Source organism: Musca vetustissima, unplaced genomic scaffold, assembly GCF_032173495.1.
Source record: "Musca vetustissima isolate MV318-11 ecotype Yass unplaced genomic scaffold, APGP_CSIRO_Mvet_v1 utg82623, whole genome shotgun sequence".
Lineage (NCBI taxonomy): Eukaryota > Metazoa > Arthropoda > Insecta > Diptera > Muscidae > Musca > Musca vetustissima.
The window spans coordinates 24,812-96,900 of record NW_026878371.1 but is presented as its reverse complement, the minus strand read 5'-3'; the positions used below and the strand labels follow the sequence as shown (position 1 = coordinate 96,900).

The 72,089-nt window shown below is 34.2% G+C and overlaps 1 protein-coding gene across 1 annotated transcript; it reads right to left on the bottom strand.

The window, feature by feature from the left end:
- Positions 1-18,700: 18,700 nt before the first annotated feature.
- On the bottom strand, positions 18,701-70,255 carry LOC133323152 (dipeptidase 1-like; the record flags this gene model as incomplete). Its single annotated transcript, XM_061532108.1, has 3 exons — positions 18,701-18,932; positions 67,051-67,126; positions 69,994-70,255. Coding segments are annotated over 3 exons (567 nt in total), but the record flags the coding sequence as incomplete, so codon positions are not given.
- Between the last annotated feature and the right edge of the window lie 1,834 nt (positions 70,256-72,089).

Here is a 72,089-nt window from a genome sequence, read left to right as displayed (position 1 = left end):
AAATACTAAATTTTTGTCGGTTTTTCTGGTCGCTACAGAGGCCGCAATAATGGCCCGAACATCGTGAAATTGTACATGGAGAAGGGGATCGGGCCAAAGAATAAACATGCCTGTTTTCATAAAGATCGGTCAATATTTAGCGGGTCAAATTGACCCTGACTTTTGTGTGAAAAATGACAAAATTTATATTCTATAGCGTATATATTTACCCCTGAAGGACATAGACCCGAGAAGTTTATATTATATCCAAGAGGAGTGGTTGACCTTTAAATTAATACCAATTATATTGTTGTACGTGCTCGGATGTGGGAGTTACACCTAAATATTTACAGGTATCTCTGTATTCGTATATTATGTAGTAACCCATTATCACTCTAGGGAGCGAAACTATAGTGCTGATCGCTTTGAAATGTTCCATGAGGTTGCAGTTATGGTCAAGGACAACGCCTATAATTTTCGGTGATGATCAGATAATAATTTTGGAATGAAGTGGACGAAAACTTAATTTTTTGTGTTATGTTCGAGACCACAAATGAAAGCCGAACATCACAACACAACCCACTGTGAAGGGAATCTGGACAATAGCTGTACTGAATACTCGTAATATTCGGAAAATATGTCAGTGTGAGGAAGAGGTGCTGTTTACCTCTAATCGGGCAAGAGGGTGCAAATATCACGAAATATTGCCCAGGCTCGGAATAAACATCCGCAGAAAATTTGAGTTCCGTGGTAGTTGTGTAGGGTATCGTATGGTCGGCCCCGTCCGACTATACTGCTCCGCTCACTGGTTTTTATTATATTTGAAATTGATATATGAGGCCCGTACCTAAATTCAGTGCGTTGCGTACTTAAATACCCACCTTCTCACCATTATAGGGTTTGTTGAATGTCCGTATTACCCAAATATGCAAGGACCTTAGTTTCTTGTGAGTCAATTGAAAACGAATAAATCAAGGTTTATTCATAAGCTCTGCTCCCCGTAGGCTCCGCAGAGCTGAATGCTAGCGGACGCGTCCACAGGTTGCGGATAGTGGGAAGCCCAACACCTTTCGTTGGGTAACTGTGAAACAGTCATCAGACAATCAGCGGTTTCAGGGGGAGAGTCTCGGAGGAAAGGACCGAGTGCCTACGATCCCTGAGCCGACGAGGCGAGAATGGCGCCCCTTTTTATATCCATCTCAAAGGTCTGGGACACTACCTTCTTAAAGTGTCTCCCCTAACGCTGGGGTGTCATGCGACCTCGTGCCTATCAGCGTTCCATGGTTTGCAGTCAGGGTCAGTGTTGATACCTGGGCGCCTCAACAAGTTTTTTCAGGCTTAGTTGCCAAGTCCTTACCATGGAAAGAGGCTATGCCATGGTCGACCTCAAACCCTCACTCACAGCACTTCTATGGAGCCCCCCACCTAAAAAGCAAAAACAATTTATGCGATTTTTCGACTGATGCTACAAGGTAATATATCAATGAACCCCCTAAGTGTTGACGACCCAAGCCATCCCCCTGGACCTCTCTTTAGACACCTGTCCCAGTCTCGACGACGTTAATGCAAGCCTGGAGAAGCAGTCGGATCTTCTCCTCAATCTTCTAGAGGAAACCGGCTCCTTCCGCCTTAGTCAGGAGAGCAACCCTAATCAGCTCTGGGATGACTCGCCTTTGTCGGACGAGGATGACATCATGGAAACTACGGTGATTAGAACTACGGTGATAAACACAGTAGCAACCATGGTGTCTCCTCTTAAGCAAGGAGGGTCCTCCCAGTTGCTGACTTGGGAAGTAAACCCTGGCGAGGTTGAGGATCTGGACTCGGCTCCTTCCGCCTTAGTCAGGAGAGCATCCCTAATCAGCTCTGGGATGACTCGCCTTTGTCGGACGAGGATGACCTCATGGAAACTACGGTGATAAACACAGTAGCAACCATCGTGTCTCCTCTGAAGCAAGGAGGGTCCTCCCAGTTGCTGACTAGGGAAGTAAACTCTGGCGAGGTTGATGATCTGAACTCGATCTCCACGGCCTGCAGTGATGTCGCGAGACTACTCAGGCAGTTGGCTGTTGAAACAGATGCTGGCACTGATGAGAATCCCAACGTTAAGATGGATGACTCATCAGTACCAGTATCTGCTAGACAAGCCGATGCCAAGGAAATCGCTGTTAAGAAAATGATTCGGAGAGCAGTTAACTACTGTAAACGATACATTGGAAGGGACAGCGACTCCATCACGGGAAAGGAGTTCCTGTTAATCAAGAGGAACCTCAAACTCATTACGAAGTTCTCTAGGAACTATCCTCTGGCCTATTCTGTAACTTTTTAAAAACATTCGACATTGTTTATTTTACAACATTTTCATTTGTTCTACTTGAGTCTGCATATCAAAAACTACCTGAGTCTCTGTAGTTTGGTTCTCCTGGTAATCTATATGTTTTACTATTAAAAGAGAAAAATGTAAACCGAAAATCTAGACACACAATGGGATTGTGAACAAATTTAAAGAGACTGGAGCGGTTACAAATATTGTAAGGCCTCCTGAGCACCACCGCTTCGTTCATTCCGCTGAAAATTTCGCTATTGTAATTGAAAGTGTTGCCGATTCCCCTTTCTCCGGAATTAGGATTGTCTTATGACACATTATGGCGTATTTTGCATTTAGATGTACGCCTACATCGATAGAAAGTCCGGCTCACGCAAAAACAGAATAATATTACAAGACTTTGCTACATGCCACACAGCTCTAGCGAATATGGCTTTATTGCAAGAGACATTTCATGGCCGCGTAATATTTCGTCGTTGTAATATCAACTGACTTTAGACTTTTTATAGGCCTACGCGAAATACCTAATTATACAGATAAACTTATAATTCTTGAGCACTTCTAAACAAACTTTCATGTTATGGCTGAGAAAGAAAGAATCAATGCCTACCAAAATTCGCGTGGAGGACATTTAAATGATGTAGTGCTTCACACATAATGTCAATGTTCAAACATTATATTTTGTATGTGTTTTATTTTCGTTTATTTTTGAAACTACGAAATGGACAACCTAGTACAACAGCCTTGGTTTGAGATGAAACTTTTTAAATACATAATTTAAATACACACTTACCAATTGAATTACCAATTGAATTAAAATACAATTTTTGTAATATTTTTGAAATGTTTTATTTCATAAATTTTTACATGTTATGTTTAATTTGTTTTTCTTTTTTTGTTTTTTTTTCTTTCGTCATTCACTAAATATTTTATTTAAATTTTATATATTTTCTTGACTGGTATTCATTTCTTTTTCCAAATAATCTTTTACATTTTACCATTTGTTGCATTATTAGATATATTGGGTTTTCTGTGTGTTCGTTTGTATAGAGTTTTTGGTTGTTTTTTTCGTTCGTTCTCAAAAAATTTATTATTTTATTTAACTATGTAGAAATTGTTGTGGTTGTTTGTCTATTATTTTATTTTTTGTGGTTTTTAAGTGTTTTACAAATTAGATTATTTGTTATATCTTGTAAAAAACATTAAAAAAACAGAAGAACAATATCAAAAATCTAAACAAAATCGATTGCATTAGGGTGGGAAAAAGTAGAAAAGCGGGATAGGCGGGAAAGGCAAATGTGATCCATGTCACCTGCATTGAACATCTTTTTTATAGTTTTCGATTTTAATAATAAAAACTTAAATATTTTCGTCTGAAAAAAATGTTGCTGATAATAAATTAATTTAACAAATTATGTAAAACTGTGTGTACAAGGATATCAAAATTCTATTTTTCGATATGTCCTTTGAAAAAAGATTACCACGATTCGGCCAAATCTGAAATTTTTGCAGCACGTCGAAGTTTATGCAAACGATATTTTTTTTTGAAATCCAATTATTTTAGAGAAACTCATAATGTTGGGCGCCATTTGTTGACAGTATTTTAGCAGAACGACGAAATTTATGCAAACTTATGAGAACTATTTGTGCAATGTATTTTTTTTAGAGAGCCTCCTAATGTTGGGCGCCATTAGTTAATAGCAGACCCGTAGATAGAAAGAATATGGACAACATTGTATAATCGAATTGGGGAAAGTTATTGTATTTTTCCAACGTTTTGTAGAGATGCCCTTTGTTGGGCGCCAGATCTGTGGAGAGGTAGATAATTGAAATTGGAGTTTAATGGATTATCTTTTTGAAAACAATTCCATATGCGGTGGACCAATCTAAACGTTTTTTAGAGATGCCCTTTGTTGGGCGCCAGATCTGCGGATAGGTAGATAATTGAAATTGGAGTTTAATGGATTATCTTTTCGAAAACAATTCCATTCTTCTAATCTACGCCCAACATCGCCATCGTCATTTGTTGATTGCAGATCCGTAGATTAGAAGAATTTGGACTATATTGCAGTATTTTGTTGGGCGCCATAGGTTAATAGCAGATCTGTGGATAGGTAAATAATTGGAATTGGACTTTTATTTGAAATTTTTGCAGCACGTCGAAGTTTATGCAAACGATATGAAAACTGTTTTTGAAATGCAATTCTTTTAGAGAGCCTTATGATGTTGGGCGGCATTTGTTGATAGTAGTTTTACAGAATGTCGGAATTTATGCAAACGGTATGAGAACTATTTTTATAATGTATTTCGTCTAGAGAGCCTTCTTATGTTGGGCGCCATTAGTTGATTGCAGATCCGTAGATTAGAAGAATTTGGACAATATTGCAGAATTTTGTTGGGCGCCATAGTTTAATACCATATCTGTGGATAGGTAGATAGTTGGAATTGGAGTTTTATCTGACATTTTTGCAGCACGTCTAAGTTTATGCAAACGATATGAGAACTATTTTCGCAATGCAATTATTTTAGAGAGACTCATGATGTTGGGCGCCATTTGTTGATAGTATTTTTGCAGAAAGTCGAAATTTATGCAAACTATTTGTGCAATGTATTTTTTGGAGAACCTTCTAATGTTGGGCGCCATTAGTTAATAGCAGACCCGCAGATAGAAAGAATATGGACAACATTGTATAATCGAATTGGTAAAAGTTACTGTATTTTTCCAACGTTTTTTAGAGATGCCCTTTGTTGGGCGCCAGATCTGTGGATAGGTAGATAATTGAAATTGGAGTTTAATGGATTATCTTTTTGAAAACAATTCCATATGCGGTGAACCAATCTAAAGGCGACAATATAGTTATTGAATAAAAAAAAATTGAAAAAATTTTGAATAAATTTTCCTCACAAGAACTTCGATGTGAAAAATATTTTTTGCGAAGAATTTATTTTTGATAGCCTCCTAGTGTTGGTCGCCATTAGAGATTGCAGATCTGGGAACAAAGAATTTTATTTTTGCAATTTATTTTTTTAGAGGCGATCTATGTTGGGCGCCACCTGTTGATAGCAAATAGGCAGATTGTGGATTATCGATTATGTGAGAACTATTTCTGCAATGGATTTTTTATAGTGCGTTGATTGGCTGGATATGAACAAAGATTGTTGAAAATATTGTAGAAATTGCAATGATTTTATTTTCTAGAGATATCCTATGTTGGGCGCCATCGAATGATGGCAGATCTATAGAAAGCCAAATTCTGGGTTATCTTTTAGAATCGTGAGTTTTTACCATGTCTTCTTGAATAGAATGATTTTTGTGTAAACATTTTGTACACACAGTGTTGTCTTGTAAAATTAAGGAGCTAACGTTTTGTTTTTCTTCATAAAAAAGGGGTTTTTTCATAAAAGGAAAGAAAAAAGTTGCCTTGTGTTGTATTTTGTGTGTGGAAGTATCAGTAAATACATATGTATATATAAGTAAGTGTGTCTGTTGGTTGGTTGTATTCTTTATTTATTTAGTTTTTTATATTAAATTATCTAAAATTTATTACTAAAAAAATCTGCTCCAAATGTTTTTTTTCGGGGTGGAATTACCACCTATGGGGGTTTTGTTCTGTTGTTCTTCAATTTGTTGCTTCTTTACAAATTACAAAAAAATTGCCATAAAAATGCAATACATTTTTGGATTGAATTTTATTTTGTTTTTTTTTCTATATTTTTTTAAATTTGTTATTTGGTTTTTCATTATTAACTATTTCTTAATATTTTTTGTTTATCAGTTTTTTTATTTTACGATTTTACATGTTCAGATATTAAATATCTTAATGATAAGTTTTATTTTTTTTATGTAATTATGTTTAATGGTTTATTTTCATGAGAATTACTTAATTTTATTTTATTATGGAATCTACATAAATATTTATTTTGTCATTATTGATTAGAGTACATAAATATGTATATACTATATATAAATTACATATTAATTACATTACATTATTTAAAATACAATACACAATTATATACGTATTTGTTATTTTTTATTTATTATTAATATATTATTTCTTTACAGGGTATTGCAAAATTACTTATACAATGTTTAGATGTTGCAATCACCCTATGTTTTGGGATTAGCCTAGGGGAAGTTTTTATGTACTTAAATATTTAAATTAAAACTACATATTATTAACAGATTTTTTGGAAATTGAAATATTATTTTCATTCCTATTTTTTTGTTTTTCTGTTTTTTATAAATTAACTTTAGAAGTTCGTGTTTTTGTGTGGTAGTTGTGTATAAAGACAGTGTGAGTTTTCTCTTTTTAAAAAAGTTATGAAATATAGTTTTTGTTTTTTTTTTAACTAAAAACTTAACAATTTCTTAAAAACTATGTTTTCGTTTTTTGTTTGTTCTTATAAAATAATTTATCTATTTATTTTTATTATATAAAATTCTTAGCTATTTTTAGGGGGAATTTAAAGTTATTTATTTTGTAATCTAAATTTGTCTATTCGTCGTTTAGTTAAATTTATATTTACTAGCTGTGTGTGTTTTTTTTATAATAAGGTTTCATTATGAAGGTACAGAGATACAGATAGAGTGTGTTGTTGGTTTTTGTTGTTGTTATTTTTATTAGTAATTAGCTATTTTTATATGAAGGTGCCAATTGTTGTAATGAAATTATTGGAGGTGATTTGGTGTGGTTCGGAGTTTTTTGATAAACCTTTTGAGAAGAAAACTTTTTAAGATTATGTTTAAATTTAATAGTCGATGTGAAGTCAAGTCGTAAATATTGATGAGGACTTGTCCTATTAAAATGACTATTGGAGATGAAGGCGATGAATGTTGGACACATCAGGAGGTATTCCAACATTTTAATTTGACATATGGAGAATTTGCCTAAGGCAAGTAAAATACGAATAGTGGAAAATGCAACAAAATCCGCTGGGTAACTGCAAATCCAAAAAGTAGTCGCTGATAATCAGTGGGTTTTCGGAGGGTCTCGGAGGAAATGACAAAATGACCCAAGATCGTGAAGCTGGGAAAATGGAGCTAGGCATATCTACTCAAACCAGAGCCTTACAGGGATTTTCTAGACGAAGAAAGAACCGAAGTACCATCTGCTGTTGGAGAGAAAGGCAATGGCGTATCTAGATCGTCCACAAGGAGAGCTTGTAAAAAGGCCACTGGAAAGGCGCCCAACGAAACGATAAAAAGGCCACTGCCAATAATCCATGAACTGTTTCACGGTCCCATACAATGAACAAAGCGAAGTTGAATATACTCGTGATAACAGCGCCTGAAAACCTCTTTCGCAACATGAGACTGTTAATAGGATGCTAAATATTAGTTTTAATGGTAGTAAATTTGGCTATGAAGCTGGGCAGAGGATATAAACTGTGGGTGATCAGTCTTAAACTGTCTCGGGTTCGACTATGAACCTGACCGAAGGTTTCGGTAGGAAGGGTGTCAGGGACATAGGCCACAGATCAAGCCTGGCGGTTGGTTTTGGTCCTTCGGTGAACATCGTGCTGGAGGTTGTTTATACCCAAATTGCGAGTAGACCTTAGGCTCGGTGTGAAGTTGCATTAAAAAAGAATGCCTAACCCATAAAATAGCATGATTTTTAGATGGGCTCTGCTCATCATCCAATGAGGTGATCACGCCCAAATACGTTTAATCGATTGGTACCTGTATTTTTGGTGAGGGGGCGTTGGTTAACGCTTTGTATTAACTGGTGTTTACAGCACCGGGGGGTAAGACTGCAAAATTGGTATCCATGTGCTCCACCAAAAGACCAAAACACTCATTTGTACCACACCAAACTGCTTCGAATGATTCGTTTACGAGGACTACCGCAAGGAGTACACAAGATCACGATGCAAGAGTCACAGAAGTCGGAAAGGAAACAGGACAATGCTGCTTCCTAACCTTGCGGTTCGGGACAACAAACGAGTGGCAATCCTAAAACGAGCTGATCCACTGGGTTAATAGCTGAAGGACGAAGATTATTGTCAAAACCTTCGTTTGATCAGTTGACCTTATACAAAGAAGTAATGACAGGTGAGCTGGTCAAACAAATTTCAAATTGCTGAAATAAGGAGTCTGCGGAATTTTTAATATATTATATGGATTCACATCGGAATATATTATATTCATGACTTCGTTATCGATTCCACCACCTCAATGGGACTGGACAAAACACATACTGATTTTACATAGCCTATTATGTGACAGATGTTGGCCGAGTAAGACTTGCGTGGTTTCGAATCGTAGACCACTCTTCACGATAGCCTTTGAAAGCAATGGATGGTCTTCATGGACGACGTTTGGCGTCGTAAAGTTTGTCACGGTATGGCGATGTTATAAGCGCCAAATGTCATGCAAATGAATCTATTCCACTGCAAGACTGTACCTAAACACTTCCTTATCCTCTCTTTCTCAAAAATTGACATCTCTCTAATCTAGAATCCACGCTGTCCAAATAATGTGGTAAGTAATATACGGGTTTCACTGCTACCAACGGAGAGAAGGTAAGAACATATGTAATAGCCAAAACAAGCTAAATTAAATACTTCTCTCAAATTCCAGCCATAGTGAGGTGAGGCTCGGCAGAGCACAATGGAGAAATGCATTCATTTCTTGCCGTATGAGGCGTCCGACCCAACCGGATAGGAGGATAGTTACTTTTTGGATGAGATGACATTGGTGAGATATTCATAAGCTGTAACATCATTGCGCACCACTTTCACTGGGGGAGCAGCGATACTAATATCAGATGTGAGTCCATTTTAAACTCAGGAAGTTTAACTGGAAAAAGTTAAATTTTAAACCGCAACCTCACTCGTTGGAAAGGATACCTCAACTGGTTAACAAGAAAAAAATCTGTTTTCTCGATTTTCTTTTATAAATAAGAAAATTATTGCCGGTTTTTGTATATGGGAACAGACACCAAGTGGATGTAATCCTATTTAGGGGTTTTGGGGTCTAATTAGAATTCAGTAACAGATTAGGACAAATCTTTGCACATCGTAATATTCTTTTAAAATTTCGTTTATGTTTGAAGATGAAGAACTTCGGTTTACACGTTTCAGAAAATTAAATAAAGAATGAATTTCGAGATTCCTTACTTTTTTAAAGTTATTTTGTTATTGTGCACATTATTCGAACATATTCATAATCAATAGATTAACTAAACGTTTATATCGCAAAGCATCTAAATTGAAATATGTTCTCTTTAAAATCCGAAAAATAACAAAAGTTAATGATGCCTTATATTTTTCACTAATGTCAGAATCTTCAATTTGTTGGCAATTGTTGTGAAATTAAAAAAATATATATTTTCTTGATCGCTACAAATTCAAAAGGATATCAACCACTTGCAGATTACCTCTCAAAGCATTTCAACCTTTCCAAAAATCACCTCAATAACTGGAGTAGAAAATTTAATATAAATTTTAGAAAAAAAATAGAATAACCATTAGAAGTATCTTTTTGCAGGAGTACTTGGTACTGGAAAACGTTTGTTTTTTTCATCATAGTGTATTTTACAACATCTAATTATTAGTATTGTTTTATTTTATAAATTTATAATAATATTTTCTATATATTAACCTAATATTAAAGAGTTTTTTATTCTAATTTATTCTAATACTATTTTGTTTATATTATCTATATCCAGAAGATTTCTTTCTTCGTTCTGTTTGCTTTGTCTTACATACGAATTTTAGTACAACTTTACGCTATTTCGTCATTTCAAATCGAATATCGGATGACTTTTTTCATTGGAAAATAAAATAGTTACATTTTTTTAAATAAAAAAAATGCATATTTTACATAGTAATTTGGAAATAATACAATGTTGGGTTTCAGTTAAAAGGAAAGAGTTTACATTAGGAAATTAAATGGGGACATATTAAATACAGCAACAACAAATGAACCCACAGAACGAATAGAAGGTAATAAAATATTGATCTGCAAATATAAATTTTGCGTGGGGATGAAGACGAAATGGTTGGGGAAAAGTTATATTTAGATAAACTGGCCAATGCTCTGATCTAATCGAAGGAAAATTTAAAAAGTCACGATAGGCTTCGACACTCTCAGATTCCGTAACTTTAATTTGAAGAGGTCAATAAGAGTCATTTGCTATGTTTCCCTTGACCGAATAGTTGAGGTGATACCAAACTTCACCACGAATAAATCAATTTAGAATATACTCTTACAATTTTACTATCAGAAATATATATTTAAGGACTTGATCATTGTCATAGGTTTAGGAGTTTTTTGAAATCTTTGAAAATATTATTTTCCGACTATTTTCGATGGGTTAAGTGCTCAGTTATATGTTGGGCGCCAGTTGTACGTTATAGAATGAGATCAATCAATTCAAAGGAGTTTTGGTCTAGATCTGGGACCAAGAACAATACAATTCTCCTTCTTAGTATTCGAATGCACAAAAATTTAAATCATTGTAGGACAGGATCAATGCAGCACTAATTTGAGGAAGAAAAAAATCTAGGCCGTCTATAGCAGTAAAAAACTTTCTGTAATATGAAGGTTTCTGAGCGAAATCTCAGAAATACCAGTTGCCGATGTAGGAACTTTTGCCCTGACCACTCGTAGCATGGTGGATGCGGTAGAGTAAGTTTTAATCTATATGTTGGGCGCCAGTTGTACCTTATAGAGTGAAAGTAATAAATTCAAAGGAGTTTTGATCTAGATCTGAGACCAAGAACAATACATTTATCCTTCTTAGTAGTCGAATGCACAAAAATGTAAATCTTTGTAGGACAGGATCAATGAGGAAGAAAAAATTCTAAATATACATATGTGAGGCGGTCCTCCGAAGTAAAAAAAAAACTTTCCCGGACCACTCGAAGCATGGTGGATGCGGTGGAACCATCGTCCTATTGAACTTCTTAAATCAGAGGAATACCTGAAATCGGCGGTGCAGAAATCTATATGTATAATATTCCGAGGAATGGATGGATCAAAAAATGGCACACTTTTTATTTTGTGACATTCACTCCTGTTGCGAAATTGCATCTATGAATTAAATTTAACCGTGTCAAGGTTCGGACATTTCACATCATACCAGAACAATCCTTTCTCAGAGCAGATTTTTCTTGTAGTGACGGACTTTAGTTTTAGTTTTATTGTTTGTCAAACTATTCTCTAGGATGATTTATACAAATTTGCATGTGTTCAAACCAATTTCCGATTGAGACTACCAAAACAAGATTTTTGAACGCTTCAGTGCACGGAGATAAAACCCGTTGACCACGATTTTGTTCTTGATGTGGTGGAATAAAAATAAGTCATTTATACCCAATGACCCAATCAGGGTTTTACGGTGGATTATACATCAATTTTTTTGTCCGGTCAAAAAGGCGCTGGTTTGAGCCGATATGTTAGAGACTGCTACTTTCGAACTCCTTCGAAAACTTCAGGCAAAGAAATTGTGATGTATCAGTTGCCACAAAAGCAGTTCTGACGAAGTAACTGGCGACCATTAGTTTCGAAGTGTTTCTTCCACAAACCATTTTCTTTGAATTGAGCTCATCTTCGATGGCACACACGGACATTTTGTCAACTGTGAAAACCTTCAAAATGTCTTTTGAAGAACCATCATTGTGTATTTCTTTAATTTATTAGCACTATTCGATGCGACCTTTTTTATCGATTCGACGAAAACATTTTCTACCTAAAATATCTCTCCCTCATTTCATAAATTACCCCAGATGCCAAAGCTCAACATCAGTTTATCTGTCTGGCTCTTGAATGTCAAAAAATAAAAGATATATCCTCTGGTCAGTTCATGCAGAGACGACAAAGTGTATCTGCGTTTAATATTATATGCTTCCCAGGACAGAGAAGTTGGTCTGTGGTTGCATGTTGGAAAATATAATAGATTATCAGAATATTGGAAATATAGTTTAGGGGAAATGTTCAAAGGCCGTTTTAGATCCCGGGGATCATGGTTCGGAAAATCTATTTATAGTGTGGTGAGACAAGCAGAACGTCCTTTTCTTTAATAAGTAAATCAATTTAAATGCTTCTAAATTTAAGTTTGGGGGTGGTAGTGTGCCAGACTATAAACTGAGGGGAACGGGTCCTAGTCCCAGTCGAGGAGGAAAAATTATTTTAAAGTGGTTTTCGAATATTTCCAAAAAGGAGGCATGTGAGACCCCTCCTCATATTTTAAAAACAATGAGAATAACAGAACATAGTAATAACATGTTCTGCAACATTAAATAAGCAAGGAACAAAACCAAAGCCTTGTTACATGCCGACGATAGATGGTAGCCTTATCACCTATGTATGGCAGGTTTCAACGGGTTAATCATCTACATAGTTGGAATAAAATCAATGAAATTATTAAGATTACCGGAGGACAACATAGGAATCTCAGAATATTGCGCCACCTAGAGGAATATTAATAAATAAGCAAGGGCCCAAATCACTGCATAAAATTCAAGTACACTTTGCTACTAGCCGACGATAGATGGTAGCCTTATCTCCTATGTACGACAGGCTACAGCGAATCAATCATCTAATTAGCTGGAATAAAATCAATGAAATTATTAAGAATTCCAGAGAACAACATAGGAATGTCAGGAAATAGCGTCAGCTAGAGGAAAATTGCAACACTAAATTAAGTGGGCCACACACCTCAAACATGTGCGTTCGATCGGTGTGAAGCTCCTAGCCCACACACGTCAAACGGATCCACTAAACTTCATTTCATATTTATTTTTGAAGCGTGAAGATGGACCGCGATAGTGATGACGAAAAAAAACCAAATATTTTTATTTAATATAAATGTATTAAATACTTTTATTTTATTCCGGGAAAAAAACATTTTTATTTGCCACACAGTAGAATATGTGTAAAAACATCAAAAAATTTTCCAAATACATATGTATTGCATTTGTCCGCTGATCCGCACTCCACGAAATTTCTCAACAAATGAGAAAATACCCACACACCAGGCCACAGACGTCAAACATGTGCGCGTCGCACAACGAAAAATTAAAAATTTTTAATTTCTTTCGATCGGTGTGCGCACCGGCAAATCGGTGTGAACACAGTACCACAAACGTCAAACATTGCTTCGGTTCACACCGATCGAACGCACATGTTTGACGTGAGTGGGTCACTTTAGCAAGGAGCCTAACCAATACATACAATTCAATGAGGCCTTGTTACTAGTCGACGATAGATGGTAACGACATAACCTACGTAGGACAGGCCACAAATGACTAATCTTCTATTTAGCTGGAATAAACTCAATGCAAATTTTTACGAAATTTACACAAGGGTTAAATTGTGATGCTTTTTGGAAGACCTATGCTCCCAAGAGGAATGACAGGAGAACAAAAAAAAAAAGTGAATTGAATTTCTCTTTACCCCAACATTGTATTATTTCCGACATATATTTTTCTATATTATATTATTTTATATATTTATACGTATATTATTTATATTTATTTAAATTATCTCTTAATAATAATTAACTAAATTACTTAATTATATTTACACAACTTGTTTTTTTTTTGTTTATTCCCTTTATGTTGCACTTAATACGATGGGGTCTTATAAACTAGTTAGTTGTTGTTTGTTTTTCTTTTATTTCAATATTTGTTTTTTTTTTATTTTCGATATATTTAAGTGTAATAATTTTCCCATTTTTTTGTGGTAGTCTGTGTATGTGTTATGTTTTATATATAACTGTTTATTGTTGTTTTTTTTTGTTGAGGAAAAAATAATAATTTGTAAATTGTCACAAAACAAAAAAAAGAGTAGAAAACCAATCGGTGTTACTTTGGGGATTTGGGTAGCCACTGAAATTTAAATCTTTCTGCATCTCTCTCTCTCTCTTGGTAGAGCGGAGAAAAAATAATTAATTATAAAAAATACTTAAACTTTGATATGTATTTTGTTTGTTTTTTTTGTTTGGAAAGATTAAAAAAAGAGGATTGTTTTAGTTGCAAACGATTTGTTATTGTTGTTATTGGGGTCCAGCATATTACACCACAGCAAAAAACTGAAATCAGGTGTGTTTCGAGTTTTTTTTTTGGTTTTTAACAAAAAGTTTATTTATTTTATTACTATTTTTTTGGTGCATTTGTATTGTTAGCGAGACTCTCTGTGTGAGTGTGCTTGTTCGAAAAAAACTTGTAATTTAAATTTGGAAATCAGCTTAAAAACTTGATAATCCTTTACATTTTTTATATTTCAGTTTTATTTCAGTGTTCGGGGTTTTTTCATAAAGGAGAAATAGGTTTTTATTTGTTTGGTCCAGTCAGCCCGCTTGGCTTTGGAATGAAATATAAAAAAAAACAACATAAGGTAGATATTGTTTTAGAGTTTTTGTTTTATTGCTTTTGGGAACAAAAACTGTGTCAATAAAGTTTGATTGTTTGTTTATATTGTGCGTATGTGTAAGTGTTCCATTTTGTAGTCCATTGTTGTGTGAGTGTGAAATTGAATTTAGTTTTTTTTTGTACATTTTATTTTATTTATTTTCCCATAATTGTATTTTTTGTTGTTTTTTTTTTTTTTTGGTTATTTGACAATAAATGACATTAAACCAATATTATTTAGAGGTATTATAAAATATAATTTTTATTATTTGAAGGTGTTAAAAATCCAAACTAAAACAAAATTTGAAAAAGTGTAAAAAAACTTGTTGTTATGTACAATATCGAATTAGTTTTAATCTTATCCTTTAATATTTAAATTATTCAACTAAATAAATATGAATGTAGAAAATATTTGAAAATATAAATTTTTAGTCTGGGTTCACTGTATTATTCACAATATTAGTTATACGTACCATGGTCATAAATTTTTAAAATATTCAACAAATAAATATGAATTTTTATAATATTTAAAAACATTAGATTTTATTCAGGTTCACTGGGGCGTATTATATATGATATTAGTCATACGTTCCATGGTCATAAATTTGAATTTGAAAAATATACCAATTGATATTTGAAAAGTAACAGTTGACACATACACATGACATAGCCAACACATCACTTGGTTCTATCGAAAATACATATTTATTCAGGCATCTATCGGAAAAATTATACCTTTTATTTATGTTTGCCAACTTGTTAAATATTTTGTTTAGTTTTCACAATTCAACCCATTTCAGTTTTGAAATATTAATTCAATTCATATGCCAATAGAAATATAACAAATATTTATGAATAAAATTGTAGAATATTTAATTATGCTGCACAATTGCCCATTGGTGCGTATTACGTTTAATAATAATTATACGACCCATGGGAATGAATTAATATTTTAACAGAGGTAAATTTTCAGGATTTATTCATTCAATTAAAAAAAAAAATTAAAATTTTTGATTAATTCCAATGCCATTCGACAGAGTGCAATGAGAGTTTACACCCCACTGTTAGGTATATAAAGAGTTGCTTTTGTAGGGCGAAATCATTAATGGGAAAACATTTATTTATGTTTAGATTTGTTGAATATTCAACTTTAGTTGCTTTTTCACATTAAAACATTCAAAATATTTTGAATAAAATAATATTCTATTATTTCACATTTGGTGTGTTTGGGACGTATAATGCATAATATTAATTATACGCTCCATGGGTTCTACAGAGCAAATTTAAAATAATTAGTTACATATTAATGGTCTACTAAGTGTTATATGAAACTTCTACTGGATTTATGACAGGGTTGTCAGATCGATACTGGTTGTTTCTCCAGTTTGCAGATGGGGTGAGCTAATCTTGGCAAAAAATCGTTAAGTACGGCCGGCGAACCCACTTTATGCCATCCATCACGAGTTGAAAATTCATTCAGGAGAAAATGTAATACCAAATTACAGCCAATTCCGATGCAACATCGCCAAAATACCTTGTTGGCCTTCAAAGACAAACGAAATCCAACGAAAATTTTTCGTAGAAGAAGGACTTTGAAGCATATACAAACCTGTTTCTTTGGTAAAACTAGCGAAGTCTTTGCTTGAACAACGTGGTACACAACAATTTCTTTGCCTGAAGTCTATGGAGAGAAGACGAAACATTGGTCATCACGACAATGCGAGATCTTACACATCAGCTCTATGAAGTGCTAAAATGTAATGGGCTATCCACCATACAACCCTTACTTGGCACCTAATGACTTTTTGACCACAGCAAGAAGTTTTTGAAATGTTCGAAGGCATGTTTTGAGGTTGTCTTAATCGGTGTTGAAAAAGTAAATTGACGATTGGTTTCAATGCATCTGGAATTTCATTGAAAATTCGTCTGTCGAATGAGGCCCATTCCCACCAGCTTTGCAGCTTCTTCCTTTTGGTTCACGTGAAAGATATGGTCTACGGATTCGTGAGGCTAACGAGCAGCTTAATCATTGGGCTATAAAAAAATCCTATAATCGTACTCGTGATGGGTCTTTATTTCAATTTGTTTCAATATTATAAGGATACCTTCCTCTTTATTATGAAATGTGTTGGCGAAATTCGAAAAATTGGTACTATGGTGTACGGTCCAGGGTGCGTATTATGTATGACATTAGTCATACGCACCCATATTTTTTAATATTGTAGAAATGCAATATGAAAATAAAAATTTAATTGCCAGACAGAGAATATTGCATATTAAATATTATTTTCCATTTAAATCGCAATTGAACATAGACATCTTCCTATGAGGCCGTTTTAAAGATTACACCAACAGCCCAGCTTCGGTTCATGAACTAAAAGATAAAATTCGTGAGTTTATCGAAGCATAAGTGAGCCACATTGCAGTTTGGTTATGAAAAATTTGTTAAAAATATACGGTCTTGGTAAGAGATCGTGGTGGAATTTCAATGAAGATTCGTCTTGTCGAATGAGGTTCATTTCCACCAGTTTAGCCGCTCCTTGCTTTGGGTTTACGTAAAAGATAAGATATATGAATTCGTGAGACTACGAGTACTTTGAAATTGGGCTATAAAAAACGCAGTAATGATACTAGTGTGTTTGCTCTTTATTCGATATTTTTCATTATTATTGGCCTACCTTCTACTTTCTTATGAAATTGGTATCATGGGGTAAGGTATAGGGTGCGTATTATGTATGTCATTAGTCATACGTACCTATGTTTTTTAATATTGTAGTAATGCAATGTGGAATTCAAAATTTAATTAGGTTACGTCTACGTTAACAGCCCAGCTTCATATTATGAACTCAAAAATAAAATTCGTGAGGCTACCGAGGACTAAAGGTGCAGTTTGGTTATGAAAAATTTCATAAAAACATATGATCCAGGAAAAAAAAGCTCGTGATATTCTTTTGGCAAAAATTGCTTTTCATTATTAGCAGCATCTCCTTAGCTTTCTTATGAAATACAAATCCGATCATTTATCAATAAAATATCTAAAGCATTTTGTTAATGCGTATGCTATTAGATATACGCACCCATATTTACTAAAAAATTATCATGACAGAAATCGGACATTTAAATCACAATTGATTACTGAAATATTATCTTAGATCTATGTCAATAAACCAGTTCGAATTCACGACAAAATTTATGAGGCTAAGAGGTTATGAGAAAGATATGGTCCTGCAATCGCGCACTTGGTAGTCATTTATCTGAAATTGTTTTTCATTATTAGCGGTATTCCTTCCTCTTTATTATGAAAAATATAAATAAAATAAAAATTGCAATTTTATTTGGATACAATTACAACAAACCTGTAAATCTAATGAAATCCGTAAGTGAATAAAAAATGGTACTAAGGTCATGTTACGTATGATGTATGTCAATAGTTATACGCACCCATGAAAAAACTAACTTTTAATTTCCTTTCATTCCCTCTATCCATCCTTATGTCTCTATGTGTCATTTAAATTATTTTTTGGCATTATATTTGAATATTAAATTTTAAGATAAGATTAAAACATCGAACTGACAATCATAACAAATTTATACTACAAAGAAACCATAATTAACATTTTCTTTTATTATGGGAAAATATTTAGTTTTTTTAAATTATTCTATATATGTGTGTTATTTTATATTCTATTTTAATATAACTATTAAATATTCATAATATACATTAGTTTCCCTTAAATATTTTTTAAACTTAAATTCTATTGTGTTTGCCAAAAACAAATTAGTATGTCATTTTCTTCCTTAGCTAAAAATACAAAATGTTTGTCGTTTTGTTTTCTTGTTTTTTTTTTGTATTTTGTCTTTACCAGGCATCAACTAGATGAATAAATACTCCCGGTACAGCACTGACATATGATGGAGATTATGAATAACTATTGGTACTAGCCAAGAAAAAAATCCTATGTGGTTACTGTGGGGTACTGTACAACCTTAAAGCATTCGCTTGTTCGCCTCTCACTTCGCCTAGATGCTCACATACGATTAACTGGATGTACAATTATACGGATCTTCGGCACGGAAGTTGGGGTGATCTTCATAGGGTTTAACACCGGCTGCTCGCTTTTCATCGCGAACTCGTTCCACCTGTTGCATGACGCGCAAAAAATTACCACCAGCCAATTTGGTTAGATCTTCAATGGACCAACCGGCGCCCAATAGTTCAGCAAATAATGTCGGATATGAGGAGACATCCTCCAGGCCTTTGGGGGTACTGTAAAGAAGACAAAGAAAGAAGGATATATTAAACTACAACTGTTTCTCAAATTTAAAATTAATTCCAAATATAATCTGCATATTTTTCGATATTTATAAAGGAAAAGATTTAAATAATTTATACTACAAATTTATGCATATCAAATAAAATTTATCTTAAGCTTAAGATAAATGGACAGCAGCAGAGAAAAGAAGCTAAAGCCTGAAAGGGGCATTGCTGTTTTTTTTGGCAAAGAAGACCTTTTGCTTTTGGCATTGTTCAGGAAAATAGCCTTCATTGGCTAAGGACAAACACATACATAGTTACATAAATGCTAACCGGGCCATAAATTTAGGCAAAGTGTCAATCTGCTTTAGCTGCTTCTGTTCCAGCTTCCTTTGTTGTTTTCAGTTTGCATTCATTGGAGTGTGTACTTACACTTTGGCTTATTTCTCTTCTATCTCCTCCCCTCCCCTCCTTCACCTCTAAACACTTTGTAATACCATGAGGAGGCGGAGAATTTTTAGACTTTTAGTTACGAATATACTATATATAAATATAGTCGTTTTTTGTGTTATCTAAAAACTGCAATGGATATTGCATTACATTTCTAGTGGTATGTAAACATGTTTGTTGTCGGTTGCCGGTTGGTGTTGCAACTGTTGTTACTTTTCTATTCACAAAGCTTTCTCTCAGCTATGCTCTTTGCTTTGTAGTTTTGTTGCAGCGCACAAAAAAAAAGAAATAACAATTTTTGTAGCATTCAACAACATGTTTGTTCGGATAGTTTAAAGGATTATGTCAGAGTTGACCAACCTGGGTCAATCCCAACCAACCTTGTGAGAAAGTACAAATATTTCGAACAAAAAGTAAAAAGAGTAGTAAGCACATCTGTATAGTAAGACAGGGCCGATAATTTGATACCATACAAAACTACCACTGAACCTTTCGATTTTTTTGTTTTATCTAGTTATATAATGACAATAAAATGACCATATTTTCCCCTGTATAAAATGTCGAGGCGTTCCGATTGCAATTGTTACCTGTAGACTGTATAGGTGTTGTCCTTGTCCAGAAAAAAATGGTGTATATAGGTTCATAGTTTTAGAAAAGTATTCCATCCATTTATTGTTTAAAACGTGTGTTAGGGCTTTTCAAATATAAATTGTATAAATTACAATCTGAAAATTATGGATGGAACGTTCAAAATGCCTACAATCGAACAAAAATTTTTGTTGAGAATGTTTTGTATGCACTGAGAGTTCTATAATAACTTAATTTGGATAATTCTTTTTTAAGCAGCCAATAAAAGGCGGGCCGTAAAATGTCAAATTGCCGCCATATGGTTTGAAATTTGGACAACAACAAATCTCTGGAGAACTCCACTACAGTTTTGGTTCAAAAATCTATATATAAAATGAGTGAGTGGTGCAGTATAGTCGGACGGGGCCGACCATACGATATTCTAAACAACTACCACGAAAATCTAACTTTCTGCGGTTCTATATCGTAATATCGGCAACCTCTTTCCTCATTATAGGTCCACAGCTCCACTTTCAAAAATTAAGAATTTAGTCCAAAAGAAATTAGCCAAAACCTAACCTACATGAAAAATTTCGTGGCCTGCATCTTGTTTACAAATTATAATGGACTGACGGACGTACACACATGTCCAGATCGTCCCAGCTAGTTAAGTTATGACAATCGTATACATTGAGGAGGGTCTAGGACCAATATTTCGCGGGGTTACAAACTCTTGGGACTGCAAAAAGCTATAATACCCTGACAATATTGTTATGTAGGGTATACAAATACACTCGGTTGGACCGTTGTTTGGAAGAGGTGCTGAAAGAAGGACGTATATTTATAAATCCTGCAACCAGTGTTATTTAAGAACCCGGATACATTCTGATATCCCAAATCCAGCTTCCAAAATACATAATACTTTATAATAGGTGGGGTGTATATGGCAAAACATGAACCTATGTTCAAAAATGTCTACTAGTAGGTATTTTACAATTATCGAACGCGGGGGGACAACAACCAAAGGATTCTATATCATAGCAATTTAAAGACACGGTCTGTGGAACGATGAATTGAGCTTCAAATGTATTATGTGACCACCATATTCTCAGAACTGACATCCGCGACTATTCCTAGATATAAAAAGATTGCTGAAGAAACTGATATTATAACGAAAATGTTATCGAAAAGTTATAGAGTCGTTATATCACCCTCGAAGTGAATTACAATTAAACTAGCCAAGGCTATGTTGGACCGTTCCTTAAATTCATAAAAGATCATCTTTCGCCATAAGTCGCACATTTAAGAACGTACAATAGGCCAGGCTTATATACACCGAAAAAATTAAATGCCAAATTACAGAATAGAGAGCTACACATTTAGAAAATTATCGAGAACTTTATAAGGGTGATATGTCAAATCCCAGAATGCGGAATTGTAGCATCTTCTGATTAAAAATGTGGATATGAGGACGATATATCTTGAAAATTTTCAACGAATATTTTTTTATCTACCAAGATATTAGAACGCCAAATTAATGGCTTTTCTGTTGGATAATGCGGCCAATTTCTTAAAAGTATACGTATATCAGTAACCTTGGTACATTTGTGCCCATGATGCTGTACAGATGGCTCCCTTCTAAGAGGAAAGTCCGGACGGGGACTTTTTATTCAAGAACCAAGTACAGCAATTTATCTTCGCCTTCCAGAACACAGCTCGATCTTACAGGCGTTGGTTCAAGCTATTACAGAGCGTCTTAACTACGTCCTATGACAAAATACAACAAATATAATTGCGGTAGCAAACAAGTAATAAACGCAATATTCTCCAAAACAGTTAGATCTAAAACTAAACAAAGATCTTTACGAATTATATGGGTACCGAGCCACACAGGAGTAATAGACAACGAGATAGCCAACCAACTAGCTAGAAGTGCTACTGCACTACCCACAAACGATGTGAGTAATGCCAAGCCCTTTAGCGCAACACGCCTGGAAATGAGACCCACAAAATTCTTTGGGATAATAAGAGGACAGAAAAGATCACAAACATTTTATGGGGTGATCCAAGTGAAGACGAAACTATTCTTACGGGACACCTCAGCCTGAAGTCACATCTACACAAGCGAGGGTGGCAGCTGGTGCAGAGCGTGTGGGGAAGACAGTGACACGATGGAACATTTCCTATGACATTGCCCAGCATTTACTGGCCTTCGAAAACAATTCTTGGGATATGACACTATTTACGGACTAAACGATCTGAGGGTGTGTGAATGAAGAAGACTGAAGGAATTCTCAAAAAAAACCCAGAATTCCTAGAATCATAGGGATATGAAAATCAAGATGCTTAATCTAATTTCCCCTAATTCTAAACTTCTAAGATTCATCAAACGGTTGGTTTGGATTTTCAATACGCGATCATGTCAACCAATAAATCATATGCAGCTGGACATAATTTTTGTAGTGAAGGAAATCTATTGAAGGTCATCAATTGTAAAGTATTTCCAGATGGATGTCTTTCTGATTCCCATTACATATGACTTCCAAAATTTCATATTTATTGCAAATGAAATTCAAAATATTGCACATTCCAGATTTTCTCAAACAATTTCAACTAGTCCATTTGTTTATTATGTACATGAACAGAAATTGAAAAAGATACTGTGATCTTATTGCATCAATAAGGGGCAACAGATGGAACCAAAAAAGGGGTGAGTGAGTACAAAAGTACACTCTTAAAAAAACGCAACAGCAATGCAATCTCATTCTCTTGTGTCAGAAAATATTGACACTTCGATTTATTTTTGTTTATATTCATCATGATTCCAATACAAATTTAGACACCTCTCACATACATTCACACATATGCACACACTCACAAAGTACATGCCGTTTGTACATGGACATGAATTTTAACAAATATACCTTTCAAATCGATGGATTTTCTTTTTTTCCACTTCGAAAATTTGTTGTTGTTGTATTTGTTAGTGAGTGAGTGATGATGTTTGCTGTTAGTTGTTAATAGTGTTGCAAAGGGGCGATTTTGTTGTTGGTGTTGTTGACATTGGTGTTGAATATAATAGTGAATTGTGCAAATGGTGTTATAGATGATACCCACACCTTTGTTACACAATGCTGTATAGTGGGAATAAAGAATTGGAGAGGAATGAAAAAGGAGGTGCGGGATTTTCTCATATGTTCTCGTTTGTATTTCAATGTTGGTGCATGTAAAATAAACCAATAACAATTTGTTGCACTTATTTTGAGAGGTTTGTCAATATAAAATGATATACAGTTATAAAAAAGACAACTATCATACAACCCAATTACTACAACGGGATAGTTTTGAAATTTGGTTCAAATTGGACATTCCATTCGCCTAATATTGGATTTATAAATACTGAAAATATTGACCTTTTGTGAGGAAGGTATCAGAAGGAGTGGACCAATGGGTCGAATCTTCGGACTTGATCTAGACTTAGTAATGATAATAGGTTGTGCAAAGTTTAGTTCAATTCGGTCATTTATTGACTTTATGAATATTGAAATTGTTCACCTTTGTGGACCATGTCTTCAAACTTAAACTAAGTTTCAAAGAAATATTAAGATGTGCAAAGTTTCGATGGAATCGTTTACTCCCTTTGTGCCCACCACTTGTAAATCGACTCCAAATTGTCCGAAACATGGGGTCTAAAATCAATATTTCGACGAGTCACACTTTTAAACCCTTCACTACACTGTGGTACAGGGTGTTATATATTTGTACATATATTTGTAACAGGCAAAAGAAATAGAGATAGACCCATGGTTTCTTTTTGAGAATATGTATATAATCACTTTCTGAGTCGATTTATGTATGTCCATCTGTCCATGTATTTTTGTGAACAAAGTACAGGTAGCATTTATGTCCCGATTTGAATGAAAATTGCCACATGTCACTTATTTGGCCCAAGGAAGAACTATTGAAATTGGAGAAAATGGATTCAGATTTAGATATAGCTCCCATATACAGGGTGCGATGAAAAAACTGCAACCAACATCAGACTGCTGTCATTTCTAAGCCACTCGTCCGACAGCTGTTAAAATTATTCCAGTGACAGCTCATTATATTGTTTACAAGCGTACAAAAACATTTTGGTGAGAATTTTCCAGAAAAAAGTTATTCGTGATGGAATTCAAGCGTCATTGTGTGATTTCTTTATATTTGGCTGGAAAACCACAAGTGGCTATCGTTAGAGCACTCCAGAATTTAAATGTGAATAAATCTTTTGTGTCTCATACCATCGCTCGTTACCGTGATACTGGTAGGGTAGCCCGACGTCAAGGAAGTGGGCGGAAGAAAACAGCAACATCAGCAGAAATGGTTCGAAAAGTAAAGAAGCGACTTGATCGAAAACCGCATCGCAGTGGTTATAAAATGACTCATGAGCTGAACATATCGCAATATTCCATTCTGCAAATATTGAAAAATTATCTCGGGCTAAAGCCATTGAAATTCCAAAAAGTGCAAGAACTTACACCGCAACAGAAAGAAAATAGACTCAAAAGTGCTAAAGAGTGGCTTCGCTTGGCCGAAAGTGATGAACTGCCGAATTTGGATTTCTCCGATGAAAAAACATTCGTTGTCCAGCAGTTTGTAAACAAACAAAACGATCGTGTTTACTTGCCGAAGAGATCAGATAAAAATGTGCACATTCAGTTGGCCACCAGAACTCAAGCGCCGGCCATTGTGATATTGATAAATAATTCCGAATATTATCGCGAAAATATTCTGGAGGATGTATTAAAGCCTTGGGCACGCAAACATTTTGGTCGCAGACCTTGGACAGTGTAACAGCACGCGCCACCCAAGAATGGAATGAGGTTCCTCGCATCATTTCAGGCTCACAATGGCCACCAAAATCTGCCGGATACCAATCGGTTGGACTATTATGTCTGGAGTATTTTGGAAAGCAAGGTTAGCACTAAAAAAAATACCAAATACCATTTCCGCTTCGCAGGAAATGGACCAAAATACCGCAGAGCAACATACGGGCAGCGTGTGACGGTTTCATTGGCTTTTGAAGGTCATAATTCGTGCCAAATGTGCCATAATTCGAACAAATCTAAAAAAATTACACTATTTCCGATTTTTTTTCATGTTAAATTGTAAATACAGTACAGGTACCAAAGTGTCGATCACTTCAAGCAAGCGCTTCGCAGGAAATGGGCCAAAATACCGCAGAGCAACATACGGGCAGCGTGTGACGGTTTCATTGGCTTTTGAAGGTCATAATTCGTGCCAAATGTGCCATAATTCGAACAAATCTAAAAAATTGACACTATTTCCGATTTTTTCATGTTAAATTGTAAATACAGTACAGGTACAGGCATTTATAATCCGAATTGAATGAAATTTGGCACAGCCCATTTATTTGACCAAGGGCGAACCCTATTGAAATTGGGAAAAATCGGTTGAGATTTAGATATAACTCCCATATATATTTTCGTCCGATTTTGCACGAAATTTGGCATAGCTTACTGAATTAAGATTCTTAAAAATCGGTTAAGATTTACACATAGCTCCCCTATATATTTTCGTCCGATTTTATGTAAATGGTGCCCCAAAGTCCTTATATATCTTCCGATTTGCATGAAAATTGACATAGCGTACTGAATAAGGTCTAGAATAATGTGTGTTTTGGTTTCGTGAAAGTCGGATCAGATATTGTTATAACTCTCATATATATATATATTCGCCCAATTTAAGGTAAATGGTGGAACCAAAGTCCCCATATATCTTTCGATTTGCACGAAATTTGTCATAGCGTATTGAGTTGAGAATGATGTGAGTATAGAATGATGTATGTTAAGTTTCGTGAAAATCTGTTGGGATTTACATATAGCTCCCATATATATTTTCTCCGAGTTTAAATAAATGGTGCGCCAAAGACCTAAGATTAGGCCGATTTGCACAAAGTTTTGCACAAAATACTGAAGATAGTATAGCTAAACGTGTGTAAAGTTTTGTTGGAATTCGTTCAGATTTAGAGATAGCTCCCATATATATTTACGTCCGATTTTATGTAGGACTCAAAATATGACCGTTAGGAACAAAACGTGCTGAAATTAGTATAACCTAACCTGTGACAACTTTCTTTGAAATCGGTTCATATTTGGATATAACTTCGATATATATTTTCATCCGATTTCAAGTAAATGGTGCAACACACTCCTCATGTTTGTAATATTTACATGAAATTTTGCACAACGGTTAAAATTGGGCATAGAATGACGAAATTGTATTTTGTAGAAGTTCTGATATAGTTCATATATATTTCCGGCCGTATTCCCGATTGATATTTGCTTTAAATCGATTTATATAAATTTGTCCCATTGTAACCAGGGATGGTCCGTTTGGCGAATTTTTAGGTTTTCGACTGTCAAAAAGGTGTAAACGTCGAAAACGTCATATACCTGTATAAAATGTAATAAATGTAGTAAACGTCATTTATTTTAATATTATCAGTATATACAGTTATTTTCAAGAATATATATTATTTTTACATATATCTTACTATTCCTTACTAGAACTGATGTAAATTTTTAAATTGTTTTGAGAAGAAAATTTTGAAATTTTATATTAATTTGAGTAACAACGCTACATAAAATCCGACGGGGCGTACAAAAATAATCAACTTCCCCACTATGGCAAACTGTTGTGTACGGCCGTATTACCCAAATACGTCGAATTCATATCTTCAAGCAAATAATACAAACCGCAAAACAAAATTGAAAATTTTTTAAATTAATCCACGTATTTTTAGTTTCTATTCGAAATTTCAAATTTCCAGAATCAAGGCCTATATAAGGTCGGCCAGTAAGCGAATTCATAAAGAAAACTTAAGTTTAACGTCAAATATTTTTGCCGAGGCGAAAACAAATTGTTTCGCCTTTAAATAAAAAATACAACCAAAACACAACTCAATTTATAGTTTTGTAAGATAATTGGCCTTTAAAATCTTGAAATAGTCCAAATGTGTTTCACAAAGACGATGTAAATTAAAATTGAATTGAATGTTCACAAAATATTAATATTTTCGTTTTGACGTCTAACATAATTTTGTACGTATGTATAGGTTTCAAAATATGATTTGACAGCAAACTTTATACTCAGATGTGCTTACTGGCCGACCTTATATAGGCCTTGTCCAGAATGTTTTGCTTTTGTTTTCAACAAAAGAAAAAATGAAAAATACGTTCTGTCAAAGTTGAAATTGTTCAACTTGAAATTTTGTACGTTCGACGTATTTCGCTAACATTCATATAAATACATGTGTTCTACTTTTGTGGTGAAAAACGTCGAACGAGCTAGTTGAATTTTAGGTAAGGCTGTAAAGCATGCGTAATTTTCAAATTGATTATTGGAAATAGCTACATATTTTGTCAAAAACCAAATGGATTTGGGTAGGTTTCCGACGTTTCTGACGTATGTATTATACGTCGGAAATGTATGTCATTTACGTCACTGTTTCTAACCGGCCATCTCTGATTGTAACAAACGAATGACATGTTTATGCATATCTTAGTTCATCCAATTTCATGTTAATTGCTCTTGTGTTAGGATGCATCTTTATACCCTACACAACTATGTTGTCAGGGTATTATAGCTTTGTGCAGCCATAAAAGTTTGTAACGCCGCGAAATATTGGTCCTAGTTTTAATATACCTATAGTGGTGAAGGGTATCATATAGTCCTGTCCGACTGTCCGACTTTACAATCTAACAAACTCTTTTGCAACCAGTAAGGAAAGTAGACTGGTTGCAAAAGAGTTTGTTAGATTGTATTTACATATCCATTGCTTCTTATAAAATTCAGCTTGTTCCAGACTTAGCTAATAGATTTATGTCACCAAGTTATCCTTTTATTGATACATCCTCGACAGCATCACTCACACGTATCCTATATATTATTGAAGTTTTGTTGGATGTTTTTGGTTTCAGTAATTTGTCTTGCTTTACCATACAAACGTATATTTTGAATTATTTCTCAATTTTTACTGTGGCATGAGAAAATAGAGAGAGAGAGAGCTACAGACACCGACTATAAAATATATCATCTCTTTACGTGAGTTACTAGTTATCATTTTTAAGGACATTTAACATTCATCACATAGTTGAGACCAATGCCAGATATTTTGTGGATGTGTATATTTTAAAGGTATGTGAGTGTGTGTTTTTGGTATTTGTTGAAAGATTAATGTTTCAGATTTTCTTTCCAAAACAAATAAGAAATAACCCCTTCTAACCGTTTCTTTGATGGGGGTCAAGACAAAGCAAAACTGCCAATTTTTCATGTAGCATTTGATGACCGATTTGACAAATTGTTTTTGGTTTTGTTGTCAGTAGTTAAATCGTATTTTGAGTGTTTGGTAATTATTTGTGCAGATGTGACTACCAAACTATACTTTTTGTTTTTGCTATACAGGATAACAAAAATTGTGATGAATGTATTTAAGGGATTTTAAAGGTTGCAGAGGTAATATGAAGGAATAATTGAGGGAAAGTAAACATTCTTAAATACCCGCTTTAATGTTCTGTTTGAAATATTGGCTGATTTTTGGGATTTATTATTAATTTAGGCGCTTCGATATAATAATTGAATAGTAGATTTCTTCCAAATTCTACTACATATTCAATTTTCTTGCCACAGAAGTTTAAATTATTATGCAATTTTGCCAATCAACTCCACCCAATCTTTCCAAAGCCTACAAATTTCCTCGCGTCAAAATAAACATTCACTTAAAAGCAATTGTTATAATTTTATATAAATATTAAAGAAAAATTGCCATTATAATTAACTTTTATAAATGTTTCGTTTATCAATTTTTAATGGATTTCGTTCAGAATATTTGAATTAATTTATTAACATAAAAATTCAATGAAATGTAATCGTTTATTTAACCGATGGATTATAGTTTTGTTACACAAATAAACAAACAAACAACGAAGTAAATACAAATACACATGTGTACATATATGAACATGCGTGTGTGTGAGTGCATGTGTATCAAATATATATGCACAAAACAATTGTTGTTTAATTAGTTATAAACAATATTACATTAATTACAATAAATGTAAAACAGAAACAAAATGGTATAATCTCATACCTAGTAAAGGAAAAAAGTTAGTCATAATCATATGTATGTATTCATATATGTATATGTACGTACATATACACAGGATGGTGAGTAATTAACTAAGTGAAAGTGTCTGTGAAAAAAGTATTCTTGGAAATGTAGGAAAAAAAACAGCAGAGAAAGCCTATCAAAACAGATTACATCTACTTGGAAAAAATAATTACACATATTATCGTGTGAACTCAATTAGTAATTAATCTCAATGTTTTTATATCATAAACTTTAAAGGGAAGTGTATATTCAGTTTTTCGTTTTGTTTGCAACACGCCAAAAACTGCATAAATGATTTATGTTTTTTTATCTGAATAAAGTTCTATATCGATTTAGCCATACCTGCCTGTCGGTATATTGATATCAGTATAATCTTTAAAAAAGAACTTTGAAATTTGCATCATAAATCACTACGATTTCTAATATGTTTGATATTGGGAATGGGATATTTCAGTCCATGCTTTGTTATAGCGCAATCGAACTGGTATTTTGGGATCTCACTGACTAGAAACAGCATATGATCGCTCTCCTGGCCATGGCATTGAAATTCTGCTAGGCGATTTTAATGCAAAAATCGGAAGTGAAAATAGTTTTGACCCCACCTTAGGAAAATTCAGCCTCCATGAGGAAACATCCGATAACGGCATGATGCTGATTGACTTCGCGGCAGCAAAAAACATGGTAGTTAGAAGCACCAGATTCAAGCATCTCGATATACACAAGGCTATCTACCGATAAAACTAGAAGACAAATTGATCGTGTTGTGATTGACGGAAGGTTCGCACTCGTCTTAATGTAGCAGCAAAGGTGCGATCTAACACAACACGGAATCTCGACGTTGACAAGCTGCAAACACAGCAGGCAGCAGATGTCTACTCCGCTCAACTTACCAATTTGCTAGTCGAAAGCCCTTCTTTTCCCGATAATAACAATGTAAGCACAATGACAAAGAATTGCCTACTCCCTACAAACTGCAGCATAAGCAACACCTGGGTGCCAAAGACCACCTTTAAAGAACTCATCGTAGGATTAAGAGTGTCGAATTGCTACTGAGGTGAAGAAGGTGAGGTGCAGGCAAATCCACCATGTAGAGATGTAGAAGGAAATCTGGTGACAGATACAGATAGCGTATTGAGGATTTGGAAGGAGCATTTTGCAAAGCATTCTAGAGAAGAACCACGAAAATCACATTAACACATGCTGCCTATTCGTCGTCTATACGGTGGCTTGGTCATGCTGTGAGAATGGATGAGGATACCCCAGCTCAAAAGGCATATAAAATTGAGAAAAATGATGCTTTACGCACAAGGCCAAACATCAAGTGGAAGAAAGCATTTCGAAAAATGGTCTTTCAAATTGCCAAAACTGCGCTCAAGACCGACGTGCCCGGGAAATCTTATGGAACTAATGTTTTCTCTAAAGCCAACTAAGTAAGTACAACGTAGATATACTAATGTATAGACTTAACGATTCATCAACGCCCAGACGAAAAAGATGAAGCCAGAATCTTGAAATTTGAGGGTGTCAGATAAGGCTGCGTTTTTGGAAGTTTCTACTAGAACGGTACAAAAAGTACTAAATATAGTACCATTTGTATTTACGGGAACCGGTAGAGCTAGAACTCTGAAATTTGGATTGAGGACATTGATTGAGTGTAGGATAGATGTACCAAATGGTTTTAGAAATTCGAACTATAAGTATCGGAAAAGTACTAAAATGTACTAAATTTACGGTACTAATTTTGGTACAATTTGAATATGGGGAATGGATGGAACTGGTCTTTTGAAATTGACATTACCGTCGGAGTGTAGGATTGGGATATGTGTACGAAAAGTACTAAATGGTACTATATGCAATACAATTTGGATTTGGATGAACCGATAGATAGATGAACACTGAAACATTGTAGAATTTAGGTAAGTAGCTAGCTTTGGAAATTCGTACTCATGTGTGCCAAATTTGGTACGATTTGAATTTTAGATGAACCGATAGAGCTGGAATCATGTGAAGCAATGAAACCGGTCAGAGATCCATGGACTAATGAATCACTAGCATAAATGGCCTCTGTAAACTATTGCTACACATATGGCCCTTGTCTAGCAGGATGGGCAGAAAAGGGACTCTTCAAAGAAGAAGAAGAAGCGGGAACTAAAATGTCATTTTGTCTGCGTTTGGTTACGTTCAAACTCAAATATTTTGACGAATAGCAAACATTATCAAGAATTTTTCGTTCTTGTTCTTTGTTCTTTATGAATTACATTGGTAGCAGGTCATACAGGAATCATTTGCAATGAGGAAGTCAAAGTTTTCGGCTGAAGTGCTGTAAAGCAAGACACTATAGATTTGAATAACGGCAAACCTTTTAGCAGAACTTTCAGGATGACCTAACCTAATATTACCTTTTCATTAAGGGGAATTTTTTTCCTTGAGTACCATGAACTGGTCAGGATTTTAACAACAACGAACTGTATATTCAATTTTTAAAAATGTTCCCCAATTTTATTTTTTTTAGAATGATATATAGGTGTAGGGTGACTCTGATAGACATTTTTAAATAAATATATATGATTATTAAAAAAAAAGAGTTATATATGTGCATACATGCCCATGAAGTGTGAAATGGATTTTGTTTTACAAAATTAAACATTGGAAAAGAATTAGAGACTGACATGTGACAGTAACGATATTAAGCAAATTAAAAATATAATTTTATAAAAAAGAAAAGAAAACAAACGAATTTATCAGCAAATAAAAACATTAATTAACATATTGAAACATTAACCCATCTGTTTGTTATGGGAGTCCAAAAAGTGTCGCTTTATTAAGAAGAAGCAAATATTTGCAAAATAAAAGAATAAAGTTCTAATCGTAATATCAATTATTATAAACTAAAAACCAGTAAGGAAAGTAGTAAAGTCGGACGCGGCCGACTATATTATACCCTTCACCAATTTGGGTATATTCAACAGATGGAAGCCTAAGAGACGTCGCATTTTTGAAATACCATTAATATGAAATTAAACAGGTCTTTCTGCAACCTATAAATTTTGGTCAGATATAGAGTTGCTTCTTACAATAGGATACTATTATGTAAATTTTGTGCATTCGGCCAAATTTTGAGTTCTTTATAATATATAAAAACATATAGGGACTTTGGTGCACCATTTACTTAAAATCAGATAAAATTATATATGGAATCTATATCTAAATCTGAACCGATTTTTATGAAATTAAAAACACATATTTCTAGACTTAATTCAGCTATGCCAAATTTTGTGCAAATCGAAGGATATATAGGGACTTTGGTGCACCATTTACCTAAAATCGGACGAAAATATATATGGGAGCTATATCCAAATTTGAACCGATTTTCATGAAATTTTACACACATCATTCTAGACCTAATTCATTACGCTGTGCCAAATTTCGTGCAAATCGAATAATATATAGGGACTTTGAAGCACAATTTACAAAAAATCGCATAAATATATATATATATATATATATATATATTGGAGCTATACCTAAATCTGAACCGATTTTTATGAAATTTTACACATATTATTCCAGACCTAATGCATTACGCTGTGCCAAATTTCGTGCAAATCGAAAGATATATAGGGACTTTGGTGCACCATTTACAAAAAATCGGACGAAAATATATATGGGAGCTATATCTAAATCTGAACCGATTTTTATGAAATTTTACACACATCATTCTAGACCTTATTCATTACGCTGTGACAAATTTCGTGCAAATCGAAAGATATATAGGGACCGTTTACATTAAATCGGACGAAAATATATATGGGAGCTATATGTAAATCTGAACCAATTTCAATAGGGTTCGTCCTTGGGCCAAAAAAGTGACCTATGCAGATTTTCATCCAATTCGGATCATAAATGCGACCTGTACTTTGTTTACAATTTAACATGGAGAGACAGACAGACGGACGGACGGACATGCATAAATCGACTCAGAAAGTGATTCTATGCATATTCTCAAAAGGAACCATGTGTCTTCTCGTTTCCTTTTGCCTGTTACAAACATATGCACAAAGACATAATACCCTGTACCACAGTGTGGTGAAGGGTATAAAAATCAATGCATTGAACATGCCGGCTGTTCTGAATATTCCTCAAAGTTTGAATAATAACCATTGAATCTCAAATTTTAAAATCCAGCTAAAATTACTTATTTAGATAATGTAATAAATGAAATAAATTTTTCCTAAGTTATTTTTTACACTCTTTGAATTCAGGGGTGAATAACGATGGCATTATCATTCTATGAGGTAGATATTTCAATGTAACAGATATTTCCCATGGCCTGCCTCAAAATGTTCCTGGCCAAATTATTAAATTATACCCTTATTGCCTATCTCGTTTAAAATGTTTACGAATAGACATACCTCAATATACTCGATGGCTAATTCTAGTGTTAATGCTCGCATTGTTTTAATGTATTTAACATGTCAATGTGACAACCGGATGTTTAAAGCAAGCATGTCACTTACATGTGGTTAAACTCAATAATCGATTCCATTCAGATTGTGGTTTTATCACAATTATTGGTAAATTTCAAACATTGCAAATGTGAATTAATTGTTTGTAATTGTCATTGGACAATAAAAAAGGAACAGATAAAAATTGTGATACCCTTCACTATATCGGTTATATGGCATGCATGTGTCAAAACTATATATCATAATAAAATGTTGTGTTTATACTACTTTAATATTTATTTAATAGTAATTTTCTTTTACATACACACACACACTTATTGAAATATATATATACTTACAAATAGCCTCTAAATAAACATTCTTAATATGTCATGGTCTCCTAATTTATATACTTCAAGTTTTGTCTATCTCTGCTATTCAATACTACAATTCTATCGACAGACCACTGAGTATGCTTGAATATCAATCAACTGTGTGTACATACACATCATACACATGTGTATACGTACGTGTATATGTATAAATGTATATCATCTTTAATTACCATATCTATTCTTTATTATTACTTTAGTATCTTTTAAGTATATTTCATTAGACCTTTCATCAGCATTCAAACCACAATCTATAAAATTAAATATCTGCTGCACATCTCAATGAAATGTTAATTAAAAAATAATTAAAGAAAATTTTCTCAAATAGGATTAATTCAAATGAAATGACTTTAAAATATTAAGCAAGAATTTTTTATTTATAAATGAATGAATGCAATTTTAAATTTTGTTTTATTATTTACATAAATATTGTAAAATTAAATATATTGTATATAATGAATAATTTCTGATAGATATTGAAAGAAATTCAAGACGACCTGTGAAAACATCTATGGAGAGAGAGAGAGTTTTTATAGACATGGCTTATTGCATGGAGTTTTCATGGATGAGCTAAACAGACAAAGAGTCTGTCAAATCGAGGTGCTAGAAATCTTTATAGAGGGTCATGAAGCCTTTTTGGCTAGCTGAAGCACGGGGAGTCTTTATATGCAGGAGATCTTTTAGACGAACTCAAGGGAAGGGAGTCATTGGAAACGAACTGAGTAGACAAGCTGAATGGTGTGTAGAATGTGTCGATGTTTTTTTCGTGGGTCTTTTCCATGATTTGGCGCAGTATGAAAATCTATAGTGGATTTTCCAGGTCTGAAGTCGCATTTGATCATAACAGTGTCTTATTTATTCTCACAAACGTTGTGTCAGTGTGACCAAACAAATGCATATGTATTAGCTGTCGAGCCATGATCTTTAACGTCTTTATACCCTTCACCACACTGTGGTACAGGGTATTATGTCTTTGTGCATATGTTTGTAACAGGCAAAAGGAAACGAGATAGACACATGGTTCCTTTTGAGAATATGCATAGAATCACTTTCTGGGTCGATTTATGCACGTCCGTCCGTCTGTCTGCCCATGTTTAATTGTAAACAAAGTACAGGTCATATTTATGATCCGAATTGGATGAAATTTGGCATAGGTCACTTGTTTGGCCCAAGGACGAACCTTATTGAAATTGGGAAAAATCGGTTCAGATTTAGATATAGCTCCCATATGTATTTTCATCCGATTTAATGTAAACGGTCCCTATATATCTTTCGATTTGCACGAAATTTGGCACAGCGTATTAGGTATTAGGTATATTAGAATTAGGTCTAGAATGATGTGTGTAAAATTTCATAAAAATCGGTTCAGATTTAGATATAGCTCTCATATATATTTTCGTCCGATTTTTTGTAAATGGTGCACTAAAGTCCCTATATGTCGTTCGATGTGCACGAAATTTGGCACAGCGTAATGAATTAGGTCTAGAATGATGTGTGTAAAATTTCATAAAAATCGGTTCAGATTTAGATATAGCTCCCATATATATTTTCGTCAGATTTTATGTAAATGGTGCACCAAAGTCCCTATATATCATTCGATTTGCACGAAATTTGGCACAGCGTACTGAATTAAGTCTAGAAATATGTGTTTTTAATTTCGTAAAAATCGGTTCAGATTTAGATATATATCCCATATATATTTTTGTCCGATTTTAAGTAAATGGTGCACCAAAGTCCCTATATGTTTTTATATATAATAAAGAACTTAAAATGTGGCCGAATGCATAAAACATACTAAAATAAGTGTAACCTAACATGTGACAAGTTTCGATGATATCGGTTTACATTTAGATATTTTGCTTTAAATTAATTTACATAATGTTGTCCTATTGTAAGAAGCAACTCTATATCTGACCAAAATTTATAGGTTGCAGAAAGACCTGTTTAATTTCATATTAATGGTCCCTCAAAAATGCGATGTCTGTTAGGCTTCCGTCTGTTGAATATACCCAAAGTGGTGAAGGGTATCATATAGTCGGCTCCGTCCGACTTTACTACTTTTCTTACTGGTTTCTTATTGGCTCTGGGATATTTTCACCGATACCAGAGACTTGACAAAATGCTCCTTCCAAATTCTCAACACGCTATCTGTATCTGTCACCAGATTTTTTACTCGTTGGTAAAATTTCCGGACTTCATTCTGACTCCTGTACATCTCGATTTGCTAACGCTCACGTTATACTAGTTTTTTCTTAATTTTTTTTGAAAATACGTTTCTCATCTCCCCTATTCTGTCGAAAATTCTCTGCCGCATTTCGCTACTGTGCGTTTTTCACCTCAGCAACATTACAACACTCCTGGTCGTGCCATTTGTTTCTAGATGGTGGTCTTTGGTACCCAAGTGTTGCTTTTGCTGCAGTTTGTAGGGAGTGGGCAATTCATTGCCATTGTGGTTTCGACTAGCAAGTGGGTGTTGTGTTAGATCGCTTAATTAAGAGGAGAACCTTGGCTGTTACATGGCAATAGTCCGAATCGATATTCGCTCCTCGTCTCGATCGAACGTCTAAAACATTGGATAAATACCTTCCGTCTATTGCAACATGGGTAATTTGATTTCCCGGTGTTTGATCGGAACTACCATGCTTTTTTGTTGCCGAGAAGTCAGTCAACCTCATGTCGTAGTCAGCTGTTTCTTTATGGAGGCTAAATTTTCCGAGGGTGGGACAAAAACATTTTCCCTTCCGAATTTTGCATTAAAATCTCCTATAAGAATTTTAATGTCAATAACAGGGCAGCGGTCATATGCTGTTCCTAGGCGCTCGTAAATATGTCATTGGTCTGCTAATTTTGCTTTTTCATAGTAGGAGGGGGTTTCCGTGTGTAGGCAATTCACCGACTCCTCATCCAATTTATTTATAGATTTTAAGGGTGATCTCGCTACCCCAGGTGACATCGTGGGGAGGTCAGTGTTTACAATTAAGATGAAAGAGGGATCAAGATAAGCATAGGCTTTGGCCCATTAAAGCCAATCAGAGCTGTTGTTTTGTATTTATCATCCTCTACGCCACCTTTCAAAGACTAAGGGAGCCTTAATAGAACAGACGAAGGGATTTTTCCTGGCATCATTCTTTATAGGCGAGCTGGAGCACAGTCTTTAGAGATTAGCTAAAGAGAAAAGAGTCTTACATATACGAGACAAATTACTGGGAGTCTTTCATAGAGATTTTGAGTGGCAGGGACTATTTAAAACTGATCGGAAAGAATAGGATTCTTTAGAAAAGGTCAAGGGTCTAAATAGATGAGCTGATCCGCATGCAGGGAGTATTTATAGATTAGCCGATATAGGGAACCTTTATATTTATATAAGGGGTATTTAATAGACGAGCTTTGGGGCAGATATCCTTTATAGACTTATAGATATTGAGCTGAAGCATAGGGAGTTTCTCATAGATGTGCTGACAGGGGGTATTTCAGTATATATTCTTTCAGGAGTATTAAAAAGATGAACAGGGAGTTTTTAAAAGACTCTCTGGGAGTTTTTACAGATAAGAGCAGGGAATCTTACATATACGAGACAAGGGGCTGGGAGGCTTTCATTCACGAGCTGAAGGGAGTCTGTAAAGACTTTATAGATGAGATAAATGACATTACGTCCTTTTAGACGAATTGATTGAAGTGAAAGGCCTTATCAGAAGCTCAGACTTGTAACATTTATAAAGTTTTTATACCCTTCACCACTCTGTGGTACAGGGTATTATGTCTTTGTGCATATGTTTGTAACAGGTAAAAGGAAACGAGATAGACACATGGTTCCTTTTGAGAATATGCATAGAATCACTTTCTGAGTCGATTTACGCATGTCCGTCCGTCCGTACGTCCGTCTGTAGATGTTAAATTGTAAACAAAGTACAGGTCGCATTTTTGATCCGAATTGGATGAAATTTGGTATAGGTCACTTATTTGGCCAAAGGTCGAACCCTATTGAAATTGAGAAAAATCGGTTCTGTTTTAGATATAGCTCCCATATATATTTTCGTCCGATTTAAGATAAATGGGGCACCAAAGTCCCTATATATCTTTCGATTTGCACGAAATTTGTCATAGGGTACTGAATCAACTTATAAAATACGCTGAAAGCAATTTTCACGCAGTTACAGCATCTTCTGGCGGCGAAAAGCATTTTATCTTAATAGGAGGGAATAGAAATAATTCATTGTATGTCATTTCAGGGCTGTATGATCCATCAAATCCACGATTTGTTCGATCTATGATTTGATTCCATATGTGAGAGCTAGCATTGCTTTGGTGCAATGATTTTCGAACGTATCCCATGATTCAAACAATTGTCATTAGCTTCGAAGTATTGTCTGCGTAATACGGTGTCCATTGATTATTAAAATTAGTGCAGTTAGTAAGAGTGGGATAACTGGAGTTGTTGCGTAACCCGTTCTTGCATATATGAGCATGATTCGTTGTGTCTTTGGAAACACCGTTATAGATTTTTCCAAACATTTTTTGCATCAATCGACACGTTTTTGGGCTATCACCGTGTTGAGCGTGATCTCATGAGAACAATCCTATTTTACGGTTCGTGCAATATTGAATGTGTGCTGGTGGAAAAAATGGGCAAGGGTTCCCCTATATCAGGGTATGCCACATAACGATCTTGCAACATCAGCCATATTTGAAAGACCTTCACAATATTCGGCTTTGAACAAGAGTAGGTTACAGTTTAATTGATTAAAGAAGTCATTAAAAGTCAATTAATTTCTTGTAGACATGTGTTGCTGTAGGTTACAAAAAAATCTTAGAAAAATCATGTGTCAGAACTCGTATAGCTGCCCTCGTCCACATTCATATATTCTCCTGATTGCATACTTGCAGTCTTCTTTTATTTTAAATTAATTTTTGATTAATTTTATTTGAATTAATGTTTCTATGCATCTTTTCGAGGTGATGATATCTTCTATTAAGGTAGCCATTAAATATTCATATCAAATCCAATCAATTCGATTTTCATAATATCAGATTATTTATTTCGTAAACATATTTGCATTTATTTTTCACTCTTTATCTCTCCGTAAAAGATAACACATTACCAGTATATAAGTATCTCTATAAAATTGAAACCACAATCTAAAAATCTTTAATGTCCGTATCATTTAAATGTTAATTAATTGAGATTAAGAAAATTTGCACATTTCGTAAACGATTAGTTTAAACAAATGACTTTGAAATATGTTTAATGGGGATAATATCGGACAAATTAATTAACATCAAAAAATACAGATTGAAAATGGGAAGAGGAAAATGCATATTGATTTTCTTTAAATCTGAAAAGAAATGATTATTTTAGAATGACAAGGTAGGACAAAGAGGTTAGTCCAATAGAGTTTACTACTATAGAAACTGATTTATAAGTAAATGTCCGAAAAAAAATCATAATGTCTTACGGCAGCGTATTATGTTAGAATGTGTGGATAATATTTCCGAAAAATTAATAGGGAAAACTTATCGTAAAAATTCGAAATGTATAATTAGAATCATTTCGGTAATACAGGTGCAAAATTAAGAGCTCTATCTTAGATAAATGTTGAGATCTCTATCATGATTTCGACAGACGAACGGGCATGGCTGACGTGACATACAATTTTATTCTGATCAATAATATATATACTTGATGGAATCTCCGACAAATCTTTCTAGATGATGCAAACGGAATAACAAATTTAAAATCAGGAGGGACTGTTATATAGACTGTTTGGAAGAAAGATTCATACCCACTAGGAACCATCTTCTGGGAATTTCTATCACAGAGCTGTCGATAGAATATCACACTATTTGAGAAGATCGAGAATACTTTCGCTCGGTAATTAAGTTGTGTTATGGAGTTTCTCTAATGTCAGAGATTGGTTGACTTGGACGCGAAAACGAAACCTTTTTGGCTGCTACATGTTGACTCCTTATGGCCCATTTCATAAGCAGATTATAATTTTTATTTTACTGAGAATTTTACCCACTCCATCATATACTGTATAAAAATAAACATTTCAGTCGTGCCAGGAAAGATCTACGTGATTATGATATATAGAAATGTAAGGGTATAAAAGTAATTCTATTAATCCAGGAGAGAATTGCATGAAAATGATATGCATTCTTTTTGGGTGACGTTTTAGTCGTATAAGTAAGGACGACACTTATACGCTACGACGTACCATTCCTGTTACAGTTGCGTATACGTAACGACAACACTTATTCGTTTCGATAATTTATATTTTCAGAATCAATAACTACGTGATGATAAGAGAGATTCAATGAGAGGTTGGTTGGCTTGAACGCGAAAACGAAACCTTTTGTCTCGTTATGAAACGTTTCGTCCATTTCATGAGTAGATTATAAATTTTATTTTACTGAGAATTTCACCCACTCCATCATAAAGTGTATAAAAAACATTCAGTGGTGCCAGGAAAGATCTACGTGATTATGATATATAGAAATGTAGGGGTATAAAATAAATTCTATTAATTCTATTAATTCTATTAATATTAATATTCAATAAAATGATATTCATTCTGGGTGACGTTTTAGTCGTATAAGTAATGACGGCACTTATACGCCACGACGTATAATTGCTGTTATAGTTGCGTATACGTAACGACAACACTTATATCAGAATCAATAACTACGTGATAATAAGAGAGATTCAATCATATGAAGTGGAAGCTATCCATCCAGGACTGAATTGTATGCAAAAAGCGGCAGCCTCATATACTTTTAAGGAATACAAAGTGAACACTGTCTTTGGAGAACACTCTATTCAAAACAGTGTTGCCAAAACTTTGTTGAGGGAAAATGCTAGATTTTGTTGAAAAAAATGCTAGAAAGTGCTAAAAAATTTAAAAAAGTGCCAGAAAAAAGTGCTAAAAATTTCTAGAACAAAATTTTTAATATTTAACAATGAAATATACATCGGTCGTTTTAGGGTACACCATCCCCCAATATTTGTTTTTTAATCTTTTAGACACATTTTCAACTTAAATTGCTGTATATTTGTATATTGTGTTCTGCCTGGATATATAGTCTTCTTACTAGAACTTATCAATATTGGTCCACTTTTAAGGGTAGCCCTCATCAATTGAATTGGTTTTAATTTGATTGTTTAAATTTTGTTGAGTAAAAAATCTCCTTATCAAAAATTATTAATATGCGTCCATATTTAGGGGTAGCCCCCAGAGAGCGTCGGACACGCAACCGAATTGACTAAATTTTTTCTATTTTTTTTATGGTGTTTGAAATATAAATACTAATAATGTCCAAATTTGGTTAAGGTAAATAACTGTAATATCACATTGCGTACAAATATGAAGACAATTATCAATTTTCGTCCCATTTGCGTACTTTTAAGGGTGTATAATCTCATTCCCAACAGTGACTTTAATATAAATCAAGTGAAAAGGCGTTAAGTTCGGCCGGACCGAACTTTGGATACCCTCCACCATAGATATACTGACAGGTACTATAAATGAAAATATAGGGAACATACCAAAAAGTGGACCTATACCGACATTTCTAAAAACGGATTATGTAAACCAGAAATTTCAGAATTTTTTAATGGATAATTGTACCCTCAGCCTAATGGCTAATGAGGGTGTATACACTTTAACACGGTGAAAATGTGCCTCATCGAAATATTGGTTCTAGACCCCAAGTTTCTTTGGACCAAATCCGTTTCCGAAAATTTAGATTTCATCCAAACTTTGCCCATCTTATTATTTCTTCCAAACTTAGTTCAAATTTGAAGATTGTTAATATCAGTCCACTACCTCTGGAACCTCCACACAGGGGCTAGGTCTAAATGCGGATATAGTTCGAACCTTACGATCTAATTTTTGATCTCGCTTTCCTCCGCAGGTGAAATGATTACAATAGAGTCTCAGAACCAAATTCAAAAAGCGGAACAAATCAGATTACTATTTTAATATAAAACATATGCACAAAGACATAATACATGTACCACAGTGTGGTGAAGGGTATAAAAAGGGGGTTATATGGGGACTACCCCAAAAAGGGGGCGAATATTAATAATTTTTGGAAGGGAGATTTGTTACCATATGCGACTACAAAATACCAAATTGCAGCATGGGGGGGAACCCTTATATGGGAGCTATGCTTAAACGTGGACCGATAAAGCTCATCTTCGAACTTGACCTGCCTGCAGACTAAAGACGACCCTATGCAAAATTTTGGCGATCTATCTTAATTTTTTTAGTCGCTAGAATGATTACAACAGACAGACGGACATGACTATATCATCATGGCTATACGCTGATCAAGAATATATATACTTTATAGGGTCGGAAATGATTATTTCGATGAGTTACAAACGGAAAAACAAAATCAATATACCCTCCATACTATGGTGGAGGGTATAAAAAATATGTTTGCCGGAGTCTTTCTATTTTGGTCCTTATTCTGGCACAATTCCAATATAAAGGGGTAAAGGGGTAGCACTAAAGGTGCTAAATTGGCAACACTGATTCCCAACGAAACTGATAATGTGCCAGTTGTTCAGACAAATTGAAGTAGTTATATCCAAATTACGTTGAAAATGATACATCCTTAGCAATTTGTATTAGGCGCAAATTCATAATTTCTACAATAATAATAAATAACTAAAGGCGTTAAAATTCAATATTCTGCATGATACATTTGACTGTATTTAGATTCCTTACAAATACAAGAGATATTGCGAAAGATCGAATTTTGAATGAACAAATACGATCTTAGTCACAGGTTCATAATTTCGGAATATCTCAATGACAAGACCTGTTATAATATTGCATACATTTTTACACTTATACAGACCCACATTTCCTTTTAGTGTTTAGTGGGACGTATAAGTTTTGTTATAACGTATGGACGGAATAAGCAGGATATTTCTATATATCTATTATAGATTACATTGGGTGACCTTATATTCTAAAATGCAAACAACTATAGTTTGGACTTTAAATGTTTTTAATTTAATTCTATATTTACAAAAAAACAATTTTCAATATTTATTTGTCTATTTTAATAACGGATTAAAATATCTAACAAAAAATTAAATTGAAATAATTTACACAAATTATTTTAAATTTATTTTTATTTTATGTGACGTATACATTTTGCCAATAATCATACGCACGGTAGCCCACATCGTATACCTTGTGGTAGTAATCATACGTACTGTGGTTCTATTTTGTTTATTAAATTTTAGCTAAAACAGAAAAATGGAATAATCCAAACCACGTTTATTTGTTATCTCTCATTTGGGAGTATTTTTCGGTTTGACTATTTCATATAAATCAATAACATGTTTTTTAATCAAATCGATTTGTGTGAAATTGCAAATATTGTATTAATACACAGAGAAAAATTCGGACAATGGTAATAAAATTAAAGCAGAGAGAAATGTTGGGATTAGGATTAAGATTTTGATTTCTTCAAATTTGAAATTTAACAAGTTAATTGAGTTTTATTTATTTCTTTAAATTGTCGTTGTCAGAAGCATTAATTTTTATTCAGACATAATTTTATAAATTACTAGCAGACCCGGCAAACGTTGTTTTGCCCTATCAGAATTGCATCAATTTAGCACCCAATCTCTAATCGGGCAAAACGCAAAGAAACTATATAGCGCGCCATCTGTGGGACGAACTTAAAATTAGACAGAAACACTCCTCAAACCCCATAGACCAAATACATAAAATTTGGTCAAAATCGGTGCAGTAGTTCTAGAGCTACACAAAAAAAACTAAATATTGCGCCATCTGTCAGATGAACTTCAAACTACATAGAAACACTCCTCACGCCCCATAGTGCCCGTACATACAATTTGGTCAAAATCGGTGCAGTAGTTTTTGAGTTTACCGATCACGAACATACACGTAATTTTTATATATTTTATAAATTATTTCGAAATTATAATTTATATTTTTTGTTTCCTTGAACAATTGATATGGTTAATCAATTTAACTTAAAGTTACAATTGATTTATTTTTCTTCCCACATTTACACATCTGAAATATCCTAGATTTGTGTAGCCTTAATTTTCTTTCTTTAACATAAAAATTAATGTAAGTATATAGGAAATAAATACTTCGCTAAAGGACCGTTTTACTTTAAATTTTCCACCATTAATTGTACAATGTAACTTAAAAGCAGATAAACTATTTTGTATCCTCTTCCTTGTTTGTCCATACTTGTGGTCAATTTCCTAAAAAAGTCCTATAAACAATTATGTATATGTATACAGATTTCTATACATTTACTTTATATTGACTTCTCTGCGGGTTATATATCACTCGTTGTTGTTATAATTCTTGTAAATATTTGTAAGCTATTTAATGACTTCCATATCCGGACGAATGTTGACATTAAAAATTCTTAAATGCCAGTTTTATGGGAAATGGAATGAACTTTGGAAATGGTTGTGTTTTTGTCAACACTGAGAAAATGTTTTAGATGTAGCATGATTGCGATGTGTTTACAAAATATGATTATTTTTTATTATTAAAAAAGTAATTTTATTTTATAAATTAAATGCTAATTTTTTCAAGTTTACGCATTATTATTGTGTATGTGAACAATATTTATACCCTTCACCACACTACAGGGTATTATGTCTTTGTGCATATGTTTGTAACAGGCAAAAGGAAACGAGATAGACACATGGTTCCTTTTGAGAATATGCATAGAATCACTTTTATGCATGTCCGTCCGTCTGTCCGTACATGTATTTTTGTTAACAAAGTACAGGTCGCATTTGTGATCCGATTTGGATGAAATTTGGCACAGTTCACTTATTTGGCCCATGGGCGAACCCTATTGAAATTGGGAAAAAATGATAGTGCATCCAATTCCCTATATTTTCGTCGATTTGGCTCAGCGTACTGAATTAATTCTAGAACTATGTGTGTTAAATTTCGGTTCAGATTTATATATAGCTCCCATATATATTTTCGTCCGATTTTATGTAAATAGTGGACCAAATTCCCTATATATCATTCGATTTGTACGAAATTTGGCATAGCATTCTGAATGAAGCTTAGAACGACATGTGTTAAATTTCGTGAAAGTCAATATACATCATATATATTTTCGTCCGATTTTGTGTAAATGGTGCACCACAGTCACTGTATATCTTTAGATTTGGACGATTTGCACAAAATTTGGCATATCGTACTAAATTGAGTCTAGAATGATGTGCTAAGTTTCGTGAAAATCGGTTCAGATTTAGATATAGCTCCCATATATATTTTCTTCCGATTTTATGTAAAGACCTAAAGTTTGTCCGATTGACTCTGTTTGCTTTAAATCGAGTTTGCTTTAGGGGACAGCTCCCATATATATTTTTTTTTTTATATAAAATCTTTAATCTACACTAATTCAAGAATGTCCCTACAAAATTTCAAGTGAAAATCTAAGAACTCTTGAAGATATAGCCGATTTATTGTGTCAGCATCAAGTGACGTCTAAAGGGCTTCTCAAACTTTAAACACGTTTTTCTCTTTTGCGAATGGCGGGCACGATAACTCAAACGGATTCCGATGTTCCAGTGAGGAGTTATCATGCCCGCCATCAAAAATAAGGACTTCTCTTTAATTACAGAAAACAACAACAAAATAGTTTTGTAAATTATTTTTCTTCTTTTTTAAATCTTGAAATATATATGTGCAAAGTTACAGACCTTAACAAGCATAGGTATTGATTTACCAGCCCATTGAAAATCTTAAAAAATAAAATAATTAACGGGTGTCCGATTGAGATTTGAATTATTTTTCATTCTAAACAAACGATACTATACCTGTCCAAATGAAAAATTTGGTATTGGCTGCAGAATGACATGTTTATGGATTGGTCCAAGTCGGTTCACCTTTAGATAAAGTTTACAGATTTTAATTCATCCAATTTTATGTCAATAGTTCTTTAAAAATAAGAAATACTGGTTATTATTAAAAAAGTAATTTTATTTTATAAATTAAATGCTCAATTTTGTTCAAGTTTAAGAATTATTATTGTATAGGTGAACAATATTTTTTAACTGAAAACAGGAAATTTCTTCATATGTAAACCCATGCCGTATACGTAATGACGGTACTTATACGCTCCAAGAGAATATGATATGTGAACATCTATATGTAAACAAGTATTCGCATTATGTACGTAATTCAACAATTGAATACATTCTCACCTCTTTACAGAGAAAACCAAATTGCAGACTTTTCTAACTGATACAAAAGTTATTATTTCTAGGAAAAGAATAACCGATTAGCAATATTTCATACAGAGAGATTGTATATAGTTCATACAGAGAGATTGTGTATAGTTCGGACCTTCTGCATGTTACAAACATATCATGACCTCCATTCATTTAATTATATCAGCATTGATGTGTGAAGAAGCTTTCTGTTCTGGCAATTTTTAAACCTTAATTAGGTTCAGATTATATGACCGCCATTGTAGGACTATTAATACACACAGTTGGTCCAGAAATTGATTGGTCCAAGTTGTTTCATATTGAAATACCAAATATTGTAGAAGTTATTATTTCACAAAAATATTTTATAATTTTAATTAAAAAAATTTGCTTTGGGTTGGCATCTTGGCCGTATATGTTATAACGGCACTTATATGATACGAAGTACCATTACTCCCGCCAATAGTTGCGTATACGTTACGACAACACTTATACGTTCCAATGTGAAATACTTTTGTATTAATCATTTAGGGATGATATAACCCTAATCATTTAAATTACAATTATTTCTCTAAGTGTATTCATAAATATGTATGTATGCACATTTTCCTGTGGTCTACTAACCACATTTATTTGCTCCATTCCGCAACACTTTGTACAGCTACGTCTATAGAAACCAACAAACTAAACAATAGATAATATAATGAATACTATATATTTATCTATGGTTGGTATGTACGTATGTATGTATTAGTTTATATTTATGTATATTTGTGCTTATATGAACCATTGACTGACTTTATGCATATAATATTAATACGATTTTAGATCGAAAATTCATGAAAATTATTTACATAAATATGTAACACATTTTCGTATAGCAGCAGTAGCAGTGGCCGTAGACAAGAACCTCGAGGTCAAATGAGACGAGTTATTGTCTGTCGCAGACAGTGTTGTGGCAAATACGGGTGGCTCTTTGTCCGTCTATAGAGGGTTATTTAATATGATAATGATAATTTTATTTTATTTAATATCCATTATTCAAAGAAACTGTTTATGTACAAAAAAAAAAAAAAAAAAAAAAATACACTGAGACAAGTTTTTTTCCGTATAGGAAAAATGTGAACGTCAGTACACTGAGACAATATTTCTGTGTAGAAACAATAAGACTCTATTTCTCTGAGAAGTAAGCTTTCGTTTGGAGTTCAATGCGAAACTCAGTTAACTGATACGATCTTTTTGTGTAGAAAAAATTTGGACCCTCTTGGTTAACTGAAGCAAATTGTTTCCGTATAAAACAAATTGTAGACCTCTGTTGACTGAGACGGTCTTTTCGTATGGGAAGAAAATTGCGGACCTAATTTTGCTGAAGAAATTTCGATTGTATAGAAAATATATAGCTCAGTTCAGTTCATTTCATTTCTATTTCTTTAAGGGTGAAGGATATTGTAGATTTTAGCCGCATTTTGAAAAATGTGTATTCAGAAAATTTTGGATATAGGTTTATGTTTTGTCATAGACTCCATACAGTACCTTTTTTGGTATTTTGAAAGTTTTGCCACATTTCAAATCGAAGTTGCCGCTGCACAAAAACTATCAAGAATTTTTTATAGGGTATAAAAAGTTTGACTTGATCAAACATATCGACTTTTTTACCTGTTTTTATTAAATTTTCACATAGAAAAAAATCGGATCTCAGCTCTCAGTAATCTCTGAGAAATTGTTTAAGCACGGAAAATATCGAACCTCTAATTACTGTAGGTCCTCAGTTACTTTGTATAGTTATAAAACAGAATAAATTGTCTTCCGTTTTTTTCTATATACAACCTATGGTTTGCGGAGGTCTTCAGAATTACACACATGTATTATTCGTTTTAAAAAATGTTTTTATCGGTTCTGAAATCTCTCAAGAAATCTCTTCAAATTAAATCTACAATTTTATTTTTTTGTAGAAAAAATAGGTCTTAGGTCTTCATAGTCTTTGAGAATTTTTTTAATAGACTTTCTGAGAAGTTTTTCAATAGAAACAACAACGTATGGTTTGCGGAGGTCTTCGAAATTACACACATGTATTATTCGTTTTATATAAGGTATATGTTTTTATCAAAGAGGCTACGGATTTAATGTCGATCAAATCGGTTATTCAATTAGTTTCAAATTAAATTTACAATTTTATAAAATATTGACCGTTAGTGGAGGAGTTACCAGAAGCAAAGGAACGACGGGTCTCATCTTCGGACTTGATTTAAGTTTGGTAAAGATAATAGTTTGTGCAAAGTTTGGTTGAAATCGGACATTCCTTTCGCCTGATATTGTGCATTTGTGGGGCAGGTTCCAGAAGGAGTGGCCATTGGACCAGAAGTGGTACCAGAAGGAGTCCGACTTGATCTAAGCATGGTAAAGATAATAAGTCGTGCAAGGTTTTGTTCAAATCGGACATTTCATTTCCTTGATACTGGATTTATACATATTAAAATTATGACCAATTGTGGGGGAGGTATCAGAGGGAGCGGTCCAATCTTTGGTATCATCTTCGGACTTGATCTAGACTTGGTAAAGATAATAGATTGTGCAAATTTAAGTTCAAATCGGATAGTCGGTTCGCATGATATTATGAAATTAAATTTCAACTAATTTTTGACAATTTTATGGGGGAGGTACCAGAATGAGTTGACCGTAATTCTCATTTTCTAACTTGAACTAAGTTTGAAAGAAATATTACGAGGTGCAAAGAAATTGATAATTCCATTCAAAAGTTATCGTGCGCACCAGCCGGCCAGACGGATATTTGTAAATCGATTCCAAATTGTCTGAAACGGATTTGGTCCAAAGAAACATGGGATCTAAAAGCTATATTTCGATGAGGTATATTCTTGCCGTATCAATGTTTATATAACCTCATTAACCATAAGGCTGAGTGTACAAAAATTGGTCCTCTGCTTCTGATAATCAAAAAAGTTGTCTAAGGAATTATTCGACTCCTAAACCCCGCTGAACTTAATGTCATATTTCTTATCCATATTTATTGACTTTTTATTACTGCACCCTATTATTATTATTTCCATAGGTCTACTCTAAGTACGTGTTTACAGAGACTTTCAAGACTAAATAAATTACCATTAAAAGAGAGACGGGGAGAGAGAGGCGGCAATATTTTTTCCTATTTACGCCATAAATAATTTACATTGTTTCGGTAAAGATAATGTTGTCGTTCGTTTGGTAGTTATGTTGTTGTTTAACCTCATGTTTGCCCTGCTACTGCTTCTGTTGAAAATAATAAATTGTTAAAATTTTCCTTCATTTTTATATTTATGATATTTGCCGATTAGTTGCTAAATATTTCCATTGCAGACAAAGAAGAGGAAGAAGAAAGACGACAACATATAGTTAAAATGTTTGTTTACGAAATTGTTGTTCCGTTTACTATTATTTCCGTTTCCTTGGTTCTGTTGTGTTTGTAACCATTCTGATTCGCAGTACTTTATATATGGTGCTGAGATCTACCTATTTAATGTTTCTCTCTTTGTATGTCGGTTGTTTGTTTAATATCTTTCTTTGCGTTATTTATTTACTCATACCAAATGGGGCATTGTCTTTGGCCCCCGCCACCACCCCCTGCTAAATGGTAATGGTCTTTTCATTTGGCGAAAGCCAAAACGATAGGCCATTGTTTTCTTCCAAAAAAAAATTCAAAAGGCAATTCCCAGCAGGTAAGCTACATATTTTGGCAATTATTTTTGGTCAGGATGAATGGGTCGGTCGGTCGGTCGGTCGGAACAACGAACACCAACACACATTTTCAATATCACAGTTACCATTCATTATTTCAATAAAATTATTATTTATTATCAATAAAATGGGGTTTTCAGAGTCTGGCAGACACAATGATTTCGGAGATATTGGCTGATTGCGGGGGTATTGGATGTTTGCAAAAATTGCACAGCGAAAATTCTGTCTTCATTAAATCTTTTATTAAGACATTTAAATGGCCTATTTGTTATTGTCTCCCCGTCCAGGGGGTACTGAATGGGATAATAAATCGCTGTGGTGCCTTTTATTTGCCTGTCTGTTTGGTTGGCTGCCATTGTCTTGTTAGTCATGTCTTAGCCTTTCTTTCTTTCTATCTATCTGTCTGTCGTTCGTTCTTTATTTGGTCTTTCAAGGTAATACTGAATGATTAAAATTAATATTTCAATTTGGTCATGTTAAATGAACCAAATATTGCGTGTTGGACAATAGGTAATTATGCAGAAATTTAATTACACGCCAGACGTGAGAATAGGTACATCAGAGGAAGAGAGGATTATTGTATGCGGAGCCAGGGTGATTAGATGATTTCATAGGTTTCAAAGGACTATTAGCTAATTATACATACATACATATTTAAAAAGATTGATAGATTTGAAGTAGCTACTCACACACGAACAAAGCCAAAAAATCAGAATCTGCAGACCGCAAAAAAAAACTTAAACAAAACATCAGAAATCCTCAAATACCTTGAACCTTAAAATCTGAGATTAGAATTTATTTCTTTAACCAAAATTCTTCTTATCTGAGGTTTAGAAGCTGATGTCGAATTTTTTTGTTAATATATTTTATATAAAAAATGACTCAGAAACTGATGTCAAAATTGTTTTCTATAGAAAACCAGTAAGGAAAGTAGTAAAATCGGACGGGGCCGACTATATGATACCATTCACAACAATGGGTATATTAAACAGGACTATTAACATGAAATTGGATGAAATAAAATATGTGATATTTATCTAAATGTGAATCTACCTAGATCTATCCATAAAGTATGTAAATCGACTTCAAACAAATATAAATAGGTCATCCGTTGGGCTATGTCTGTACTTCTAGAAAACGCAACTACGTAATTATATGCAAAATTTTGTACGTTGTGCAAAATTTGATGTCAATCTGACTAACATGAGGAATTTGATGCCCAATTTACTTGAAATCGGGCGAAAATATATATGGAAGCTCTATCCAAATATTAAGCGAATTCAAACAAACTTGTCAGGTTAGGTTATACTAATTTCAGAACGTTTTGTTCCTATTGGTTTCATGGTGCGTCAATTACTTAAAATCAATCTATAATAAAAGGGAGCTATATCTAAATCTGGACCGATTTTCACGAAACAAGGCAGACATCACTCTAGGCTCAATTCAGTACGTTATGCCAAATTTCGTGCAAATCGAAGGATATATAGCGACTTTGGTGCACCATTTACATGAAATCGGACGAAACTATATATGGAAGCTATATCTAAACCTGGACCGATTTTCACGAAACTTGACAGACATCATTCTAGGCTCAATTCAGTACGTTATGCCAAATTTCGTGCAAATCGAAAGATATATAGCGACTTTGGGGCACCATTTACATGAAATCGGACGAAACTATATATGGGAGCTATATCTAAATCTGGACCGAGTTTCTCGAAACTTGGCAGACATCACTCTAGGCTTAATTCAATACGTTATGCCAAATTTCGTGCAAATCGAAAGATATATAAAGACTTTGGGGCACCATTTACATGAAATCGGACGAAACTATATATGGCAGCTATATCTAAATCTGGACCGATTTTCACGAAACTTGGCAGACATCATTCTAGGCTCAAATTTCGTGCAAATCGAAAGATATGTAGGGACCGTTTACATTAAATCCGTTAAATATATATGGGAGCTATATCTAAATCTGAACCGATTTTTCCCAATTTCAATAGGGTTCGTCCTTGGGCCGAATAAGTGATCTATGCAAAATTTCATCCAATTCGGATCATAAATGCGACCTGTACTTTGTTTACAATTTAACATGGACAGACAGACAGACGGACGGACGGACATGCATAAATCGACTTATTCTCAATAGGAAATATGACACATGGATAGACCCATGTGTCTATGCATATTCTCAAAAGGAACCATGTGTCTATCTCGTTTCCTTTTGCCTGTTACAAACATATGCACAAAGACATAATACCCTGTACCACAGTGTGATGAAGGCTATAAAAAGGTTAAGAAGCTGAGGACCAATTTTCTTTTTTATAAAAGAAATACGGCAGATGTTTGGGACCGAATTTGTTTCTGCAGAAAAGAAGAAAACATATTTTTTTTCTAGAAAAAAAGATGAATCTGAAGCTGACGACCTAATTTTTATTCTTTAGGAAAAATGCTTCAGAATCTGATGACAGCAGACAAAATCTTTAGAAAAAACCCTCAGAAATCCTCAAGCACTTCGGACTGAGGTTAGAATTTATTTCTTTAAAAAAATCTTGATATCTGAGGTTCGATTTTTTTCCTAATGGCTCAGAAACTGAGGACCAATTTTTTTCTATAGAAAATAAGAAAACATATTTTTTTTCTAGAAAAAAGATGAATCTGAAGCTGAGGATTTTTATTCTTTAAAAAAAAAAATGCCTCTGAATATGAAAACCGGAGACAAATCAGAAATCCTCGAACACTTCAGACTGATGTTAGAATTTATTTCTTAAAAAAATCTTTATATCTGAAGTTCGATTTTTCCGTGTGGTTTCCCATCCAAAAATACTAGGCGGTGAACAGAGGTCCAAATTTTATCTCCTCTACGAATTGTGTCCGATATTTGTATTTCTATACGAAAAAACTTGCCTTATTTTTTTATACGAAAAATATTATAGAAAAAGCATCAGAAGCTAGTAATCGACTTTAAAAAATTATTTGTAACAAAAATTGACAGGAAAAACGTTGTCACAGTGAACTGAGGTCTGAAACTCTTTCTTTGGGAAGAATTTGCCTCAGTAAACTAAGGTACAATCTTTTTCTCTGTATAAAAAATAAGAAAAAACTTGTCTCGATGAACTGAAAACATCTTAGAATCGAGGTCCTGAGAAGTTGCAAAGTCTCTATAGATGAAGGCAAGTCCCTATAGTTGTCGTTTAATCCATCCACTTTAGTATCTCCTGGGAAAAGAAATTCCTTAAGACTTCATTTTATTCTTTAAATAAGGCTCGCGGAATTTAAGGACTCATCTTTATTAACCGTTTCTTTAAAATCTATTTACTTAAAAAAAAGAGTAAGCATTACACCCACATACCAACTATGTCTAATTTTAATTTCAATATTATTTTTATATCTATTAATTATAAATCCATTTAACTATTCACACCATGATCGCCTAATTTCAGTTCTAAGAATTCTTTGCATAGTCCCAATACCAGCGTTTCTTTGTGTGCTGCAAACTACCATCATCACAGACATAAAGATAAAATCGAATTAAGTTATTAGATTGAATTCTCCTCTAGCACTCTCACACACACACAAAACCCTCACCAACACCTCCTCATCAACATCTGTTGCAATTATTCTTCAGATGATTAGCTATCATAACATCGGAGATGATGTAGGCATATATCCTCCAACTCTTCCGCAGCGATACACTACTCAAACTCAAGACTTTACACATCATCAGAGCTGATTTGCTTAGCCTAAAATTGGCAGTGCAACAAAAGGAATTGTATGCATCATTGGACTTCTTGAGTTTCTGAACAAAGCCAAACAGCAATAATAGTTGGAAGATGAACACCGATGAAGAGGAGGAGGAGGATAAGGGTAACAATATGAAGCTGTAGATGTCGAAGGAGGAAGAAGTACGAATCGAAACATTACAACTGGATAATCTACATGCACAGCAGACCAGAAATAATTCTTTGATTGTTTGTGCTCCACTAATTTCCCCTCAGCTGTAATAGAGTGCGAAATACCACCACCACCAATGACTGACTGACTAGTTGGCTGAGTGACTAGTTGGTTGGCTGGCTGATTTAACGCCTTTAAGTTGCTGATGCTCTTTGGTTGTGGTTATTTGGAATAGTCGGTCGCCCTGTTGGTCTATTGGCCGTTTAGTGGATGTATTTGGTGTTGTATTTCCCCCAACAGATGCTCAACCAGCCAGCCAACCAGTCTTTGAACAATAGGAATTAATTTAACTCTTTTTCCATTTGCATTTCGACTGGACTTCTGTGGTGTTTGTGTGGTCGAATGAGTGCGCTTATCTATGTGTACGTCTGTGTGTGTTTGTTTAAATTCAGGGTAAATTTACAAAAGGTTTTGGCCACCCCGACTCAGCCCGTTTGCCACCCACTTGCCTACTTTCATATTCGTTGTTTTGCGGTGCAATAGTCTCTAATGAAGTCAGCGGTGGCGGCGGTGTTGCCGATTCCGTGCCAAAGGATATCCGGCGTGCTGTTGACGCCACTCAATGTGTTCGTTGGGCGAATGCAAATTAAACCAGTTTTGGCATGGCAACTCTTAAAGCTTAACTCGCTTGCTCGCTCTTTCATCTGTCGCCCGCTCAGACAAAAGAAGTCAACATTTTTGATTGATTAAATAGCCAACAACTGCTGCCAGTTTGCTGCTGTTCAATGTTCGACGTCGTCTATCCATTAAAAGCTAGACGTGTATTGTTCGCTTGGACCAGTTACGTCCCGATTTACGGCTGTATTCAATAATTGGCAATTTGCGATTTTAATTAGAAGCTGTTCTTATTGTTTCGCGGGTTTCCAGCCCCTGCTGGAGGTGTTTGTATATTGTCGTGGTGATGACTTTTCGAAATCCCCTCTCTATCTCTGTCAGTCAGTCGAAACCCATTAGAGAAAATGTTATGGGGTTCATATTGAATAGGGCAGTGTTTGGTTGTTAGTTTCATGTAATTGATATGGGCTTCTATTGTAGTTTATTTAATATTAATAGGTTGGTTGTTGTTGTTGAAAAGGGGGTCAATTCATGGTTGAAGAATAAAATCTTCGATGTAGGGGGTGCCATGCAAGGTAAGATGATAGGTCAATACAGAGAATTGAAAATATGTTGAAAAAACTTCCCAAAGCTTCCCACAATACAGAAATTGGGGAAGTATATAGCCACCTCCAAAAATTCTGTATTGGGGAAAGACTTCGTAGAAGACTAAAAAAGAGTGTATATGGATGTCGGAAAGGAAGTTTCGATAGGTTTCACTATAGACGACTAAAGAGGTGTATGATACAAATTTTCAAAATATCGAGGGCTAGTAGAATATTTGCATCGGTCATTTTGTGGATATGTGTCACATATCCTTCACATACACTTCTTACCTAAATTTAAACCTTCAATTTCATTCAATCGAATATGTTCTCTTTAAATGCGAATAGATCTCAGTTATGCGTGTATTTTTCACATATTGTGTACATATTTACAAAATATTCATAAATATTCAAAATTTACCAACGGGATATAACGTTGAATTTTGTTATGATTCGGTTGCGATGACAAACATGTTTTGCTAATGATATGACGGGTATTCATAACAAAACAAAATGCGTATTATGGGGAAGGGAGAGAGGGCGTTTGTTATTTGTCTTTTGATGTCTGATGATGTTGCATGATTATGAATATTTGTTACAAACAGCTGCCCAAGGGCTGGCTAATATATATATATATGGATGGACGAAAAGCTATTGAGGACAGATGTTTTTCGTTATCATCGATATCAATGATGGTGGTGCTTAAACAATATGGTCTCAAAGAAAAATTACCATTGAAATTGAGCAGAGGGCGAGAAATATGTATAAATATTAAATAAAAACTGGTAAGGGAAGTAGTAAAGTCGGCCGACTATATGATACCCTTCACCACTTTTGGTATATTGTACATATGTATCCTAACAGACGTCGCCTTTTCGAAGGAATATTGGCATAAAATTGAACGAACTAAAATATATATTGCATATTTGCATAAAATCGGATAAAATTATATATGGGAGCTATATCTAAATCTGAACCGATTTAAAGAAAACTTAGCACAAACAATTCGAGGCTTAATTCAGTACGCTATACCAAATTTCATGCAAATCGAAAGATATATAGGGACCTTGGTGTCCCATTTACCTTAAATCGGACGAAACTATATACGGGAGCTATATCTAAATCTGAACCGATTTTCTTCAATTTCAATAGGGTTCGTCCTTGGGCCAAATAAGTGAGCGGTGCCAAATTTTATACAAATCGGATCATAAATGCGACCTGTACATTGTTTTCAATTTAACATGCATAGGTCTACTCAGAAAGTGATTCTATGCATATTCTCAAAAGGAACCATGTATCTATCTCGTTTCCTTTTGCCTGTTACAAGCATATGCACAAAGACATAATACCCTGTACCACAGTGTGGTGAAGGGTATAAAAATGCGTTTTCGATTAGATATGTTGACATAATGCTATGGAAAATTTTGGACATTTTGATCCTCTAATATATATGGGAGCTAGATGTGTGGTTAAACATGGTTATGGTCAGAAGCTGTGTGGCTTTGGACTTAGTGGCGGATGTTTTCACATTTCCTTAGATGAATGAATCTTACAAGAAGAGGAAACTCACTCGACCTTTGGGAACTCTTTGTTTCACTTTACAATTCTTCGACTTTCAGTTCCTTAATTCAACATACAATTGGCTTTTACACCTACAGTTGATTATCTAATGTTTCAAAGGCCCAGCTCCCGGCCAAATTATCTGAATTACCGAACAACATGACATGATGGATGGTATCCTGGGTCCTCGATATATCAAGATTTATATAAAATATGTTGCTATCTTGGTTCTACAAACTAGATTTTCATCGATGGAAGAATTAGGTCTTGCCATTTTTTATACCTTTCAACATATGGAAATTTCGAAGATTCTGAAATTTGGCAATGCCGATATAGATCCATGATTAGACATCGCTCTCATATAAAAGTCTTAGTTCATATTTGTAGAAGATTTTCGCTGTATGTCCTAAAAATATATAGGTTCCAATTTGTGTATCTTGAAAGTTTTAGGCGAATTTCTCCACCAAAGTGACTGTAATTAAGCAATCCGAGTTCTCGTTGGGTGAACACATCTTTGTAAAACGACGTTCATAATTGCCATATATAGAAAGACCTGATAATATTTAAGTAATTCGAAGGTATTAGCCTCCAAGTGACTGTTATTTGTTAGTACGGATTCCGAGCTCAGAAAAAATAATAATATGTGTTGCATATACGCTCTTTATTTTTTGTACCATAAAGTTCGTAGCGCAGTTTCCCAACCTGAGTCTATGTAATTTGGTATTTTATTTTCTCAGAGCATAACAGTTAATTTATAATGACAGAGGGTTCCTGACCTTTGTAAAAAATTTTGAATGTATACAACATGTTCTAGCTTTTGACTACAAGAATTCTACAGGATCTCTCAAATTTTGGGTCTTCAAGTGCTCCATGCTAACACTAACTGAATATCTTTCGAGTGTACTTTCCCCACCCCTTTAATCACACTGCTTAGGCCAAAAACCTCCGATTACAAAGTCATTGTTTGATGGTCATCGTTATGTTTTTGGTTTTGTTTTGATTCCTAAGTTTTGTTTGTCATGTTTCGTACATAAATTTCATTTGTTGTTGTGGAGGCGATGGTCATATCGATGAATGGCCAAGTACGACGATGAAGCGTCGCCCGTTATTGTCCTTTTTTTATTTGTTATGATTATGGAGTGGGCGATGGATGTAAACTGAAAAAACAAAAACAAAATATATATTTTGTATTGTTATCCTATCGCTTCAATGGATGTCTACTAAAACCGTACATAATGGACACCGAACGGAAAGTCATGTGGCTAAAAATTCGATTGTTTAGTTTAGTGGGTTAGTTTTTTTTTCATTTTTGTTATTTGTTATTCGCTATCGGCCTCTCCCTGGCTGTGTCCGGGATACCATTATCCACAGGAACTTTTGGACAGATATTATTAGATTTTTTGTTCTTCTCGTTGTAGTTGTTGTTGTGTTCAAAATTATTGTTCTCAATTGACTAGCCAGCAAGCCGACCATATTGTGTTGTTTTTGTGGCCACTTTAGCCATTGGCAATGTTTGATTTGGACTACCATGGCTGCTGCCATTGTCGTCGCTGTTGTTGTTATGACGATGATGATGTTCCGTCCAGTTGTGTTATAGACACGAAACTCGCTTCGTTTTGGGAGTTATTACAACTGAATGCAACCAAGTTGTTGTTACTGTTATTTTTATGGGTTTCGAGGACAGGGAGATAGTAAATTTTTATTTTGATTTATATGAAACTGATTAAAATTTTATTGTAACTGTGGTCGTCCTCCATATATTTGTTATTGTCGATTGGTGGTGGAGGACTATTTGTTTTGGTTCATATTCCGTGCAGTGGCTTAGATTGCCCCATACTAATACATATGTGTGTATGTGTTTGCATATTTAAGTCAATTTATTATGTATTTATCACTTATATAATTTGTGCAGTTATATTTGCCAATTGGGAGATTACCAATGTCGTAGTGTTAATGGCATTGGCAGCCGACGTGGTCGACGGGGATATTTAAAACCAAATTTAACTAATTTTTGTAAACTGCTATATATTGGTGTTATTATTGTTGTTGTAAAAATCACTTGTTTGTAATCATTATTTATTGATAATTTCAACCAAAAATAAATACATAAGTCATGAATAAATATGAATTTTTATATAAGTAATGTGTGTGTGTCGTCGTAACAGGGGATTTGTATTATTCATAGAATTAGAATTGATTGCCATAATTATTTGTTTTTGTGTGGGGGGAGATTGTATGTTGTTGGGTGAATTTTGAAACGGTGGAGCAGCCATGATATATGTATTGTATGCAAACATTAAACATGGTGTGAAATACTGAAACAAAACCATTAAAATATATTTAGATTTGAAGTCATCGAATACTTAAAATAACAGGACAATTGAAAAGTCACCGGTTTGAGTGTGAAATGCATTTTCAAAAACAGGCCTAATCTTAAAAACATATTAAACAGAAAAAACCAGTAAGGATAGTTGAAAAGTCGGACGGTGCCGACTATATGATACCCTTCACCACTTTGGATACAAACAAGAGATGCTAATATATACAATATCCTGTAGATAGAACAGACATCTAATTTTTAGAGGACAATTGAAATGGAATGGGGCGAAACTAAATGTGTGATCTACATAGATATGTGAACCAAGTAAAAACACTCAATGCACATACCATTCTGAAATCTATGAAAAATTGTATGCCAATCTGATTCTTTTGTGTTCAGTTTGTATGAAATGGAGCAAAATAATGTATGTGGAGCTGTATGTAAATCTGTATGCTGCAGCACAGAACACTTTCCAGAATTTTATCTAGTGTATATAGAACAGACGTAGTCTCTTCGGTCCACCATTTACCAAAACTATATATGGAGCTTTATGATACCCTTCACCACTATATGATACCCTTCACCACTATGGACAGGACTATTAACATGAAATTGGATGAACTAAAATATGGATACTTATCTAAATGTGAATCGACTTAGATCTATCCATAAACATGCCATTCGATTTTTACAATGGGACAAAAGTATGCAAATCGACTTCAAACAAATATCAATAGGTCATCAAGAGGTCTGTACTTCTAGAAAACGCAACTAAGTAATTCTATGCTCAATTTTGTACGTTGTGCAAAATTTGATGTCAATCTGACTAACATGAGAAGTCTGATGTCCAATTTACTTAAAATCGAGCGAAAATATATATGGAAGTTATATCGTAATATGAACCGATTTCAACGAAACTTGTCACAGGTTAGGTAATACAAATTTCAGTACGTTTTGTTCCTATCAGCCATATATTGGATCCTTGGTGCGTCAAATATTTAAAATCAATCTATAATATAACGGAGTTATATCTCAACCGATTTTCACGAAACTTGACATACATCAGTCTGGACTAAATTCAGTACGCTATGCCAAATTTCGTGCAAATCGAAGGATATATAGAGACTTTGGTGCACCATTTAAATGAAATCGGACGAAACTATATATGGGAGCTATATCTAAATCTGGACCGATTTTCTCGAAACTTGGCAGACATCACTCTAGGCTCAATTCAGTGCGTTATGCCAAATTTCGTGCAAATCGAAGGATATATAGGGACTTTGGTGCACCATTTACCTGAAATCGGACGAAACTATATATGGGAGCTATATCAAAATGTGGACCGATTTTCTAGAAACATGGCAGACATCACTCTAGGCTCAAGTCAGTGCGTTATGCCAAATTTCGTGCAAATTGAAGGATATATAGGGACTTTGGTGCACCATTTACATGAAATCGGACGAAACTATATATGGGACCACATCAGTCTGGACTAAATTCAGTACGCTATGCCAAATTTCGTGCAAATCGAAAGCTATTTAGGGACTTTAGTGTACCATTTACATTAAATCGGACGAAAATATATATGGGAGCTATATATAAATCTGAACCGATTTTTCCCAATTTCAATAGGGTTCGTCCTTGGACAAAAAGAATGAGCTGTGCCAAATTTCATCCAATTCGAATTATAAATGCGGCCTGTACATTGTTTACAATTTAACATGGACAGACGAACAGACGGATATGCGTGAATCGACTTAGAAAGTGATTCTATGCATATTCTCAAAAGGACAAGCATCGAAAACAAGCAAAACCAAATTACAGCCAATATGGTTGAAAATTGAATTGAATATTCCGAAACGCTGACCATTTGTAATTCCAAACATCCTGAAGGTTATAGGAATGTCTGTGAAAAATCTAAAAGGTCTATATTAAATATTGTGATCTCTATCGTGATTTCAGCCGACAGATTTGAACGGACAGACAGACCGACAAATATAGCTTAATCGACATAGGATTATTTCGAGCTGTTACAAAATGGAATGGAACACATTTAAGATACACTGCACCTTATGTTGCAGGGTTTAATTATATATTTCACGAATAATTGGATATCTAAAAGTTTGGACTTTTCCAAGATTTCAAAAGACTTTCCCTGTGAACACTTTTTCCAACCGATGTTGTTGTAATTTGGTATTTTGGGTTTTTGGAGGGTTAACAAATCAGAAAATTGTCGATATGACCCCGATGGATGGGTATGATCTTTGTTTCCTCATGAACATGAGTGCATCAGGGCAGCGACACTCAGGCCCATTTTTCCCAGGTTAAAGGTTAAAGGTGGGTCTTCGACTTCTGTTTTAAAATTAATTTCCCAATATTTAATTTCTCTATATCTACGAATGCCTTGACGTCGTTGTCGGTATGAAAAATCATCAAGAGTCCAAGGATATATTTTCTGAGATAGAAGAAATTCACAACCTAGAAATTGAACAGTTGCAAAAAATCACCCCACTCTAGAGGTGGGTCATCGACTTCTGTTTCTGAATTGATTTCCCAATGTTTTAAACACAACCGATGGTTGGTCTTCCCTATTTCCAAAAACATCTTGACAAACATCTATGTAGGGAAATGTCAGGCAATGCTAACGTGGTTCCACGCATTTTACGGAATCTATGTTGATGTCGGAGGCCAAGTCCTTATTATGGTGTGTATTTTAAAGAAAAAATCTTAATTGCTTTATTAAGGTATGTATTTGTTAGAATAATTTTTAGGGGTATATATGTGCCCATGATTTTGAAAGTGGTATAAGTCACATTTTTTTTGTTTCGAGATATTTAGAGTTTTGCATTTTAAAGGATTAAAAAATATTCTTGCATTATGGATTATGATTTTTCGACATTAAAGTAGTCCTATCAAACAAGTATTTATTATGATTGTGAAATTTATTGCCGTTTTTAAAAGAAAATATGGTTTTGAAAGGTTTAAATGACTTGTGCCACCTTCAAAATTAACTGTATGACTTTATAAATGACTTATACCAAAAATGAAACAATTTTATTAGTAATTAACGTTTTATTCAAACTCATTTCATTGTGACAAAGTAAACTATTCAATAGTATTTAGAGAAATAAAGTGTTTGTGAACAATTGGTGGAATATAGGGTAGTAGATCCATCATATCTTTACGTTTTTCTTTTGTTATCTGTCTAATGGTTGTGTATAATGGAAGTAAATCAATATTTCCGTATATTCTATGTCTTCCTTTTTTATGTGAGAGGTCTAATACTTAGAATTCGGAGTTGTCATCCAAGGAAGTTTTATAAAACATCTTATATGGGGCATTTTTTTAGAAATCTGATTCATTGTATTTTTAACCAAGGCACAGCTTCTCCATTGATGTTTTTCTTTCTATTATTCGTTGATTCTTTTAGTTGTTTTGTAGAAAAAAATCTTTTTGATCCATCACTGTAAGCTATTATATGCTTTTGAGTGGTAATGTCCCGAATATGCTTTAAGATGCAGGACGCAACTTCCTGCGATCCTCTTGAAGCGATTGTTTCATCCCATACATACATTTTAGCATTTCCATTGTGGAAACCTAAATTGTATACATACATGTTGCGCTTATAGTAAGCTACGGAAACAGAAATTTTTGGATTGACCTACAAAAAGCGCTTCCTTTTTGTAGGTCAATGTAAATCCGCAAATTTCTTTCGGGTTATCTTCTGTTTTTTGTATGTCATCTTTTAAACTTTTTCTAGCCTGTTCGACACTTTGAAGATGTGCCGAACAGGCACTTTTAAGATGCAAATTTTCGTCCTCATTACTAGATGATTCAATTTTTAGTTTTATCGAATCATACTTTGGCCACGTGTCATTACGAGGAGTATGAAAATTTAGGTTGAACTCAGTATTAAATATTTATATTTAAAGTTCACTCCTTTACATATGATGTATTTTCATCACATTTTTCCACATATATCCCATAAATTTTTCGAATATCTAAGTCATCACTTAGATACTTTCGACCTGAAGTGTCACGTAATCTCGTGTAATGAATATGATCTCGTACTACTTTAAGTATTTAGAGTTTTTTGTTTCATATTCCTCTCTACTATTTCTCTTCATTTTTCTTATATTTTTCCATTTGTATGGGTTATGCACCTGATTCATCAGAAGACGATATCATTCTTATTCGTTTGCATTTCTTGGGAGCATTATTTTCATTTATTCGCCGTAAAATGTCTACTATTAACTTTAAATAGTAGGTTTTTACCTACCTGAACCACTATCTGAAGACATGACAAAATTACTTTGTGAACACACTGACTTATACCACTATCAAAACCAACAATATCTGTATTTCAGTTAACAACTAAAAAATAAACGCATTTTAATGACTTAATTTCCATGGCATGCTGCTACTTTCTTCAGATTATATTATTTTATAAGGATTTGATAAGTAAAAGCTGATAAAGTAGATTTTTGACTTATACCACTTTCAAAATAATGGGCACATATAGGCGTGGATTTTCTCAATAATGTGCATAATTAAAAAACTTAAAAAAATGTATGCCCTTATTTTTATGTGGATTTTTACAACTTATAATAATTAGAGGCCTACCTAGGCGTGGATTAAAATACATAAAATGATGTTTAAATATGTTTACAATTTTCTATTTGTATATTGGCAAGGAAATACTAGCCTGTCAGGTGGGCAGGACTAAACAATAATCACTGCAAAATTTGTGAAATAAAGGAACAATACTTAAATACATTTTAATTAATCGTTTAACAAATTTCCCAAACGTTTAGGACATTTTTTTGTCAATTTCTTAAAATATTGACTAAAAGCGTCTTTGCCCCCATTTCTTCTTCTTAGTGACATAAATAATAAATGGTAATGACATCGATTAATAGCCCTAACCCTCCGTGTAAACATTTGGCCTGTGACAATCGATTAATTGTCCTCTGTCATCCTCTTCTTTTCATTTTTTTTTTTGCTTTGCAATGACTTTGTTTATGATTAATATTAATACAATGGACCTGAAGCTGAACATCAATCATAAGCCGATTGCTGGGTCGCTCGGTCGTTCGTTCATGTGGCCGATCAGCATAAGGCTATTTAAATTACAAAAGAATTATAATTAATTGTTATACAACGAAAATAAACCATTAACCCAGAGGTCCAGAAAAAAAACGCGCGTCCATTACATAAATGAAACTTTATTTTTATTTTTGCAATATGAGTACGAGAACAATAATAACTTTTCCCGCCCCGCAAAATTCAATTTGCGTTTACTTTCCCTTTGGCCAATTAAAAATTGGTTTGGTTTCGGTTCTGTTGTGTTTCGTTTCGTTTATTTTCGTCATAAATTAATCAAATATTCCCTTCAGATTATGAAATGAATGAAACATGAAGAACGTCATCGTTGTCGGTAGCTAGGATTTAATTTAAAAATATAACCAACCATTAAATGGCTGAAATATCGTCGATATGCCAGACATCGATGATGACGACGACAAGCAGACAGACAAACAATCATCGTCTACAACAATAAACTGGGCGAAAGGATCTGGGGAATTCATTTGATTTTGGTTTTTATTGCTGCCACTGCCGCTGTCGTTGTCTGGATCAACGTTCGTTTTGAACGATTAAAAGTGAATGGTGAAACTGTGTAAAAAAAGAGATTGAAAAAATACATAAAAACCATAAAAACACAAAAATCGATTTTTAACAATCGAATCTAGCCATTCTGGATTCAGAATCAGATTCACTTGCTCTTACTCTTTACCGTTGGGAAATATGTACATGGATGGACTTCGTTAGCAGGACATCAATGGCCGAAAGATACAGTGATCAAAATGATCGGATTTTTTGAAAAACTGATTTTCAAAGCCTAAATAGGCCCTTATTTAGGCGTACATTTTTCAGTGATTTGTTTATTGTTTAGAGACATATTAAAACGTGGAAAAAAATGTAGAAATTTTTTTACTTGGCCTTTTGAATTTTCATAGCCTCTTTTAAGTATTGCATTTTTAAAGAACATTTTTTCAAGCTCTTTTTAAGGCGTGGAATCTGCACTGCACGAAGTGGTAGGCTATATTAAGAGGAACATGGAAATTTCAAATTTTACGCTGGCCGCCTTCTTAGATATAGAGGGAGCCTTTAACAACGTTAAACTTAAATCCATAAACCACTCACTTAGGGAAGTTGGCATTCCTGATACCCTGACATATTGGATAGATAAAATGCTTAACAGCAGGATTATAAATTCAAGTGTGGGGGATGCAAAAATCAGGAAAACGGTAACTAGAGGCACACCTCAAGGAGGGGTGCTTTCGCCGTTACTATGGCTACTGGTATTTAATATCATATTGAGGGAATTGGACGGGAAAGGTATCAAAGTTGTAGCTGACGCGGACGACGTGGTGATATTGATCTCCGGAAAATTTCCGTCTACAATCTCTGAGCTTATGCAAAGAGCCTTACTGACGATGTCACGCTGGACCAGGGCAAATGGTCTTGGTGTAAATCTAACGAAGACGGAACTGGTAATGTTTACTAGGAAGCGTAAGCTCGGTGTCTTTGTTCCACCAACATTGGATGGAGTGCAACTTCACCTATCTCCGGAAGCAAAGTACCTCGGCACAATCCTGGACTGTTAACTACGATAGAAAAGGAACGTTGAGGAGCGAGCGAAGAGAGGAATGATTGCACTCTATTCATGCAAGAACTCCCTTGGGAAAAGCTGGGGGCTAAAACCATCGACTATACACTGGTTGTATAACACTGTGGTGAAGCCCATTTTGTCCTATGGCTCTCTTGTTTGGTGGAACTGCTTGAGCCTCAAGTCGACATCTAGTAAATTAGACAAGGTACAAAGAGCCTCCGCGATTTTACTTACAGGAGCAGGAAGGAGTACGCCACAAGCAGCTCTGAACGCAATGCTGTACTTCTAGCCTTTGGGCCTCAGCATTAAGTGTCAGGCTGCGCGTAGCTGTACTGTACCTTTGGGCATAGTAGTGTTCTTAATGAACCAGGTATAGCATTGCACCAACGTGCTAAACTAAGCGACTATATATCACCAATCCTTAGATGTCGTTATTCCTAGTAGAGACGACTGGAAACGAAGTAACCCTCCTCTGGACGGTCTGGCTCTCTATACAGACGGATCCAAAATGGAAGAAGGTACTGGGGCAGGCGTCTACTGTTAAAGGTTAGGCCTTGAGTTAACCTACAAGCTGGATAGTAACTGTAGTGTTTTCCAAGCTGAAATCTTCGCGATCTGGAAGGCAGTGGAATTGATAAAAAATCTGGATGCTGAGGTCGTTGAACCGAACCTGCTCTAATCTACAGCATAATTAGAAACATAAAGTGGTTAGGAGCATAGAACCTTGGCACGTAACGCTTTTTCTGTCTCACTCATAGGACCATCGACCTTCATTCATTTTTCACTCCTTTAATTTAGTAATCTTCTCTCCCCTACAGATCTGTCGTTGGTTTCTTCTCTTCGCTGTATCTTTTCTTGTGGATGATCACAACGGACCAAACCGGTCTCAGAGTGTTGTAGTCACACATGTGACTGCACATCCCCAAACTTGACCTAACCTAAGGCGTGGATTTTTAAAGAACGTTTTTTCGCAAGCCCTTTTTAAGACGTAGATTTCTAAACAACTTTTTTCAAGCCCTTATTAAGGGGTGGCTTTTTAAAGAATATTTTTTCAACTTCTCTTTAAGGCCTGGAATTTTTAATGAATATATTTTTAAGCCCTTATTAAGGCGTGGATTTTTAAAGAATAATTTTTTTCAAGCCCTTATTAGAATTTTTTTTTTATCAAACCATTAATAAGGCGTTTATTTTTAAAGAACATTTTTTCTATCCCTTTTTAAAGCGTGGATTTTTAAAGAATATTTTTCAAGCACTGATGATTGCTTGGGTTTTTAAAGGGTACCTATTTTTTTAAAAATATTTTAAAGAGCTATTTATTATTTTGTGTTTTTTAAGAATAAAATTATATTTATTTTAATCCATTGAAACCACTGTGCCACTTCGTTTGTTATGGCCAGGTTTTCACGATGCATTATATATATTCGAGCGTGCGTGTATATATGTACATGTAATGCGATAATACAAAAATAAATTTCATTTACTTACAAATTGATTCCATCGTATCCGGCACCAAGGCCCACATGATCAATGCCAGCAACGCGCTTAATGTGATTTATATGAGCTGTACAAACGGCAATACACCAACACCAACCAAACAGCCAACCAACACACCAACACCACCACCACCATCATCATCAGGGATCATTTGTAAGGGCATGAGATATGACAGCGTCAAGATGAAGATAGACACGGAGTAGCATAGATTAATATAGGCAACATTCCAGCAATGTGTAAGGCCATCGAATTGACAGTCATCAGCAGGAGCAGCAGAAGCAGAATCATCATCGTCGTCGTCGAAGTCATGACAGTTGTCATCGTCATCCCAGACGAAATGGGGGAATGAAAAGAAAATTGATTGGAGTGCGTGGGGATAAATCAGCAAAAGACGATTTGCATAATGCAATTGAATTTGTTGTTGTTGTCGTTGTGATATAAGCATATTCGACGTTGTTGTTGTATTTCAGAAGGTAATGGTTATACGTTCAGTTGTTGTTGTAGTGACACAAAAAATAAAAATTGGTAAAATTAACAAACGTATAATCAAAGTTCAATGCACCAATCACACAAAAATAGACCAAGTCACCATAAAATTGATTTCCAGCAAATCCAATTGATGAAGTATGAATGTGACGACCAATGAATCCAAGTTGCCATAATCATTGAGAGATAGAGAGACGGAGACGAAAAATATTAGAAAAAGAAAAGAAGACAAATAAATTAGATTTATGTAGTTATTTTTTTATTACAAAGAAGCTAATCAAATCTTAATGGGGAACCAAATTATACTAAGAGGGATAAATAAATCTTGAAGTTATGTCTAAAAATTACTTTCTGAAGGAAAAAAGATAAAATATCAAAAAAAAAAATAAAAAAATATAGTAAAATGTGTTTAAGTTTGGCTGCGCCGAACTTTTTACACCCTCCAACATGTGGTGTGCATTTAAAATCCCTTAAATCAATCGTGACCTTTGTGTGGGTACTATGTAATTGTTATTTTCAAAATTATAGACGAAAACTAGGCTCGGCAAATTTAGACATAGACTTTTTGGGAGATATTTTTAAGGGTTTAAGGGTGAGTGGATTTTTTTAATAATATATTTGTAGGTACATTTTTAGGAATATTCTTTCGGAAGCCTATAAGGATTTTTAATGAATATATTGGATTTTCGAAGAATATTTTTGGAAGTCCCTATTAAGGCGTGGATATTTAAAGAATATTTTTGAAAGTTCTTATTAAGGATTATTTACGTGGATTTTTTGGGAGTTCATATTTAGGAGGTGATTTTAAAGAATATTTTTTAAAAGGCGTGGATTTTTAAAGATTTTTTTCTAGACCTTAATAAGGAGTGAATTTATGTGGATTATTTTTTGAAGTTCATATTAAGGCTGTGATATTTGAAGAATATTTGTCCAAAGTCCCTATTAAGGCGTGGATTTTTAAAGATTTTTTTCTAGACCTTAATAAGGAGTGAATTTATGTGGATTATTTTTTGAAGTTCATATTAAGGCTGTGATATTTGAAGAATATTTGTCCAAAGTCCCTATTAAGGCGTGGATTTTTAAAGAATTTTTTCTACATTATTAAGGCTTGTATTTTTAAAGAATATTTTTTGTAGCCCTTATTTAAGCGGATATTGGCTGTTTGAAGAATAATTTTTTCTATTTTTTTTTGTGCTTTTTAAGGCGTACAGTTTTGAAGAATAATATTCTCTAGCCCCTATTAAGGCGTGGCTTTTTGAAGATTTTTTTGGAAGTTCTTATTAAGGCGTGGGTTTTTTTGAAGAATAATTTTTTTCCAGCCCTTAGGCGTGGATTTTTGAAAAAAGACTGAGGGTATACAAATTTCTAGGCCTTATTATAGCGTGGAATTTTGAAAAAAAGTCTGAGGGTATAACAATTTCTAGACTTTACTAAGGCGTGGATTGTTAAAGAATATTTTTTGGAAGTTTTTATTAAGTCGTCGATTTTTGAAGAATATTTTTTGGAAGTCGCTATTAACACGTAAATTTTTGAAAAATATTTCTTGGGAGTCTTTATTAGGACGTGGATTTTTGAAGAATAGTTTTCTGAGAGTTTCTTTTAAAGATTGGATTTCGAAAACATATATTCTTCAAATTTATATTAAAAGAATACTTTTGGAAGCCTTTTAATGCATTTATTTTTAAGAATATTCTTGCGGAATAAATCGTGTATTTAAAAACATTTTTAGGATGCCTATAAATTCGTGGAATTTGTAAGAATAGTTTAGAAGCCTATAAACCAGTGGTGGAAAAATGAGCGAGTGCTTTGTATTGGATCTATTAAAAAACCTGAATAATTTGAGTAAAATGGAAATCAAGTTCCATGGGAAATGCTCTGAAAAACTTAAAATTAATGCAAAACTTGGACCTATATTGACATTTTTGCAAGAACCCTCCAAGCCCTTTATGATCCCTGATTGTCAGATTTTAAGCATTTCGGTGTGAAATTGCGGTGAAGACCTTAAAAAAAGAAAATGGGAACTTCTTGTAGTGGCTACTCCAAACCGAAGTTGTCGATATGGTTCTGAAAATATGTTTTTTCTATCATCCAATAACACAGAATGCCAAAATGGAGCGGGAGCCTTCTTTGGATATCACACGATGTGAAAAAATCAATTTTGTAATATTAAACATCCAAGGAATGCAATGTCTATTCAAAAATACAAAGCTCTATCTTAAATACTGCGATCTTTATCGGGGTTTCAATAGACAGAAAGACGGGTTTCTAATTATTTAATATATATATTTCATGGGATCCCGACAATTATTTCAAGGTGCTACAAATGGAATATAATATAGAATATAAAAAACACAAACGAAATTAAATCTCAAAACCAATTTTCATTTTTCATTAGCCATTAACAATTGACTTCAATGGATGTTCATTTTAACACCCGCCAGTACTTACCCACAGCATCGTGTACGGTGGCATTTTCACTGCACGATAGAAAACGCGAATAAAAGTTGACCATAATTATGCCACCGTTCTTGGCCATCGATTGCAGCATATCATCCTGAACGTTACGACTCGAATTACACAGTTCATAGGCGGACGAGTGGGAGAATATCACAGGTGCTTCGCTGACTTCCAAAGCATCTCGCATTGTGCCCGTTGAGACGTGTGACAAATCGACCATCATGCCCAAACGATTCATTTCGCGTATGATTGTCTGTAATGAGAGCAAATGGAAAAAGTCGTATGAGTGAGGGAGGGGTAGAGAGAGAAAGAGAGAGCTGGGAAAATTGCCATTAATTACAAAAAGTCACAATGATGAATGTGTCATGTCAAATACAATGATGTTGCCACTGTTCATCCACTCAAATATCTAGGAAATTTACAATCTGCAGTCAATCACATTCCCCATCAGCCATCAGCCATCACCAATAAACCCCCCCACCCCCTTGTGCGACAAGTGAGTGCAAGTGACAAAACTATGTGATTATCTTTACTGCATACTAATGATGATTATAGTAATTTTTTTATTTGTTTTGTTGTCGTTGTTGCTATTGCTATTAGAATTTGTCATTGTCGAATTGCTACAATTTTGCAGTCATCAATAATTGTCATCGGTAGCGACGAACGTTTTTTTAATGGCCCATTTACTTTTAAGCATTTTTCATTATAATGATTGTTATAGTCAAATCATTGGCTAATTGTTCGTCTACTAGAAGAAAAAAAAAAACAACAAATTTTTTGTTCATTTGTTTTATTTTATTTGTTGTCTTTCTGTTTTTTTTTTATTTTTCATTTTCATCTGTGCTATTTATTCATTTGCATTGATTTGTATGTGTCACCATTTTATATATGTATGTGTATAAAATTGTGACAAATTATTACTGATGGATTTGACGTTTTTTAGTATTCACAGCGTTGCCACCTAAATTTGAGATATCAAGTAGGACATAATGTAATTAATAATATAATATATAGATATAATTCTAATAGAATAGGATCAAATATTTACCTATGGACCAAATCTATATATTTTCCACAAATGTTTAACGAATTTACCAAATTTAGATTAAAATCAAAAATGAATTTGTTCCAATTTAGTTCAAACTTTTAAGTCGTCTAAGACCTTTTTAAGTCCTGAATTTTTTAACATTAGTCCACAAGATTTTTTAAAGAATATTTTTCGGGCTCTTATTAAGACCTGGATTGTTGAAGCCCATATAAGGGCGTGGATTTATATATTCTCAGACTTATGACTTTGAAAATGTGCTTCATCAAAATATTGGTTTTAGAACTCATGTTTCTTTGGACCAAATTAATTTCAGATGGTTTGGAGCCAATTTTCGCATGTCTGTCCCTCTGTCTATCTGACAGGCTGTTGCAGACGATAACTCCCGAAGGCAGTAATCGATTTCACCTAAACTTTGCACATCGTAATATTTCGTCCACACTTAGTACAAGTTCGAAGTTGAGGAATATGGGTCCACTTCTTCTGGTACACCCCCCACAAAATATTCAAAATGTTCAATCTTCACAAATCTATTATTAGGTAAATGAAATGACAGAATTGACTTAAACTTTGTACAACGTATTAGCTTTATCAATCCTAGATCAAGTCCGAAATTGGGATCCATTGGTTCACACCTCCCCCAAAAATGGTCAAACTTTTCAATATTAGGCAAAAGGAATGTCCGATTTGAACCAAACTCTTCAGAACCCATTATCTTTACCAAGCTCAGATCAAGCCCGAAGTGAGATCCGTCAGCCCACTCTAGAAAGAGGATAAAACATTTCGTCATAACCATAAACATTTACCTCATAACCTCTACAAACCCTAGACTGAGGGCGTATATCTGTCGGCAACACCGACAAATACATTTTTTACTTGTTATACCCTCCACCATAACGTGGACTGTATATTAAATTTGTCTTTCCGTTTACATCACCTCGAAATATTCATCGGATACCCCACAGATATAATATTTTTGGCCACCGTCGGAAAATTCAGCCTTCATGAAGATACATCCGACAACGGCATGATGTTGATTGAT